This window comes from Patagioenas fasciata, chromosome 22, assembly GCF_037038585.1.
Source record: "Patagioenas fasciata isolate bPatFas1 chromosome 22, bPatFas1.hap1, whole genome shotgun sequence".
Lineage (NCBI taxonomy): Eukaryota > Metazoa > Chordata > Aves > Columbiformes > Columbidae > Patagioenas > Patagioenas fasciata.
In genome coordinates this window covers 3,355,049-3,420,780 of record NC_092541.1, presented here as the reverse complement: position 1 = coordinate 3,420,780, position 65,732 = coordinate 3,355,049, and the positions used below count along the sequence as shown (strand labels likewise).

Sequence of the window (65,732 nt, the reverse complement as noted above, 5' to 3'; positions counted from 1 at the left end):
CCAGCAGCATTATTGCACATCACGCTTGAAATGCAATCTGCCTCCATTGCCGGCAATTCAGGAAGCACCAGCAAGTGGCATTTGTCCCCACGGCCATGTCACCTCCCTCCGCAGGGTCCCCTTGCCTCTCACCAGCTCCACGCATTGCGCTGAATCCAAAACTTGGTGTTCCCACAGGGATGGAGATCAATGGCACTTGTTTATAACTGTAATTATCTCAGTGTGTTAATGAAGTTCTCTCCGCTGGGCTGAGAAGTCTTCGCTCTGGACTGATGCTGCAAAGAGCTGGCGAATACCAGGAGGTTTCCCTGTGCCCCAAAAAGGGGAGGAGATGTTCTTCCCAAGGCTAAAACCAGTTCTCCTCAAGTTATAAAACCCTGCAGGTTTCCCCACTTCTGCACGACACTCCGACGGCACAATTTACAAGGGAAGCAGTAAATGAAATAAGATGATCTGCAGAGTTTATTCGCTACTGCTTTTCCCATAAAACACAGCTTAAATTTCATTGCACCTGTGTTCTTGCTTAAATGAGGCCTCATCTTCAGCTCCGATCTGTCTAACAACGCTTTTTCCACTTATTTTTTTTACTACCTTAAACATTTCCATCACCTTCGCTTACGTGATGCCAGTAAAAGTGCTGGAGAAGCACCTTCTGGGGGAATTTTTCTCCACTGGAACAGGTTGATACGAATCAACCAGAAGCTGCAGGCACCCACCTGCATCCCCCCTCTGCTGGGGTCCCATCAGGGGAAGGTTTAATCAGAAACTCACTCAAAAACCACTCCAGGTTGATGGATGAGGTCTCAAAACACTTGAGCCACGGGTGGTCACAAGCAGGGCTGGGATGCGATAAGCAAAGGGTGGGTAGGAAACAGACCTCAAGCCACAACTCCAGCATTTTCTTGCTGAAAACATCCAATAAAATGGAGTTTTGCTCCCCACAGCCATGACCTGGTTCCCAGGTTGCAACATGCACTATGCAAATCCATTCCTGACCCACCAGACCCAAAAACCTTTTGCTTGGGCTCCTTCTCTTCACCTTTTCAGCCTCATGATTCGGGTGGGACCATCTTTCTCACACCACATCTCTGCTAATGATCTCACAGGTGTGCTGCTGTCTGCAGAGAGTCATTAGCAAACAGCCCTAATTACTGCACAGATGTCACCTGGCACCTGGGGCCAGCAAAATAAAAACAAAATCAGAATCCCAACAGCAGCTAAAGCCGATCCCAAAGGCACGAAAGCCTTCGTGAGCAGCAGGATTGTGTTTGCTCTCCAGAAATCAGGCCAGCAGCATGCAGCACCCTGGGGAAAACTGCTCTTTGCCAGGGAAGAGAGGAAAAAAGAATTGGGAAACAGGTCCCTGAGTGTTTGGAGGGTCAAGCCTGGGAACCCCGTCCTCTGCTTGCATGCAGGACAGAAGCAGCTGTTCCATCCCTGCTCCCATCACCAAATTCCCACTCCTGTTAGAAACCCCACCCTTTCCCCACATCATTGCCCCATGGGGACGCTGCTCCCTTCATTCAGGTCACCTCCATATCCCACCCAAGCAGTGACAGTCACCCACCTATCACCCTCTCCCTACATAATCATCCCCCCTTAACATCCCACTTTTTTCCAGTCCTTGCCTGCACCGTGCCTGAATTTATTACATTTTTCACCTCCTGCTTGCAAACTTCAGCCCAAACTTTAGGCTCGCCCAAGCAAAACCCCAAGGCAACAGTGCTATGCTTCTTGTTATTGTTATCTGTGGTGTGTGTTTGCTTTATAGCAACATAAATAAAGCCTCTTATCTCATTTGCAGCTACACTGGTACTCTGATGCAGAGCCAGCCCTGCCTGGAGCACGCACCCCCTGCCTCGGATTAATCCTCATCTGTTTATTGACAAATATACAGGTTTCCTTTGCTCTGTATCACCCTCCCATCTGTTGTTTGATGAGAACCTGTGTGTTAAGTGCTTAGAGCTCTGCACTTGCAGGTGCAAGCAGATGCACCTGCATGCAAACAAGAAGCAGCAGGACACTGCAAGCACACCCAGGTCCATGTCCTTCATGGCAGCACACAGAAATCCTCCTCCAGCCCTTGGAGAACTGCTTTGGGAGAGCATCATGACTGCCGTCCCCTACCCAGGTGGGGCAGCATGTCTGAGCTACGAATCAGCATTAAATATTTTGTGGAGCCTTGCTAAGGACTTGGAGTAACATCAAAGCCCTTTGGGAAATGCTTCCTTCTGAGAAAGCCCAGCAGCCTTCATAGAATGGTTTGGGTTGAAGGGACCTTAAAGCTCCCCAGTGCCCCCCCTGCCATGACAGGGACATCTTCACCAGCTCAGGTTGCTCAGAGCCCCGTCCAGCCTGGCCTGGGATGTCTCCAGGGATGCTTCATCCACCACCTCTCTGCCCAACCTGGGCCAGGCTCTCACCACCCTCAGGGACAACAATTCCTTCCTCATGGCCAGCCTGAATCTCCCTCCTTTAGTTTCAAACCATCACCCCTTGTCCTGTTGCAACAGGCCCTGCTCAAAATCTGTCCCCATCTTTCTTCTTGGTCCTTTTTAAGTCCAGAAAGGCTGCACTAAGGTCTCCCTGGAGCTTCTCTTCTCTTCTGAACCCCTCAACTCTCTCAGCCTGTCCTCCCAGCAGAGCTGTTCCAGCCTCGGGTCATTCCTGGGGCTCCTCTGGCCCCTCTCCAGCAGCTCCATGTGTGTCCTGTGCTGAGGACCCCGAGCTGGACCAGCACCGCAGGGGGGTCTCACCAGAGCGGGGCAGAGGGACAGGATCCCCCAAACCTGCTGCCCGCGGGGCTGGGGATGCAGCCCAGGGTGTGCTTTGCTTTCACAGGTTGAGCAAGAAGTGCAGAGATTGAAGCAACGCACACACAGAATCCCCAAACAGAACAGGGTTGTTTTAAACAACCTGCTCCTTTTTCTTTTTTCTCCTTTTCCAGGAAAGAAAAAAGCATCTGCTTCATTCAACGATCCTACAACACAGTGCGAGCGACATTTGCACCTCCACTGCTAATCCCACAACCAGGCTGTCAAAGCGCTTCAAGACCCAAAGATTCACCTCCAACACATGCTACAAAGCAAATTATTCCAGGAAATTCAGCTGCTCCCTATTCACTCCTCAGGGCATGCTCTGCTTGAGGCCCCTGCGTGTTTTCGGTGCAGAGGAATAGAAGAACAGAGCAGAGGGCAGTCCACATTCACGAGACACAGCTGAACCTTTGGAAATGTTTTACCTTACTTTCACCCATCAATTCAACTCTTAATAACAAGCTTCTCTTGCAAACAATCTTGCTTAACAGGGGTACAGAGCACTGGAGAACTTACTGAGAGCTGTAATGTTAAATGATGATGGGAGAACTGATGCAGCTGCAGATAAATCCTCCCCCCCCAAGTTTGGGGAAGGTTTTGCATGGTGGTGGGTGATGGATGAACCCCAGGGGCACAGGAACACGCAAGAATTGCTCTCCTCTTTACACTGCAAGTGCAAACACAATAGCTGCATCCAAACCTTCTGAGGAAAAAGATCTGGAAGAAGGATCTGGAGAAACAATGGAAGTATTTGCGGATGGTTCCCCAAGCTTTACTTGTGAGGAAGGAGAACAGGGCAAGGGAGAAACAGAAAGGGAGGTTGTAAAAGGTTTAAAAGACAGCCAGACCTGTGAATACAGATTTTACAAGACTCTCTATTAAAGACCAGAGTGTCTTGAGATGTAACAGTAAAAAAAAAAACAGTAAACCTTCAAGCAGTTTCTGGGGAAGATGATTATGGTGCCAGCAAAAGTAATGTGTGCATGCCAAGGGCTAAAAATCCCAGAATAAAAAGAATAAAGACTCGGCAAATGACTCGGGGGTAGTTTATGAGCTGAAAAGAAGCAAAATTTGGGTCTATCCATGCCTGAATGTGAACTCAGACACTTTTCAAGGCCTTTTGGGAAATGCTTCCTTTTGAGAAAGCCCAGCAGCCTTCATAGAATGGTTTGGGTTGAAGGGACCTTAAAGCTCCCCCAGTGCCCCCCCTGCCATGACAGGGACATCTTCACCAGCTCAGGGTGCTCAGAGCCCCGTCCAGCCTGGCCTGGGATGTCTCCAGGGATGGTTCAGCTGGAAAGAAGCAGAGTTTGGGTCTATCCGTGCCTGAATGTGAACTCAGACACTTTGTGCCCTGAAGAGGAAACCCAGGGCAGAGTGTGGCCATGCAGCCCAAAGGCAGGAGGAAAGTTCCACACAAACCCTTTGCTGCACTTGAACTCAGACCTCTTGCGGGACCTTTCATCAAACCAAGAAGTTTATTTTCTGCACAAAGTAATTAATTCCTTTCAGCCGGGGAAAAATAAACAAATGCATCCTCATTCGGATTCAACCAGAGATTTTTCCCAGATATTTTATTTAGAAAAGCAATTGTTCTCGCAGAACAATGTAATTGTTCATGGCTTCCAGCCTTGCCGAGCCGGCAATGGGGAATGGCAGAGCTGAAGGATCAAGGGAAGGGGGTGACAGAAATAAGTGTCACAGGACGGCAGCAGACATCATCAAGTCAGCAGGTGCCTGCTTTTCAGATGAATATTCAGAAGCTCTCGTTGTGAGGAAAAGCCAACAGTGCTTATACAAAGAGCAGGAGAGGTTTCTTTGAACAGGGTGGAAGAGCTGTATCAGTTACGGAATGGCTCTATGGGAGCTGCAGGGATTGTGTAATCAAAATACACCCTGACGGCTCAGACGTGGTCTGTCTGGTACCACCGAGCCTCAGGTAGAGACACAAACTGCCAGGGAGTGAGGAGAAGAATTGTGGAGAAGTGGTGTGAGGATGGGCATGGGTACCAAAGAGCGAGGGAAGTGGGAACATAAGGGTTTGTGGCCACACGGAGAAGTGATAAATCAGTTTTACCCACACACTTAAGACAGGTTTCCTCTTGGAGCCATCCAGCCTCGTCAAACACACAACCATGGCTGGATGGGATGTTGGGTCCCACCAGCCACCTTGGTGTGCTCAAGAAGCTGAAAGTCCCTCTGAATCCGCAGGAGAGAGATGGGCACCTTGCGAACAAGGGAATTAACCAGAATTTCACCTTTTCACATGCTATCAGCTCTCTTTAAAAGCCTTGGGACACAGACTTTTATAGCAAAGCCTGATGCATTTTCTGCTTCACTGTCAGCCCTGTGGGCAGGTGGGATGGGAGCTTCCTGAGGAGCTCACTGTTTGTATTTTCCTGTACTCCTTTCTTTCTATTAAAGTGCCAAATCGTTAGCGCCACGCTAATGAAACCCATTTGCTTTGTCTGAACTGTCCCCTAGTTGCTTGATAAATCACTCGATAGAGCAGTAAATGAAGCTGGCTGGTGATCAATTGATATCCAGCATCAATGCAGCGGGTCAGCGGCACTTCTCTTCCCTGGTTGCCAGTGGAGATGAACAGAGCTACTGCCACTTCTTGCTCCTAAAATCCCCAAAAAAGCAGGAACCAGAGGAGGCTGAGCATCCCCTCACGGGATGAGGGTCTGTGCTTGGTCTTAGGATGTGCAGGGGTATACAAGCTGTTTTCAGCCCAGGAGCATCCTTTGAGAGCAGACCCTCTGGTTGGCAACGTGCAGAGCAGGTCTGGAAGGGTTGAGATGGCTGTGGGGGGTCTGGGGATGCTTCGTGCCCAGCAGGATCCTTCCCATCCCATGGGGAGGAGGGTATAAAATCACAGAATCAGGTAATAGTTATCATCCTGGCGCTTGTTCCTGGGGAGCAGAGCCCGACCCTCCTGGCTCCAAGCTCCTTTCAGGCAGTTCAGAGATCAGAAGGTCTCCCCTCAGCTCCTGTTCTCCAGCTGAACCCCCCATGTCCTTCATCCACTTCTCATCAGATTTGTTCTCTATTCACTGCAAAGGGGAAGGTTTGAACCCCTGGAAAGCACAATCAATAAGGCTGTTGGGAAATCCAGAGCAATAACAAAGTCTCGGCTGTTATTGCTTGTGTTCCCTCTCCAAGAGCCACCTCCAGGGGCTGCTCTCCAGAAGAGACCCCCCTGGTTCATGAACAGGTTCGAGCCTGGATTGAACCTCAGCACAGAGAGGAGAGGAAAAGGAAGAGAAAATCAATCACAGACTCCCAATCAAGGCCCAGGGGAAGCTGTGAAAGGAAGGGGTGGTCCTGGAGATGTGCGGTTTGAGGACAAACCCTGCTCCTGTGGCAATGTGATGTGATGGCTTAATAAGAGTAGCTTTGCATCCCAGTAAATCCAAAGTTTAATTGCTTTCTGTTGAATTCCAAAAGAAATTATCACTTTTCTGTTATGACCTACCGAGCAGCCCTCCGTGCTAAAGGCCGGTTCATTTTTGTATTGTTTTCTTATCCCGGTGGGTATTGTCACAGCCTCATGTGAGGCACGAATTCCTCAGAAGAGCTGACTTGGATCACAGATTAGTTTCATTATTATGCATTTTATCAGATAGGGCTTATTGTGGATGGAAACTCAAACAGTCACCGGGGAGTTTTCATGCAATTAACTGGTTTTGCTGAGAAATTAATCAGTTTTGCTGTATAAATTGACTCCTGAGGTTAAACTTCTCCAGCTGGATCTATACAAATCTGGCAGTACTTATGAGAGCCCTTTGGAGGCCTTCAGGGGATTAGTAATTCATTTTCATTTTCACTTATATAGCACCTTTTGAGCCCAAACTGTCCCCAAACACTTTGCAAACTCCTTTCCTAAGTTGGTAGCCCAACGCGGGATGAGTCGGTGGCCCAATGCAAGATGAGTTGGTGGCCCAATGCAGCATGAGTTGGTGGCCCACTGCAGCATGAGTTGGTGGCCCACTGAGCTACTTGGAAGGCAACCCACATCTCCAATGGTTCCTCCAGCTTTCCTTCTCGCCACCGCTGTGGTTCTCTGTGTGGTTGGTGTTTCCTCTATGGGAATATCTGAGCTGCGATGTGTTGACTCCAGCTGTGGCCAGATGTGCTGCTCTGGTTGATGCTGCTTGAGATACAGCAGGTATGGTCCTCGCCTGCTCCCCGATCAAATGGTAGATCCAAAAGTTGTGAGATAACATGATAATATTCCCTTCTTCTATTCCTGGGGACAGAAATGTCCATCCCTGAAGGATGTGTGTGAAACCATAAGATGATAGAGCTATGATCCCATCCCCGTGGAGTTATGACTAACCCACAATGTCTTAGCATGCATCCAGCTGTCCAGCTATACGTCTCATTTTTTTGAACTAACTTCATCCAGATTTGCAGCAAAGCTGCAGTAATCATGATGAATATCGGGGAAACACAGTAAAGAAACACATCATAAATCAAGACAATTTAAAAAACATTAGCACTCAAAGCACATGTAACCCTGATTTTACACCACGCTACAAAATTTTTTTGCTGTTTGTTTGCATGCACCCTGAAGACAACAGCTCTGCATCAAATACATTAATTTTTGTTATAAAGCTCCAGGCAGTGAGTCAATTTTACCTGGGTTACAATCAGCTGTAAAATAGGAGCAATAGAGCAAAATCCAACTGCTGCACGGGCAGGTAGCACAGATCTACCCACCCCTGCGCCATCACATTGCAAAGCCCCTCACCATAAATGGTTTTCACCCCTCGAAGGTGCTCTATACCCATTTATTCTGCCATTTAGGTGCTTGAGGAGAGAAACTCCAGAGAGCTGCAGCAGGTCCTGGAGCTGCCAAGCGTTGCACCCATCGACGTAAAACTCAACCAAGCTGCAGTGGCTCTGCTGATTTAGGGTAAATTAGGGTGGCAGGTGATGGAGCTGCTGAGATGGCTCTGCCCCCTGCTCTGTGCACCCAGCCCTGCACCCACTGATACACTACATTTGGGTGCTTGTCACCCACCTGTGGGATGAAGGAGAAGCCACCAGCGCACGGGACAGCCCAGCTCTCCGAGGCATCTCAGCACCAGCACCAACAGGCAACCCCCAGCCCCTTCCATCAGCGCGGTCCTGCAATGTTCCCACTCTTGCCATGACAATCGTTGAGTCCCTGCCAGTTTACACGACATTTTCTAGCAATTTGCACTTGGCTGAGTTGAACGCTTTAGTAAGAACCAAGATATATGAATGTCTACTGCCTTTGCTTCATCCCCTAATTTAGCAGTTCTATCAAAAATGTAATTAAGTTTGTCTAGCATGATTTGTTCTTAATAAACCTGAGCTGCTCACGGTTCTGCTATCCTCTTGGTGTTTATAGCTATTAATATTTGCCCAGCAAATTTGCTGGGATTTGAAATGAGTTTCATATAAACTTGTATATATTATCTAATTAATAAACCACACTAATACACAAGTAGAAGCAAATGAGCAGTGCCCAGCGCTCAGACTTTGCTGGTTAATTAATTCTGCCACCACGCAGATGCTGTCAGGGCAGCTCCAGCGTGGTCCTCAAACCAAGAAGGGGTAAAAAGCCAGAGAACATTGAACTGCTTTTGTGCCTCAACCCAAAGCCCCCATGTCCCCTTGGTCTGTGGCAGCAGATGGTGCTTGGGGAAGAGGAGAAGAGGTTTATTTTCTGTCCCTTATCCCATACGGGGATGTGATCCCATACTCCTGGGTCTTCTCCTGCACCATCGCGTGCCCATAATATTTGGGTCCCTCCATCTGCTGCTGTGCAAAAAAGTCTCCTTGAGCGTCCTTGTAGCTGCAGCAACCAGCAGAAGGGCATCGGCTCCTTTAGAGATGTATTTCTGGAGAAATCAAACACGCTGATGGCTAAAAGGCTCTTGCCTAGATAAATTATTAGCTCAATAATACATTAAAATAAATGTCAGTCTTAGGTCACTGCATATTGTGAGGGGGGATGAAAAAAGCTTTTTGCCCTTGTCACCTCTGCATGACTCTTATCATCCTCTTTAAACACCTCCAGAGAAGAGTTTAAAAGAAAGGCAGGGATGGCTGAAAAATTGAAATCAAATGGCTTTTTTCTTTTCTTTAAAGTTGACATTTCAGCAGGACGAAAACACACATAGGAAATAAAGAAAAAATATCCAACAAGAAATTACAGGAGAAGGAAGAGGTCTTGGTTTCTTAGGAGTTCTCTGATTTTATTTTCCAGTTAAAAGTCCACGTTTTCTGCAGACAACCTCCAGGTCCAGCCTGGTGCTTGCCAGAGGCTTCAGACATGCCCAGCCTGGGCTGGGGATGCTTAGACCAAGCCTAGAGCCAAAGGGTGACTGTGGTGACAGCCGAGCAGGGACAGAGCCCAAGAGCTTCAAGGACAAGATCATAGAATTATTTTGGTTAGAAAAGATGTTTAAGATCATCAAGCCCAACCATTACCCCAACCCTGGCAGTAGCCGATGTCCCTAAGAATGTCATCTCCATGTTTCGTAAACCCCTGCAAGAGTAGGATTACTGCACTGTGAAATCAAGAGCATCCATCTCATGAGCTCCTCTGTGAACAGAGCAAAATGAGTAAATTTTGATGATCTGCCCAAAACCCGCACAGAGCCGGTCCAGAGTCCCTTCCCCGTCACCCGAGCGGGTGACAGCGGGCTCTGCTCCCTGCTCTCCTCCTGGCAGCTGCTTCGTGCCATTCCCCACTCTGATGCATTTAAAGGTGCATTTATAGCCGAAAGTAGATGTTTACAATTTATAATGGTGTTCCAATTACGGGCTGGGAAAGCGCCTGGAATTGAGCCTGTCTCTGTTATTTATGGGCAGTGTAAGCCTAACCCAATAGATACCTCTCGCGCAGAAAGCTGACATTTTTCACCGCAGCGCTGAAAGCAATACCTCATGCTAATAGAGTCTGTTATCAGAGGGAAATAGGCCTGCACAGCCGGCTCACCAGCTCCTGGGGAAAAGCATCTTAAAGCACAGGGATCCAGAGGTCTTGATCGAAACATGAAGATCTGCTTTAGGGATACACCCAAGAAAGCGAAAGATGGGACTGGGAAGAGGAAAGACCTTGAGGTGCTGGAGCAAGTTGAGAGAAGGGAACGGAGCTGGTGAGGGGCTGGAGCACAAGTGTGATGGGAGCGGCTGAGGGACCTGGGGGGTTCAGCTGGAGAACAGGAGCTGAGGGGAGACCTTCTGATCTCTGAACTGCCTGAAAGGAGCTTGGAGCCAAGGGGGTCGGGCTCTGCTCCCCAGGAACAAGCGCCAGGAGCAGAGGAAACGGCCTCAAGTTGCGCCAGGGGAGGTTGAGGTTGGATGTGGGGAACAATTTCTTCCCCAAAGGGCTGTGGGGCATTGGAACAGGCTGCCCAGGGCAGTGCTGGAGTCACCATCCCTGGAGGGCTGGACAGACGGACATGAGGTTCTCAGGGACATGGGGCAGTGCCAGGGGTGGGGGAAGGTTCAATCGGATGGTCTCGAGAGTCTCTTCCAACCAAAATAATTCTGTGATCCTATGAAATCCATGTTCCATGATTCTACGGTGATTCTATGTCCACCCCCCACCAGGTGCAGGGAGTGAGATGGAGGAGAATGGGGCAAGATCCCCATCCTTCACATGCTAACAGTATCCCTCCTCTTCCCTTGTGCCCCATGGGGCTCAGCTGGAAGTATCTGCATCTGGAGATTGTTTCACACCTCTGTGACATCCCAGTTTTATCCAGAGCTTGCTACCTCTTTCTCCAAGAGAACCTTGCCCTCATGCAGCAGGGACAAGGAATCATAAAATCACAGAACAGTTTGGGTGGGAAGGGACCTTCAAAGCTCATCTAGTCCAACCCCCTGCCATGAGCAGGGACATCTTCACCCAGATCAGCACAGTGAATAATATCTATATAAAATATGGTTTGGGCTCATTAAGGTCCACTAGGAGCTAAATTCTTGAATCAACTGTCTCCACTCCCCTCAAATATCTTCCCCTATTTTTCCCCAAGGGTTCACACTGGGCTGTGAGAAGAGCAGTGCTGGTGGGGCAGTCGTCTTCATCTCAATCTTGATGACCTTGATTTTGCATGACAAGCTGCATACTTAATTCATTAAAGAAAAAAACCCCTCCGTTCCTTCTAAAAGGCCATTATTTTAATTTTGACAGGTAATTACAAGAGAAGAAATTATAAATCTTCCTGAACACTGTTTGTCTTTAGCAGAGGCATTAATTATGGATGTTTTAAAGCTGAGGCTGGATGTAGCTGAAGACATGTTGGTGGATGAAGAAGTGCTTGAGACCACCTTGAGCATGACTTCTAGATGGGCAGCCCCATCACTGCATTTCTTCCCACACCGTAGGAAGGATCAAGCTCTTCTGAAGCTCTGTAGTGGAGGCGAGGGATTGAAACAGCTAAATAAAATTCACTGGAGAAATTCATAACGGCATGACACACTTGGCCTCTGGAACTCATTGCCATCATATATCATCTGGCAGCATTTCAACAGGGATCACCGTTTTATGCAGATGATAGGGAAATCCAGAGTTATATCAAAGAAAATAGAAGAGAATCAAAATATTCTGTGAATGGTAGAAATAAGAGAGCCTGATTTCTTAGGCATTAGTGTGCTCAGTCCCTTAAAGGTGCATCCCACAGTGATCTCAGCTCCTCCCCAAGTCCTTCAGAAGAAGAGGAGACCCATCACCTCGCTGGCTGGTGAACCAGCTCCTTCCGAACTCACCATCTCATGGCCAAGTGCTGCCCACCTTCCTCTTAATTAATTTGGGTCCCTCCTCCCTATTCAACCAACCATCTCCACAAAAGCTGCAGGATCTCCATCAGCCCTCAGAGACAAGACACTCTTGTCCTTGTGTCCCCATGTCCTAAGGGCTGTCAAGATGCTGGTGTGCCAGCAAAAATGGCACTTATTTAAGCTGCCGTGGCCAAGTTATTATTTGCTTATCACATCACCCACTGCTGCTCTGAAAGGTGACTCGTTTTGGTAGGTGAGAAACCCAAGTCATTAAAGAACCAGAGCCAGACAGAAAAGTCCTTTTGCTCAGACCCCACATGGCAATAGCGGCTTTGATGAGCCCAGGGGGGCGTTGCTTCTGGTGACGAGCTTCTGCTCACGTTAACATGCAGGTAATGGGTTAGTGGCAGGGTTGGGATAACTGTTGGACTCGATCTTCAGGGTCTTTTCCAACCAAAATGATTATATAATTCCATGACCCAAGCCCAGCGAGGAGATGCGGCAGGATGAGCAGCAGCTGGTGGGATGCTGGGGACAGCTGGGGACAACACCTCGGAGACAGGGTCCAGCCGAGCAGTTGCCAAGGAGATGATGCTCTCCCATCCCACTCTCCCTCCTGACCTTTCGGCTTTAAATGATTTCCTGCCTGGCTATAGGAATAAGCAGAGGCATTTAGTACATCTGTAAGTGTCATTAGCAGGGTAATTTGCACACACTGTAGTTGTAACTATCATTAAAAGGGCAATTTGCAAAGACCAGCAATAAGTCAATTAGAGTTGATGTGATATTAAAACCAGTGCCCGTCCTCAGAAGGGAGCTGACAGGCGGGTCAGACCCCTCGATGGTGGCTGCCTCCTGCTTTTCGAGATCTGCCTGTAAAGTCCAGATTAAATGGAAGGATTTTGGGGGTGTCCAGCTACCCAAGCTGGCAGCCACTCTGGTAGTTAGTCAGTGCTAGACTAAAGCATGTGATGGGCCCTGGGGATAGGGATAAAGAACCCAGCAGCATCCCGTTTACATCGATTTACTGAGCGGGACTTGGCTGGAGAGATCTGGTGGAACAGGTGTAGGCTGGAGCACAGGGCACGATGCCAGAGGACATCTACACCAGCATGTGCCCCAGCTACGCTGCAGGGGAGAGTTTACCTCATCCTGGAAAAAGCCAGATTTGAGAGAGGAGCCATCTTTTGCAGGTTGACAACACATTTGGGTGCAAAACCAGGACCTGGGTGGGGTCAGCTGGAGAACAGGAGCTGAGGGGAGACCTTCTGATCTCTGAACTGCCTGAAAGGAGCTTGGAGCCAGGGGGGGTCGGGCTCTGATCCCAAGGAACAAGCGCCAGGAGCAGAGGAAACGGCCTCAAGTTGCACCAGGGGAGGTTGAGGTTGGATGTGGGGAACAATTTCTTCCCAAAGGGCTGTGGGGCATTGGAACAGGCTGCCCAGGGCAGTGCTGGAGTCACCATCCCTGGAGGGCTGGACAGACGGACATGAGGTTCTCAGGACATGGGGCAGTGCCAGGGGTGGGGTGACAGTTGGACTCCATGATCTTGAGGGTCTTTTCCAACCAAAATGATCCTATGATTCTATGAAGTGTGGCATGATAACATGGTGCTCACATCCCCTTGAGACCCTTCCCTGAGCCATGATCTTGGCCCCTCTGCAAATCATGCAGCTGCCTTCATATCCCAGTGCCACAGAGGGTTTTTTGCCTGGTTACAAGCGCTGGAGTCCCATTTTTGCTGGAAAGCTGAGCTCCGCATCACCCCAGAGGTGAGGCTGCTACCCTCCAGCCTCCCCAGCCTCCCTGCCCCTCCATGTGCTCCACAGCAGTGCAGGTTTCCACGCTTTTCTTTCCACGCTCCCCTTGCCGAAGGGCAGAGGCAGCATAAAGACATCACAGGAGGCCCCAGAGGGCTGGGCTGGAGCCAGGCTCCCGCATTGAACACAAGCTCCATCAATGAATAACCGACAAGGTACGAGAGGCTCCACAGCCCAGCTGTCAGGCACACGCATCTCTCTTGCATTTGATTTTGCCCAGCGGAAAATCCAAAATTCACTGCAAAGCACCGTGAAGGTTTTACACACACCCAAGATGAGCCCATCCTGGGTACCTAAAGACGTCCCCCGGGGAGGTGTCCTGCCCTCGCAGATATCATAACGCCAACGGACGCACTGCCAAGGGAAGCATCCCTGGACGCTTGTACTAAGTCATAATCACACTGGAGCTGCTTTATTGTTCTTTGAACAGCCTCAGGCAGAGGCAAAGAATAAATCCAAATTATTAAACCCCTTAATCACTTCTTGTCACCAAGCACAGAGAGAAGCGATGAGGTTCTAAGCACCATCAGTGGTGGAAGCAAACAAGAAACCTTCTAGGGGGCTGAGCATGGGTGAAGATGAGCAACCAGCGATGGTCACCTCTGCCCTGGACATTTGTCCACTACGTGGGTGACCACCCCAAGCCTTTGAGGCTTTCAGGGGCTTTTTGGTCTCCACTTCACTTGAGTTGTTCACTCCACCACTGTTGTGGGGACAATAATCCTTCTCTCCTGCGCGGGGACGTTACAAGGATGAGTGCACTGAAGACGGTGACATGGTGAGATGTATCACTATGGTAACAGGAGAACCACATACCTGAGACAGACCTGGAGGAGAAGGCATCCATAAAAAGAGCAGAGAGGTGCAGAAGCACAGGAGACTTATTCTAACCCTTGCCAGCTGGCAGTGGGCACCGTGCCATCCCCCAGAGTGGTGAGTGAGGACACTCAAGAACAGATAAAGCAGATGAGATGGGAGAGGTGGGTCAGCTCTGCTGGGAGCCTCCTCCTTGCTCAGGATGGACAGACGGACACAAGACCACCTGTAGTACACTGGTGTGACTTTGCTGGGTGAGAAACCAGCAGGAAAGCCAACAGGTTGGCCAACGCTTAAGGGGATGATGTCCCCAAGCTCAGCTACTGTATGGCATATTAAACCAGCGTGGGTTTCATATCCAGGACAGGGAGGAAGGACAAGGCAATGGTGTGGTGAAGGAAGGATGGTTTGAAACTCACAGGTACCCTGGCTTGTCCCTGGCATGGGGACACCTTCAGACACATCCCACGGCTTCGAAGTCTCCTATTCCCCACCTTCCTCCTCATTCCCCCTGCCACAGATTCACGGGAACATCCAATGTTCATTCACCGAGACCAACCTCAGCACCACACGCTGCTTCACCTGCCCCAGTCGCCCATTGACTTCTGTGGGAATGAAGCATTTCTCAGACCACCCAGTCTCTGCTCATGGTTTGTCACCTGCTTGCTCGAAGCACGAGCCGCGTTTCTCACCCAATTCCCTCCCAGCCACCATTCCCCTCTTGTACCTTTATCCCACTGGATGTTTCGCTCCTCCAGAGATGCTCACGCTGCAATAAAGCCACCTTTCAGTCTTCTTTCTGAGGAGCTGAATAGCGCAAACTATTTTCCCCCTATCAAACACTTCTTCCTGTTCACCCAGCACTGAAAAAATCAGTGTAAAAGGACCAGTTCTGCACTCCCCCCCAAAGTGCAGTGCTCAATAAGTTGATTTTGTTCACCTCACCTGCACAAAAATTGCTCCCCCAGGTGTCTCAGGGCTTGCAAAAGAGACATTTTTCTCATTTAGTCATTGAAGGTTTTCAAATGCCTTAATTATATGCAATTCATAGCGGTTTGAAGAAGCCGAATGGCATCGGCAACTTCTGTAACAATCGACACAAAAGCATTTTCCAAGTGTCTCTTTTATGTGGTTTTGCCCATAATCGTGGCAGAGAGATAAAGTTCTGTAATTTATTTTTACTAATATAGTCAGGCACCAATTGATGTTTTTTATGAGGGTGAATATGTCTGTGGGATGTACTAATGTTTATAGGCTGGTAAATTTGATTTATATGGAATAGTTCAGCGTTGCTATTGGTAAAGGCCCAGCGTTTCTAGGAGATGTAATATGATTTGCATTGATGAGATTAATATCAATTAAGCACTCCCAGGTTTACAGAGCGCAGCCGGCTGGTGATTTCCACCTGCTCGAACCTGAGAAGGTGAACGGGTTGGGTTTTTTTGCAGGCAGAGAATGGGTGTTTGACCCCAACAAGCACAAACCTCAAAGGATTTGGTTGCTTTTGCTGGTCCAATCCCAGAAATAAGAGGTTTTCTCATGGATGAGGTGGTGCTGGCTCCACTCAGCTCTTTCTCCCATCATTTAAGGCAATTTAATTTGATGGGAAGGGCACAGCATGGACATGGACAGCGCGGTGTAGGGCAGGAGCATCCTCTGGAAGTGTCTGCTGGTCCCTATAGAATCAGAGGATAGTTTATGCTGAAGGGACATTCCCAGCTCCCCCAGTGCCACCCCTGCCATGAGCAGGGACATCTTCACCAGCTCAGGTTGCTCAGAGCCCCGTCCAGCCTGGCCTGGGATGTCTCCAGGGATGCTTCATCCACCACCTCTCTGGCCAACCTGGGCCAGGCTCTCACCACCCTCAGGGACAACAATTCCTTCCTCATGGCCAGCCTGAATCTCTCTCCTTTAGTTTAAAACCATCACCCCTTGTCCTGTTGCAACAGGCCCTGCTCAAAATCTGTCCCCATCTTCCTTTTAAGTCCACAAAGGCTGCACTAATGTCTCCCAGGAGCTTCTCTTCTCAGCTGAACAGCCCAACTCTCTCAGTCTGTCCCCCAGCAGAGCTGTTCCAGCCTCGGATCATTCCTGGGGCTCCTCTGGCCCCTCTCCAGCAGCTCCATGTCTGTCCGATGTGCGCAGCAGCCCTGCCAAGCCGGGAGAAGGTGCAGAAAGGAATTTATGGCTCCAGCAGCTCTGTCTGCGCTCAGAAACGAGTGTGGTGTCTCAGTGCCCTCTTGTGCTCAAGCACAGAGGGTTTATGGAGGGCCTGAGCTTGGAGAGATGCTGATGCGAAGGTATCCTCGGTGCTTTTTGGGAAGAGGGGAGTAGGTTTTCCACCGGGATCAACCCCCTTTAGCATCATCCTGACCTAATGCCTAAAACCCATGTAAGGCAAAAAATTAGGCTTAATGCTTTTCAATACTAAAAGCCTTAGATTGCGAGGGAGATTGCTCATAGACGGGAAAGCAGTTGGGACTTGGGGTGGTGGCACAGTGGGGCAGCCCACTGTTGCTGGAGAGGCACAGGAGGAGATGATGGGGCTGGAAATGATGCTGGGGATCCGGCTCGCCTGCCAGCGTGGGCGCAGCTTCCCGGAATGGGGTATCCGGGATTTTCGGTATTAACAGGCTGTCTTAAGCTGATTCTTTCACTGCTCCCTTCCCCCACGAAACATCTCAGCTCAGCTGGAAAACACAGGATTTGTCTCCGCTCTGTCCCGCGGTACCAAGTGCCACACGAGTCATCCGCCCTCCTACCCCAGCCTTTGCCACCAGACCCGTGGGGACGGAGGGGACCAAGAGGGGTTGTCCCCAGGGACAACCCACCCTGAGCCCATCGCGCAACCTTTTAGCGGTGGATGGAGTTTGACAGGCTCCAGAGTCAGCCTGGAAGCTTCCATCTGCCGAACAATGATGGTACGGTGAGGTGACAAACTCAGTCTTGTTACAGCCCAGAGATGGTTAAACAGGAACCGTCTTCCCAGTGTCGCTTTAACTCCTCCTGACAGGGAAACCTTCTCTGTGCAGGTAAATAATGTAAAACCTGAGTTCGCTGGCTGATAACTCAAAGCTTAATCGTGTGCCTTATGTGAGGTGTCAGGCAGAGCTGTGTCACGGGATGGATCCAAAACATAGAATCTTTTGGCTGGAAAAGACCCCGAAGATCAGAATCCAACCGTTCCCCACCCCTGGCACTGCCCCATGTCCTGAGAACCTCATGTCCGTCTGTCCAACCCTCCAGGGATGGTGACTCCAGCACTGCCCTGGGCAGCCTGTTCCAATGCCCCACAGCCCTTTGGGGAAGAAATTGTTCCCCACATCCAACCTCAACCTCCCCTGGCTCTGTGCCTCCCCTTGACATGGTCAAGGCTGCTCATCAGACACCCTTGGTCCCTTCTGCCTTCCTCTGCCACCCTAACTGTCCAGCTGGGAGATTTTTTCATTTCCCAGGAGTGTTACTGTGATAAGCTAAATATCTCCCTTCCATCCCCAAAGTACGAACTGGCCGCTGGCATGGATTTGCAATTTATATGTTAATTGTATCTGCCTCCAGGGACTGTGCTGACCTCCAGAAAGGAAGGTTTAATTGAAAAATATGCAAAGGATGCTCCTGACTTTTCATCCAGAGAGGAAGTTTCCCCTGGTCCATGCAGACAAGTGAGAACAAACAGCCTTTCCAGAGAGGCACCGAGCTTCACTTACACTGACGAACAAGTTCTTGCTAATTAGGCTTCAGCCTGTGCCACATAATAGGAGAAGAAGCAAGAGTAATCACGTTTGCTCTTAGTTGACAAAGGGAAGGTCTTTTAATCAGCATCCTCTGGGCTTTGACCCACATGCTAATGATCTGGCACCTGGCAGGATGCTGGAAAAGTTCAGAATTGTAAGAGGAACTCCAGCAAAGTAATTGATGGGGTCTCCACACCTCGGAAAATGACACAAGAGGAGATGTAAAAACAGCATCCGAGTAAGCAGAGATGGTCTTGTGCTCAGCATGGCTGGGGTCTCCTGACTTTCTGCAGGAAGGGAAAAAGGAAAGTAGGCTTTTTGTCAGATCCCTGCTGATCCCTGGAGATGGACTGAAACAGAGAGGTAGTGCTGAAGCAACCAAAGTTTTCAGACAACAAAACAACGGCAAATATGCACCCACTAGAGAGTGGAAGCCCCTGGGGAGATGTCCCTGCTCTGCCTGGCTCTGCGTTCCTGCTGGGAAACTGGTCCTGTGGTTTATTTGCCCCATGCAGAAAAACCTCCTGCCAGCAGCAGCCAGAGCAGGAGAGCTGGGATGGAGCATTTCCCACTGCAAAAGGGGTAGAGAAATTGAGGAGAAGGGAAAAGAAGCAACTTGCTGAAGGTCACTCAGCAAACCAGGGACGGGAGGAGAACCTGGTGTCCTGGCTGCTGGCCTGTGCTTGTCCCCAAGTCCTGGGGGTTTCCGTGCGCTCATGGTGAGATGACAGGAATGAAAACAGAGCTGGAAAAGCAATGAAGCCCTAATCCTCGCCTCCTTTCCCAGAAAGCCCATCACTTCTGCAAGGGCCCTGCGGCACCGCAGCAGGATGCCTTGTACCTACTGACTGCATTGCAGGCAAATTAAATTGCAGTTGTGCTGGCATTTCTTCATCTTAAAGCCTTTTGTTTATCTCCCTTCCTTCCAGAAGTTTATTTGGGTTTAGGAGCATCTTTTACATTTCAGTAAAACTAAAAAAGACATGAGGTTTCTCTGTTTTCCATTTATTTTGTACGAATTAGTAGGCAAAGCAGCTCTGCACCCTGGAGAATGGTTTTGCTATGGGGAAGGCAACTGGTGCCCAGCACATCCTGCTCTGAAAGCTGGGAATTCATCTCGGCGGTCGCACCGATGAACGGCAGAGCCACGTGTGTCCTTCATGGGAGCGAACACCCATTGTCCTGGAGCTGAGAAGTCAACAGGAATGAGACTGGGACAAAGGACTTTAGCCCTGCAAGAAGAAAAGGGCTGAAAGGAGCCTTTTCTGACCTGTTTATACGTAGGACAACTGTGCAGGGGAAGATATTCAGTGACAACCGTGATGCAAAGAGGCTTCGCCGTCACATTCGGATGGGTTTTGCCTGCGCCTGGTACCCAGGACACTCCTGTGAAGCCGCTGGAGGGAACAGCCATCATCACTTTTACTGCCCATCCTGGTGTCTTCACCAAACAGGGACTACACAGCACCCAGATTGCCCCGAAAATCCCAGAAACCTCCCCAAAACCACCGGCGGAGTTGCTGGGACGGCAGCCAGCAGCTAAATCCACAGCAAGGCTGCGATGCCAGCGCAGAGAGCGACCCGGCAGCTGAACAACTTGCGTGTCTTGTGCACGTGCGTGGCTTTGCACACATGCGTGCACGTGCACGTGCTGCTTGTGCAAATGGGGGAGACTTCGTGCCTGCAAATGCACACACCTCATGTGCACATGCACACGCACGTGCTTTCACACTCACATCTGTGCACACACACAAGGATGCCTGCACACCTACACACCTGCACGCACATCTGCCCACCCACACCTGCATGCACAAACATCTGCACACACAGCTGCACACCCACATGCATTCACACTCGTGTCGGTAAATGCAGACATCTCCACACGTCCGCACACACAAGTCCACCTGCACACCCGCACGCACATGCTTTCACAGTCGTGTCTGTCAACGCATGTGTCTGCACACACATAAGCAAACCTGCACCCCTCCATGTCAGTACATGCACACACCTGCACATGCACACACCTGCACACGCACACACCTGCACACGCTTACACCTCCACACACATCTGCAAACCCCCATGTCTGCACACTGATACGCATGCACACCCACGCACAAGTGCAATCAGACCTGCGTGCACATCTACCGATGTGCCTGCACGCACACACACACACTCACACCAGCATCCCCCCCTTGCGTGTCTGTGCACCCACACCCGTGTGCACGCACGCCCGCACCCTTCTGTCCGCGGTTTCTCACACTCACCTGCACACCCACATGCCAGCCCGCCCCTTGCACACACGCTTGCACACACATTTGCACACACGTTTGCACACACGTTTGCCCACCTGCACGGCCACGGGCGCGCACGCACACACACAAGCACGCACAGACGCGCACGGCCGTGGGGTGGGCGGGGCCATGCCTGGGGGCGAAGCCTTTTCCGCGGGAGGGGCGGAGTCACTGCGAGGGGGCGGGGTCACTACGGGGGGCGGAGCCTTTCCGTAGATAGGCGGAACCTTTTCACGGGAGGGGCGGGGTCACTGTGCGTGTGGGTGGAGTTGTGCGGGGGGCGGGGCCAGTGGGCGCCGCTCTCTGACTCCGTCTCCGGGCGCCGCCGCCGCCGCTTCCGAGTAAACAGCGCGGGCGGGGGCTTCCCGCCCCGCCATGGCCGGCCGAGGCGCCTTCCCGCTCAGCCCGCTGCCCCCCACCGCCGCCCCTCCGCCCCCGGGGCCCGGGCCCGCCATCATGCGGGGCCCCAGCCCGGCTCCCGCTGCCGCCACCGCCCCGGGATACCGCCCCATGGGCCCGGCCGCCGCGCAGTACCAGGTGAGGAGGCCTCGGGGTAGGGGGATGGGGAGGCGGTGTGATGGGAACAGGCTTAGCGGAGACGCTCCGGGTGTGGAGGGCGCCGGGCCGGCCGTTGGGGCCTTCGCAGGGCCCGCCTGCCCCGTTGCCCCTGCCTAAAATCCCCGGTAACGTTATTTTCTAGCCGCCTTTATCCAGGACACCTCCACTCGTCTCGTCTCCCTTTCCAGCCTCTTCACAACCTCCCCGCTAAAAGTTAAGGCGGCGGCACCGAACGCACCCCCCGGGCCGCACCGCCCGGGAGCAGCCGGTGCCCGGTCCCGGTGGCCGCTGAGACCCCCCCGGGGGCCCCGCACCCCGTTCCGGCTCCGCAGCCATTTCCCCTCGCACGGGGACGCCTCGAAACCCGTTTCCCTGCGGTTTCAGTGATGGTGACGGTTCAGAGAAGAAACGGGTGATATTTAAGTGGGTGAGGAAAGCGGGCACTGCTAAAACTGGGAGAAAGTCCTCAAAAAGCAGAAGAAACCGCTCATTCTCCAGCCTGAAAACTTCTTATAGGAAGTATATCCTGATGTACACGCACGTTTCCGCCTCCCGCTTGCACACGCAGCTTGTCGGTTCGCTCGTGCGCATGGGATGATTATGTTTTGTTATGAGGTTTGTGGGGTAAAGCACAATCTTCCAGGCTCGAAATGGAGGAGAGCCCGGTTGTGCAACAAACACGTCCTCACCCGCCGCCGATCGCCTGGTTTGCATGAACTAAAACTCGAGAAATAAATCGAGCCGGGGGAATTTCCAGCTCGTAAACTTTATTAATACAAGATGAGGAAACAACTTTCCCCCCCCTCCGCCTCCCCGTAGCTTTAAAAGCCGAGATGGCGCAGCGAGGCTGGTGCGAGCGTGGACCGTGGGTAACTCGACTCGGAGGCGTTTGGGGCTGAGCGGGCGCTCGATGGTTTTTCCCTGACCTTCTGTTGCGAATCCAACCGGGAAACTGTGGTTAAACAGCCTGACAGATGCTTGTTTTTTCCCCTCCTGTAATAGCACCGCGATGGTCGCAGGTGTTGGGAGCACAGGGCGATGGACACCGAGCGTGGTGTCTGGCGCCGATGAGCCGGTGCGGGAGGCGGTGAGGCCGGTTGAGCCCTGGGGCTGGCGGCGAGCTCCTCGTGTCTGGCCGGGAGCTGCATCTGGCGGGCAGATCGCACGCATGGGAAGGGAGAGCGGGTTCGGATCCAGAGGGGTCTGCCCTTTGTTTTGCAATTCCCCCAGCTGGGGAGAAGCAGCCCCTCCCCTGCTGTGGCCATCCCTGCCATACCCGGAGGACTTTTCTGCTTCGTTAGGGCCTGGCTTGATGAAGAACTTCATTATTTGGGCACTAGGAGACACAACAGGCCTCATCCACGCCGGCGAGCGCTTAAGGGCTCTTTAATCATGGGATTATTAACCATACGCTCGTCCTTTCGACATCCTTGCATGCCTGCTGGTTGTTTACTGGTGGCTCAAGCAGGGAATTCAAGAGGACGACTCCCCTGGGGTGTCCCTTTTGGGAGCTGGTGTTCCCGGAGCAGAAAGCAGAGGGTTTTTCCAGGAGGAGGATGATAACCGAGCTCCATCAGGCTCCTCGGTGCCGGGTCTGCCCGCAGACCCCCCCGTCCCACTCCCTGTGCCAAGGCCGAATCCCAGCCCCCAGCGTCCAGGTTGTGCCAGCCAGCGTAGATTTGGCAAAAAGGAGCGTTTCTTCTGTTTGTTCAGGTGCTTGTTTCAGGCTTAGGAGAGATTTTTCCCCAGTTATCGGGTCGACGCTGTGGCAGGGAGCGAGCTCAGCTCTGTGTAGCGAAGACAGGGCTTTGCAAAGCCGCACTCCAGCCTCGGCTTTGCCCTGTGCTCATGCTTCACTGGTGCACAGAGGTGGCAAAAAGTGGTTTGTTAGGTGACACATTTAGGGGTTTTTTTTGGCACTTTTTGGTAAGGAAGAGCCCAGTGTCGATGGGACAGGGAGGATTTTGCAGTCCAAGCAGCTCCTGGCCCTGACAGCAGCTGCAGGTCAGTGATCCCATCCCTGGGCAGTGTGAAGGAAAGCGGAGTCGTGCTTTGGGGAGAAACTCCAGGAAACTCAAGGTATCCGGGATGAGGAGCCGGAGAAGTGTGGGATGCTGGCATGGAGCCCGGTGGAAGGTGGAGTAGCCTGGACGTGTTGGAGAAGGTGTAGGGTGGCACGGGAGAGATCCACCCCATCTTCTTGTGAGCCCAGGAAAACTGTTCCTGCTCATGGAGTGATTCGGTTTGGCTTGAAGGGGCCTGGGGACAACAGCCAGGGCTGGAGCTGCACCAGAACCATGCACAGAAAAGCTGCGATGCTGCTTGGGCTGCGTGACCCCACCCTTCCCGAGGGAGATGGTTTCCAAGGCAGGTTTCATCACAGACTGAGCCTCGAGTTAGTTCAAGTCGTGATCCAAAGCAGATGGACGCTGTCCTGCCGGAGCAGGAAGGGGGAAGGCAAGAACAGAGACCACAGCACCCTTTCCTTCTCCTGGGGAAACGTGACAGTGAAGTTGTAGGTGGAAAACCTCTCCAGAGTTTGCTGTTGGATGCCCCTCGCTCCATCTTCCTCCACAGGACCTTCTCGGGAGCTCTCGGAGCCGTTCCCTGGGCAACAGTTCAGCACTGCAGCTGCACCCAAAGCGGGTTTTATACCAGGCACCCATCTCTGCGTTAGAGGCTGCCAGAGCTTCAAGCAGGAACCCAACACCTTTGTTCTTTGTTCCCGCTTGCAATAACACCCCCGTTGGGATTTGAATCCCCGTGACCTTTCCGTTCTCTGACCTGGAACATCTGCAGCTTCAGCTGTGGGGCCGCAGACGGGCAGGTTGGTCTGGACTCAAACGTCTCTGCTCCCAGCACATGTCCTACATCTGCTCAGTGTCTTTCCCTGTTGCTTTGCCCTTCTCCCTTTAATTTACTACTTCCTCGTCCACGGTTTTTAGCTGAGAAGCCATCTGACTCCTGGAGCTCCTCCTGTATCAGGTTTTCCAAGCGTGACGAGCTGTGTTGGGGCAGTTTGAGGGCTTGCTGGGAGCGAGGTGCTGCTCAGGAGCCTGCAGCGTCCAACAGCATCTCAGCAACAACGCCTCCCAGATGAAGATCTCTGCCAGCACCAATCCCAGCTCTTCTTGGCACCCTCCCAAGAGGGATTTGCTCACAGATAAGAACAAAGAGGGGGAAAAGCATCATTTTGGGGGGGTGACTCAGTTGGTCCCAATCCACGCAAAGCCCCGAGTTGAGCGGTGGCTTTAAGCCGAGCTCTCCTCAAGACCAGCCTGGCGTGGAGCTGAGATCCCATTTGAACAGGGTTTTTGCGTCCGTCCTAATGGGAAGCGGGGAGGAATTGCAGGAAGATCCGTTGCTGCCTGGCGTCTGTCCAGGGCTCTGCTCCCAAAGCCTGGGGCCAGGGTGCGTGTGGGCTCTCGCTCCCTGATTTAACGTGCACAGAGTTGGCTTGTGCCTTTCTAGATGGACCAAAACATCGGGAAGAGCCTTTTCTCCCTCGTTGGGGAGCTGCAGGAAAGGAGCTGTGGCCTTGGAAGGAGGATGAAGAGACTCTCAAGCTGTTTTCTGAAACGCTGCTTTGCTTCAGCCTCGCCTTCGTCTTGCAGATCCGTCCTGTGATTTATTGCTCCCCTTGTTTCTCCTCTCTGCTACCAGGCTCTGATTTCTGGCCTGTCCTTCCTCAAGAAGGGGCCTTGGGCAGGCGGGGAGGCTCCTGTCACGCCAACGAGCATCCATCGGGAAACCTTCCAGCCTCCCGTTGCATCCAACCAAAGCTGGATCCCAGCAGAGCTCCCCGAACGCCCGCGGCCCGTGCGCTGACCTGGGATGAACCGCTAAACCGCAGCCAGCCCCAGTTCGTTCCTTCGCCTTTGGCAGCGAACAGAAACAAGCTGTTTTTTGTCCCATTTCCAAACGGCCCCGCTCGCGCTCTGCGGGGAAAGGCTGGACGAGGTCCAGCTCGTTCCTCGGAGCTGAGCTGATGAGGTTTGCCCTTTGTCCGCCCCACGGCAGGGACGGGGGGGACAGGGCAGTACCCGGAGGGGATGGGGAAGGACAGAGGGACAAGGGGTGTCCAGCAGGAACGAGCCAAGGAAGCTCTCATTGCTTTGAGCTGGTCTAATAAAATTTCCTGTACTTAAGCCTTCTCGCATCCTGCTAATTTCCAGACCTTCCGAAGGGAGTTGGGGGCCGGTTTTACCACGCTGGGGCTGTAATGCAGCTTTGTGGCTTAGCCAAGGATTTAAGGCTGTGCTGGGTTTGTGAGTGGAGTCTGAGGAGCCTTTGGGCAGGAGGGGAGAGGACAGAGACCCCAATGGACAGGGGTGCAGAGACCCCCCCCGGACAGGGGTGCAGCCGCTGATTGAACACAATGCAGAGGCTGGCCCCGCTTTGCCCATAGGCTTCACCATTAGCAATTCGCGAATCTTGAGAATAAACTGAGAGGAAAAAATAAATCACGGAGACAATTCTGCCTTCTCTTTTTCGCTTGTCCAAGTGATCAGATGTGGCTCACTGCTGGGTTGGATCTTGCTCCCCCGGCAGCGTAATTGCGGCTGATGGTTCTCGGATGTTTGTAGAGGTGCTGTTGAAGTGTGACAGATCTGTTGGTCCTTGTGCTGAACCTCTCCCCGCCAACAGAATTGGCTCCTCTTCTTGCAACCGAGTGGTTTCTCACACTCTGAAGAGCAGATGGATGCACAGGAGAGCTTGCACAAGGTGCTGTTCCTTGTGTAGAGCACTCAAATTCTCTCAACCAACTTCAGCCAGCCTCCAGATTTGAGGGGTAGGTCAGAAATGTGACCTGTGGAGTGGCAGAGGGAGGTAAGAGAGCACTCACAGTGTCGTGATGGTGAGCGCTGCCTTGGCCATGTCACATTTTATTCCAGACAAGCTTCATATGTTGTCACATTGGGAGGCAGCCTGACCTCAGACCAGTTTCTTCATGGCACTGATCTTCTGCATGAGCTTGAGAAACACCCAGGATTAAGGGCGTCCTCAAAAGCTTCTGCCTTCTCCATGCTTGTGGTGGCTCTAGGGAGCTGCAGGTGATTGCACGCAGCCTTGGCGCTACACAGCTTTTTGGGGAGCTCCCAAATTTCCCATGGAAAGTTTCACAGCCTCTTCTCCCGGTTTATCTGTTCTCCAGAAGCCCCCGTGGCTGAGTCGGTACGGTTACGGGAGCGCTGTCCTCCCGTAGTATTTACCACCATCTGTGTTTATTACATTCTGCAAAGGGTGTGGATCTCGGTGCCGCTTCTCCTGGCCCTGCCACGGAGGATTTCGTGATAAACCCGCAGGAACTGTGTTCGTGCCTTGCGATTTTTGGCGGAAGAGGAGGCGCTGTGGCCGCGCTCAGCTCTTGGCGATGCCGCCGCGGTTCCCCATGGTCGCGAGGAGCTGCGCAAATGTGGCCGATGGAAAGGGGAGAAACTCTGGGGCTGTTTGGGGGAAGAAACGAGCTCCTTGCAGCCAGGGCAGGCTGGCGAGCCTGGGCTCGAGGTGCTGCTTCAAAAGCAGGCTGGGCAGAGGTGCAGACAGGGCTTTGGTTGTGTAACGGGCTCAACCCACGCTTGCCCTCCCTGTTTCTGAACTTCCACGTGCGGCACTAATCCCGAGACCTGCTGCTGCTCAGCTTCCCAGCCGCAATATGCGGCGGTTGATGTATTTTTGGGATCTCCTTGCAGAGACTCCTATGGCCTCAGGCTCCGGAGCATGAACAACTCACGCTCTTGTTTTCGCCTTTACCAGCTTTTTGGGGAGCAGGTGAGTGGGTTTTGGCTCCAGCACCATCAAACCAACGTCCCCTCTGCCCACGAAAGCTGCGGAGGATGGAGAGGCTGCCGGCGCTTGTCTTGTGCCCCCAGCCCTCCTGTGCCCGGGGTTCACGCTGAGTTTAATGCCTGTATGCACATAAGTTGATCAACTCACGTTGTTGCCTTGCTGGGCTCCTTTGGGATAACGAAGCAGCCTCGTTAGGTCTCCCCATGGCAGCGGGCGGTGGGAGGGGAGCGTGGGGGTGTCCTGGCATGTCGAGGAGCCTGCGGCAGGGCAGAAATGTTGCTCTGCTGGCTCGGTGGCTCTCCCAGCCTCCCGTCTTGGCAGCAGCGAGCTGCAGGATCAAAGGATCCAGGAGGCTGTTGGCTCGGACCGCGGTGGAGCAGGTCGGAGCACGTCGGGACGGCCGGGGTGCTGTGACCGCTTGTGGGGGTGCTGCGTGGGGTGTAGACCTGGTGGCACAAACCGCTCCACTCCAGGGGCTGCGGAGGGGCTGTGCGTGGTTCCTGTTGCGTTGTGTATCGTAAATGGCCTTTCTGGGTCCCTGGAGGGGGAAGAATGATGGCAGAGCTGGCAGCAGTGAGCTGTTTGAGCTGTTGCTTCCATCCCTTGCGACCGGGAGCTCCTTCCCACCTGGCGACTGGTGCTGTTAGGAGCTGAGATCGCCCTGCTCCCCTCCCGGGTGTTGCATCTGATAACACCGCTGCTTTCTGGAGAGGAACCCACGGCACAACCCGCAGCACAGCCCCTGATGTCCCTGGTGTGTTGGCTTTGCGGGCAATGGCTCCAGTGACATCCCAGGTCCCACATCTCCTGCGTGGTGGTGGCTCAGGGCCATCGACAACTTCTGCTGCCAGGCTGGGCTTACCCAGCGCTCAGTGGCTTCTGCTCATCCCCGTCTTGCTTCCCCACTGCTTTTAGTGCAGCCAGGAAGGCTGCAGCTGCTGTCCTCCTTTCTCTGTCCCTCACTGTCACCTCGGAGCAGGTTACAGCCTTGGGAATCTCTCCCAAAAAAGAAGCAAGAGAGCAGATGGTGTTGGCTGCTCCAAGCCTGTGTTTAACGCACGTTCTTCCTTTCTTCTCTTCCCCTCCAGCGCCCGGGGATGCCTCCCGGCAGCCGGATGCCCATGGCGGGGCTGCAGGTGGGACCTCCGGGAGCGCCCCCGTACGGAGCAGCGTCCCCGCTGAGGCCCGGCCTGCCGCAGTCCATGATGGATCCCTTCAGGAAGCGCCTGCTCACCCCCCAGGCCCAGCCGCCGCTGCCTGCCCAGAGGAGAGGGTAAGGGGCCAGCACCCTCCTGCTCCCCAGCACATCTCTGAGCTCCACAGCGGTAACCAAAAAGCCTCGCTGCACGTGTTTGTGCTCGCCAGAGGCTCCAGCACTGGCTGCTCAGAGTCTTTCCGCCTCCTCTGGACATGAGGAAGGAATTGTTGGCCCTGAGGGTGGTGAGAAGCTGGCCCAGGTTGGCCAGAGAGGTGGTGGATGAACCATCCCTGGAGACATCCCAGGCCAGGCTGGACGGGGCTGTGAGCAACCTGAGCTGGTGAAGATGTCCCTGCTCATGGCAGGGGTGGCACTGGGTGACATGTGCAGGTCCCTTCAACTCAAACCATTCTGTGATTCTCACAGGGCTCTGTGCTGGTTCCGGCAGCACAGACGTGGCTGGAAACGGGGGGACAGGGGTGACAGGTTGCAGAGATGCTCCCCAGAGCTGCGGCTCTCGGTAGGACTGTTGGGGCTGTTTTCACTGAGCTGCAGGGCTGTGCCAGCTGCTCCTCGCTTGTTTACAGCGCCGCTAATCCCTTTGCTCCCTTTCTGTTTTCCACGAGGGCTTCTTGATTGCTGGAGGCTGTTTCTCAGCGCAGGGTCCCTTGGTCCTAATGGATCCTCAGGTCACAGTCTGTGCAGCAGGACCGGCAGCCAACAGCTCGCCTGGCTCTGTTATCCCTATGCAGGGTGTCACAGCCTCCTTGCTCCACACCAAGGTGGGGATTAAGGACAGGGGGCAGCTCGCCACCAGGCAAGGACGTCAGCGGCCAGATAAGGCTGCGTGGGATGAGCCGAGCTCAGCTGGTCGAGCATCCCTGCTCCCGGCTGGCTGCAGGCATCAGGAACTGCCAGTCGCGAATGGCGTGGCCAAACCCCGCAGGGCGGGAAGGATTTAATGCAGCAAAAAGAGCTCCGAGAAGTGCTCTGCCCCCCTCTTTTCGCTTGGGCTGCCCTCCTGATGTGTCCTCCTGTGCCAGCGGCCACAGAGCAGCTAACGAACCTTGGCCACCGCAAACGCCCACGTTTGCTGCCCAGGAAAAGGGACCTGGACTCTGCCCCGTCTGTCGCTCACGTGTGCGGCAGAACAGGAGGACATTTCCCTGTGTACCCAGGCGTTGAGCGTGAGTTTAGTGGGGCAGTGGGGTGAGGGGTGAAAGGAGAGCCCAGGGCCCTGGAGAGAGAAAAAATGGCTCTGAGCAAGGCTGCAGCCATTCTGTGGCTCTAGAGACCACTCCGCTGCTTCTATCCATGATGATTTCAGCCCCACCGTGACAGTGTTGACTTGTTTTAAGCTGTTTTGAAGTGAGCCCCTGGCACTGGGCTTTGTTTGTAGCGCTGGGAGGATGTGACGGGCACTTGCAGAGAGGGAGGTCAGGACCGCGGCCCTGCCGGCAGGAACTCGCTGCAGCTTTGCCTTGTGCCACCTTCTCCTCGCTCCCGCCCTGCGGTACCTTCAGCAAGTGGCAGCAGTGAAGCAAACTGAACCAGGGACTGGATTTCCTTCCCTGGAGATATCAAATCACAGAATCATTTTGGTTGGAAAAGACCATCAAGATCGAGTTCAACCGTTCCCCAACCCCTGGCACTGCCCCATGTCCTGAGAACCTCATGTCCGTCTGTCCAGCCCTCCAGGGATGGTGACTCCAGCACTGCCCTGGGCAGCCTGTTCCAATGCCCCACAGCCCTTTGGGGGAGAAATTGTTCCCCACATCCAACCTCAACCTCCCCTGGCGCAACTTGAGGCCGTTTCCTCTTCTCCTGGCGCTTGTTCCTTGGGGAGACCAACACCAACACATGCTCTAGATGATCAAGACCTTCTCCCTTGGAGTCATCTTGGCTTTATAATCTCTGGCTCCTGTACTTTCCGGTTCTTCTTGCAAGTCCAAAGTCCCTGTCACCCCGAGCAGCCCCCAGACCTGTTCCCTGCAGCGGGAACCTCCTCACCTGGCTCACACTGAGCTGTCCCCAGTGGCACTGCCACCGTGACTGCTGTCCCCACAGCCTGGCCCCATTCCTGGCCTGGATGGGGACAAAAGAGCTACCACGCTGCTGGTGTATGAGCAGAGCTCAGCGTTGTCCTGAAACCTGCCCAAGCAGAGAAGGTGCAGCAGCTTCCCACCAGGCGGGTGACAAGGTGTCCTGCGAGAGCTTACAGTGCTGGTGCTTTGATTATTTTGTGCCTGTCTCTGTGCTTTCTGCAGGGTGAAAAGGAGGAAGATGGCTGACAAGGTCCTGCCGCAGAGGGTGAGCGCTGCTGTGGGTGTGCGGAAGCAGCAGAGATGCTGGGGCAATGTTGGTGCAGCCGGGGTGATGAGGATCTTGCTGAGCTGCATCCCACCTGCCAGCACTTCTGCTCCGTCACAAACAGACCTGGAGGATCTGTCCCCTCCTCTGGGGTGGCAGGAGAGGTTTGGGGTGCACACAAATTGGACAAGCGGGACTTGGGACAAGCAAGGAGCAGCCGTAGTGTGGGGTGGAGAACCCAGGAGGACCCCAAACCCCTCCTGGGGGTCCCTTTTGACAATCTATGACCTGCATGTGACACTGGGCACAGAGACAGGCTCCAAACAGAGCTCTGTGATGTGATGGGGTGTTCAACCTGGAGAAGAGAAGCTCCGGGGAGACCTTAGTGGGGCATTTCTGGACTTAAAAGGGGCCGAGAAGAAAGATGGGGCAGACTTTTGAGCAGGACCTGTTGTGATAGGACAAGGGGTGATGGTTTGAAACTAAAGGAGGGAGATTCAGGCCGGACATGAGGCAGGAATTGTTGCCCTGAGGGTGGTGAGAGCCTGGCCCAGGTTGGCCAGAGAGGTGGTGGATGAAGCATCCCTGGAGACATCCCAGGCCAGGCTGGACGGGGCTCTGAGCAACCTGAGCTGGTGAAGATGTCCCTGCTCATGGCAGGGGGGGCACTGGGGAAGCTGAGAACGTCCCCTCAACACAGACCATTCTGTGATTCTGTGCGAGCAGAGCCTTACAAGGCTGTGCTTCTCGTTTAAAATGAGAAATGGGTGCTGTTATGTGTCACTCAGTGACTCCTTGGCCTGTCAGCCCAGCACCAGTAGCATTGCTGGGGCTGGTGGTGGGGACACAGCCCCGTCCCAGCACACGAGGGACCGCTCTTTTCCATTTGCCAGATCCGGGAGCTGGTCCCAGAATCCCAGGCCTACATGGACCTCCTCGCCTTTGAGCGCAAGCTGGACCAAACCATCGCTCGGAAGAGGATGGAGATTCAGGAGGCCATAAAGAAACCACTGACGGTGCGTGGTGGCCCTGGCTAGCTGGGAGGGCTGGGGGGCTACGAGGTGGGTGCTGCTGTGGGTGCTGCCAGCCACCCTCTCACTCTGAGCATCCCCCTCTCTGTTTTCCTCCTCCGCAGCAAAAGCGGAAGCTCAGGATTTACATCTCCAACACTTTCACCCCGGCCAAAGAAGAAGGGGAGGGCGGTGAACGCGTGGCCTCCTGGGAGCTACGTGTGGAGGGCAAACTGCTGGAGGACGTGAGGCTGCGGGCAGGGACGGATGGGTTGTGGGGGACAAATGGGGGGCGCAGCCCCCTGGGTGCTGGAGGTGTGTGTGGGCTGGGGTCAGGCTGAGCCTCTCCCACTCTGTTTTGCAGCCCAGCAAGCAGAAGAGGAAATTCTCCTCCTTTTTCAAGAGCCTCGTCATCGAGCTGGACAAAGAGCTGTACGGGCCAGACAACCATCTGGTGGAGGTGAGACGGGAGCTCCCTGCGTTGGATCTGCACCCTGGGCAGGGTGGAAAGAGCCCTTATCCGCAGGTGATGGGAATCAGGCTGCCAGGGCTGTGATCTGAGAAACAGAATCGTTTTGGTTGGAAAAGCCCCTCAAGATCATCAGGTCCAACCATTCCCCCACCCCTGGCACTGCCCCATGTCCTGAGAACCTCATGTCCGTCTGTCCAACCCTCCAGGGATGGTGACTCCAGCACTGCCCTGGGCAGCCTGTTCCAATGCCCCACAGCCCTTTGGGGAAGAAGTTGTTCCCCACATCCAACCTCAACCTCCCCTGGTGCAACTTGAGGCCGTTTCCTCTGCTCCTGGCGCTTGTTCCTGGGGAGCAGAGCCCGACCCCCCTGGCTCCAAGCTCCTTTCAGGCAGTTCAGAGATCAGAAGGTCTCCCCTCAGCTCCTGTTCTCCAGCTGAACCCCCCAGGTCCCTCAGCCACTCCCATCACACTTGTGCTCCAGCCCCTCACCAGCTCCAGTCCCTTCTCTCAACTCACTCCAGCACCTCAAGGGCTTTTTTGGTGTGAGGGGCCCAAAGCTGACCCCAGGATTTGCGGTTTGACCTCCCCAGTGCCCAGAATGGGGGGATCCAGACTGTTGGCCCCTGTGCCGAGTCCCAGCAGCATCACTCCCTGCTCCTGGCTGCAGATTTCAAAGCCTGTCAGGGTGGCTTGTCAAGTCCTGGAGTTAACCAGTGTCCCTTGATCTCTCGTAGTGGCACCGGCTGCCCACAACCCAAGAGACCGACGGCTTCCAAGTGAAGCGTCCCGGCGACGTCAATGTGAAGTGCACGCTGCTGCTCATGCTGGATCACCAGGTGGGGACACCAGGGGTGCTGCTTGTGCCCCGTTGCCCTTTCTCCAGCACGGCTCATCCATGCAGGGGTGTCTGGTGGGGACAAACAGGCTTGGGCTGGGGCAGAGCCTTAAAATGAGGCGGCTGGGGGGCGGTGGGGAGGAGCACAGAGCTCCAGGCACGGACCTCACAGCCTATGGGGACACAAGCGCCGTGTGGAGCCAAATGCCAGACCCCCCCTCACTCTGCGTGTCCCCGCAGCCCCCCCAGTACAAACTGGACCCCCGCCTGGCTCGCCTGCTGGGGGTGCACACCCAGACCCGCGCCAGCATCATGCAGGCGCTCTGGCTCTACATCAAGCACAACAAGCTGCAGGACAGTCACGAGAAGGAGTACATCAACTGCAACCGCTACTTCCGCCAGGTCAGCGCTCACACCACACGCTTTTGGGAGGAGAGGACCCTCTATCCCCCACACAGTAAAGCCAGAAAAAACACTTTCTGGCTCAAAACACACTCCAATCTGAATTTATGGCCCTTCCCCAGGCTCTGGCTTGCACCCAGCAGCTTGCTGTGCACAAACCAGGGCTGGGTGACTCCCCCTCCTGCCTGGCCCTTTGGGTGGCCACAAGCATCTCACGTTCTGCTCTGCCCCCCCTCAGATCTTTAGCTGCGTCCGCATGCGCTTCTCCGAGATCCCCATGAAACTGGCGGGGCTGCTGCAGCACCCGGATCCCATCATCATCAACCACACCATCAGGTGGGGCTGGAGGGGGTGTGGGGGCGGCGTTCCAGGGGCTGGGGGCTCTGTGGGGTGCAGGGACACAGAGCGTCCCCCTGGTTGGGTGTGGGAAGGGGGGGCAGGGACTGCAGGGTCTCCATCCCAAAGCTGCAGCAAGGGCAAGGCGCTAAGTAGGGGAATCAGCAAATCGTGTTAGTTAGAAAAGACCCTCAAGATCATGGAGTTCAATTATCCTACCCCTGGCACTGCCCCATGTCCCTGAGAACCTCATGTCCGTCTGTCCAACCCTCCAGGGATGGTGACTCCAGCACTGCCCTGGGCAGCCTGTTCCAATGCCCCACAGCCCTTTGGGGAAGAAATTGTTCCCCACATCCAACCTCAACCTCCGCTGGTGCAAATCCCCCCCTAACTCCCTGTTTCCTCCCAGCGTGGACCCCAACGACCAGAAGAAGACGGCCTGCTACGACATCGACGTGGAGGTGGACGATCCCCTGAAAGCTCAGATGAGCAACTTCCTGGCTTCCACCACCAACCAGCAGGAGATCGCCTCCCTGGATGCCAAGGTGTGGGGACCTGCAGGGTGTAAGGGACATTTTAGGGTCCCACAGAGCTCGGGAGGGAACTTGATGTCCTCTTCTGGGTGGGGAGACACAACCACTTCTCACAGTCCTTGTCACCTCCCCAGATTCACGAGACCATCGAATCCATCAACCAGCTGAAGACGCAGCGCGATTTCATGCTGAGCTTCAGCAACAACCCGCAGGATTTCATCCAGGAATGGATCAAATCCCAGAGGAGGGACCTCAAGGTAAAACCCTGGGATGGAGCTGGGTGGGGGGGACACAAAGGAGTGCAGCCCTGGTCCTCACCCCGTGTCCCCAACACCCCAGATCATAACAGATGTGATCGGGAACCCCGAGGAGGAGCGACGAGCCGAGTTCTACCAGCAGCCCTGGGCGCAGGAGGCTGTGGGCAGACACATCTTTGCCAAGGTGGGCTCAGCGCTGTGCTTGGGGGGTGGGATAAAATATGGGGGGGGTCCCTGGGGCAACCCCTGACCCCCCCTCCCTCCTCTCATCCAGGTCCAGCAGCGTCGGCAGGAACTGGAACAAGTGCTGGGGATCCGCCTCACCTAAAGGGGCTTGGGGGGCTCCTCGCGCCGCGCCTGAGCCCGACGGTACTTGCGACTGGAATCAAACACAACAGCACTTGCACAAACCCCACGTGCCTGGGGGGGTTCGGGGCCACCCGCACCCCTGGGCTCCCCCCTTGCCGCAGGCAGAGTGCGGAGGGTCCCCTGCTTCCCTGCCTCCCAAAATCCCGCTGCTGCGTTAACATCTGTTGCTTTAGCATCGCGCCCTTCGCATCTCCCCCCCACCCCCGGCCAAAACCCCCGAGCGGGAGGTGCTGCCTGTCCCCCTCCCCAGCCCAGGGCCCTGCCCCGCTTTTCTTCAACCAAAGTTTTTCATCATTCCAAACACCAGCCCCGACCTCCCTGCACTGGTGCCCAACGTTTTGCACTATTTTTGTGACCAGGTTTTATAAAAAGAAAAAAAAAAAACAAGAAAAAAAATAAGCATTTTTGTACAGTGGGTTTGTATCTGATTAATATATGGAGTTCTGGATCTATGCAGTGGTTCGTGCCGTTCGCAGAGGGCTGCTCGGCCCTAACTCTCCTTTTTTAATATGTAACCAAGGTTTTTAGCATTAAGTTTTTGACAATCAGTTGATGACTCCACCCCCCGCTACTGCTTTTACTAATTAGTGACTCACGAGACACGAAGTCGGGGGGCGGAGGGGTTCAGCACACTGCCCCAGTCAGAACTGGAGATACTGGGGAGCGAGGGGACCCCAGTGCTGGGCTGAGGGGACGGGGCCACCACCCGCTGAAGTGCCTTAACCCCACAGGTCCCCCCACTCCGGGGGTGCAGGAGGGGAAGGGGGGGGGCGTTTACATATTCCCAGGGTGTCCGGCTCAGGTGCCTGCTCTGCCTCTTGTGTAACCATTTGGTTTTTTTGTCGATTTTGGATATTTTCTAATAAAACCAGTTAGCAGCAGCTCGGTGTGTGTGTGTTAGTCCCCCATTTCCCCCCTCATACCCCAAATCAGTGCACAGGTGTGACCAGAGCAGCACTTTATTCCAGACAACGCAGCCCCAGCTCCACCATTACTTCCACAGCTTCTTGATGGACATGTTCTTCTCGCTGTCCTTCTGCATCACCTGGGTGGGGAGGAGGAGACACTGGGTTCCCCACCTCCAACCACCCCCCACTTGGGTGCTAATCACCCCAAAACCACCCCGGTGACCAAGCATCACCCCCGCTCCACAGGGCAGGTGCTGCAGCCTGGCGCTCCTGCCAGATCAGTGTCCACCACCTCTTGTGTCACTCACAGCTTAAGAACTTGGGGACAACCCCTTCACGGTGGCATCTGTCCCCAGAGCCATGTCCCCACAGCTCCCAGGTCCCTGCAAATGTCACCCAGGACACTTTGTGCCCCTCCCCCGCTTTGCCTCCCAACAGCACTGACCTTGGCAACGGCCATTTCAAAGTCTTCCTGCGTGACGTGCACCCGCCTCTCCCGCAGCGCGTACATCCCGGCTTCTGTGCACACCCCCTGTGAGAGACAAGGATGTCACCCACTGCTCTGCGACCCCCCCAGTGTCACCACCGTGTCCCCAGCTCACCTTCACCTCCGCGCCCGACGCCCCCGGCATCAGCTCCGCAATCTTGCGCAGGTTGATGCCCCGAGTCAGGTTCATTTTCCGGGAGTGGATCTTGAGGATGTCCAGGCGGGCCTAGTGGAGAGCAGCAGCCAGGGGAGGGTTGGGGACACTGCGTTGTCCCCAGGGAGAGGGGCATGACCACAGGGGACCCCCCCACCTACCTCTTCATTGGGCGGGGGGAACTCAATCTTCCTGTCGATGCGGCCAGGGCGCAGCAGAGCTGAGTCCAGGATGTCAATTCGGTTCGTGGCCATGATCACCTACATGGGGACAACAACCAGTCACCACTCTGTGTCCCACTGCCGCCGTGGGGACAGCAGGATAGCCAGCAGCCTCCTACCTTGATGTTCTTGGTGGCCTCGAAGCCGTCGAGCTGGTTGAGGAGCTCCAGCATGGTGCGCTGCACCTCGCTGTCCCCCCCCGAGCCCCCTTCCAGGCGCGAGGAGCCGATGGAGTCGATCTCGTCCATGAAGATGATGGAGGGCGCGTGTTCTCGTGCCATCACAAACAGCTCCCGCACCATGCGGGCGCCTGTGGGGAGAGGGCAGAGTGGAGAGAGCTGAGCCCCGGCACCCTGCATCGCTCAGCACGGTTGCGGCGCTTCCATCCACCCCAGACACCAGCACCGCGAGAGTCCCTGCCAGAATCCGGCGCCGGACCCCAAGTCCCCCCACGCGCATTTACCTTCCCCGATGAACTTCTGCACCAGCTCGGAGCCTGAGACGCGGATGAAGGTGCAGTCGGTGTGATGGGCCACGGCCCTGGCCAGCAAGGTCTTGCCTGTGCCAGGGGGGCCATAGAGCAGCACCCCCTGAAACAGCAACGGGGAGACTTCAGCACCTAAATCCACACCCACATCCCGATGGGGGACATGGGGACACCCCCAGAGTGACACAGGCAGCATCATCAAATTGTTTTGGTTGGACTCTATGATCTTGAGGGGCTTTCCAACTGCTAACCCACCCCTGGCACTACCCCCTGTCCCTGAGAACCTCATGTCCGTCTGTCCAACCCTCCAGGGATGGTGACTCCAGCACTGCCTTGGGCAGCCTGTTCCAATGCCCCACAGCCCTTTGGGGAAGAAATTGTTCCCCACATCCAACCTCAACCTCCCCTGGCGCAACTTGAGGCCGTTTCTTCTCATCCTATCACTTGCCACCTGGGAGAAGAGCCCAACACCAACACATGCTCTAGAAGTCCAAGACCTTCTTCCCTGGAGTCATCTTGCCTTCCCCACAGAGTTTATAATCTCTTACTCATTTACTTTCCACACCCTCCAGGTATTTAAACCACCACAGCACCCCAAATACTGTCCCACACACCCCAACCCCCACTTGCCTTGGGTTGGGCAATCCCCAGCGCCTCGAACAGCTCCGGGTGTTTGACAGGCAGCTCGATCACTTCCTTGATCTCCTTGATCTGCTTGTCCAAGCCCCCGATCATCTCATAAGTGGAATCCGGAACCTTCTCCACCATCATCAGGGACACCAGAGGATCCACTTTGTTGGGCAGGATCTTGTGCAGCGTGTAGCTGTCGTTGCGCAGGGCCACACGGCAGTTCGGCGTTACCTATCACCAGAGCAGAGGGGAGCTCAGCATCCCCATGGCGGGGAGGGGACAAGAAGGGCCCAGCCGCGTCCCCAGGACACTCACATCATTAATGTCGATGTTCTTGTCCACATCCACCACGAACTTCCCCTCCGGGTGCACCTGGAAGGCAGCGGTTGTCACCGTTAGAGTTATTTCTCAGAGAATTCCCCCATCGCATTCCCAACATCCACACTGGCTGCTTGGAGCAGAAGGAAGGAGCCAAGAGCTTGGCCACCCACATCCCATGGTCCCTCCTGTCCCCAGGAAGCCCCAAGACAGGTGCCTCCCACATTTCTGGGAAAGGTTTGGGCCCAGAAAAGCCACTACAACATGTCCCTCCACAGAAAGAGCTCCCACGCAAGGTCTTTTGATCATTATATCTCCCCAGAGCTCATGCTCATGCTCATCCCCACCCGTGGGGTCACAGGGAGGGTCTGTCACCCCCGGGACAGCTCAGCCTCGTACCTTGACGAGCACTTTCTTCTTGTCCATGGCTCTCACCACCTCCCCGACATAGGAGCCCTGTTCCTGCAGCAGCTGCAGCTCCTCCCGCAGCAGACGCACTGCGGAGAGGGAGTCGTCAGCACCCGCCACAGCCACCCTGATCCCCTCCCAAGGTGCATTTGCCACAGTAGCCACGAGCCACCAGTCTTGTGGGTGGGACCAGTCACAGAACATTGGTGGCCTGTGACAGAACCCAAGGGAATGGCAGAAGATGTGCCAGGGTAGGGTCAGTTGGACATGAGGGAAAGGTTCTTCACCCAGAGGTGCTGGACACTGAACAGGCTCCCAGGGAGGTGTCACGGCCCCAACCTGACAGTGTTCAAGAAGAGACTGGACAACGTCCTCAGACATACAGTGTGACCTGTGGGGTGTCCTGGGCAGGGACAGGAGTTGGACTCCACGATCCATGTGGGTCTCTTCCAACTCAGGATATTCTCTGATTCTGTGAACCCCGGGCAAGGAAGACAAAAGATGAAGGAAGATGAGAGGAGCCCAGACGCACCTTTAGCGTTCAACTCATTTCTCTGCGCTTGCAGGCGTCGCAGGTTCTGGCTTTTCTCGTTCACGATGAGCTGTCGGGAGAAAAGCTTTGCTGAGGTCTCAGCATTCCGGGCAGCAATGGCACCACCAGCACAATGGGCTCTCTCTGGGGACAGGGACCCAGAGGGGGACAGTCCTTCCTAGCCAGTCAAACCCCCCTGCCAAGGGCCACCTCACACACATGCAGGAGCTCATAGGACTGAAATTCATCTCACACACATCTAAGTTTGGATTCTGCTTGTTGTGGGGCAGCAATTCCCCCAGAATGGGGCACTGTCAGCACAGCAGAGGCTGTGGTGGCTCCAAAGGTGAGTTCAGGGCCAGGCAGCCCCAGCGCGGGCAGGACGGGCTCACCTGCAGCTCCTCGATCTTGGACAGGTAGTACTGCCGCAGCCCCGTGCCGCCCTTCCCGTCATCCATCTCCATCTGTGACAGAGCAGAGCTCAGCAGCCAAGGCTCCGTGGTGTACCTCTGGTCCCCATCTCCCCCTCCAACCTCTCTGTGTCCCCACCTGCCCTCCAACCCACCTTCTGCCTCACCAGGTTGACAGCCAACTCCATAGAATCACAGAATCAGTTTGGTTGGAAAAGTCCCTCAAGATCATGGAGTTCAATTATTCCCCCACCCCTGGCACTGCCCCATGTCCTGAGAACCTCATGTCCGTCTGTCCAATTCTCCAGGGATGGTGACTCCAGCACTGCCCTGGGCAGCCTGTTCCAATGCCCCACAAGCCCTTTGGGGAAAAAACTGTTCCCCACATCCAACCTCAACCTCCCCTGGCGCAACTTGAGGCCGTTTCCTCTGCTCCTGGCGCTTGTTCCTGGGGAGCAGAGCCCGACGCCCCCTGGCTCCAAGCTCCTTTCAGGCAGTTCAGAGATCAGAAGGTCTCCCCTCAGCTCCTGTTCCCCAGCTGAACCCCCCAGGTCCCTCAGCCTCTGCCATCACACTTCTGCTCTACATTATTCTCTCTACAGCCCCAAATGCCTCATTATCCCCCGGGTCCCACCGTTCCCACCCTCACGCCTCTTCCTCCTTCACCCGGAGTCCCATCTCTCCCCCCTCAGGCCCGATCGCTCCCCGTCCCCTCGGGGAGGCTGAGGCGAGTCCCGCCGAGTCACCGTGTCCGCCGGGCCCCGACCAGCCCCGCCGCCAGCAGAGCCCCGCGGCACCACAGCGCGACCCGAGCCCCCCACAGCCCGCGGTCACCACCCGGTCCGGCCCGCCCTCACCTGCTCGGGCCCGTCCAGCGCCATCTTCTCCGCCGGCATCGGAACCCGCCGCCGCTGCCGCCGACACTAAAGATGGTCGCTTCCCTCCTTCCGCTCACCGCCCCCAGCGTGATGGCGTCACTTCCGCGCCGCAGACACCGAACACACCCCCTCCCGAGCAGCGGAGAGCGCATGAGTAATACAGAATGGCTCGGGTCCGATTCTTGACGCCATATTGGTACGGTCAAACCTGATTTTCCCGTATGGTGAACGACTAAGATGCAAGAACAAGCAACAGATGCGCCTCCCAGGGGACTTGTTACCGTTCCTCCTTCTCCTGCCTGCGGCAGCCCTGCCTGGCCGCGGCGGCCGGGACGCGCCACTCCCAAGATGGCGGCGAGGGAGAGCGGAAGTGGGGCGGCTCGCGCGGGGCACGCCGGGAAGGCGCCGTGAGCGCGTGGCGCCGGGATCGCGATCGCGATCGTAACCGTGAGGCCCTGGGGGGACGCGGGGCCGGGACGGGAACAGCGGGGGGGTCGGAGGGGGTCGCTGGGCTCTCCTGGGGAGGCGGCGGGGAACACCGGCCCGTCCCTCCCGACCGGCCCGTCCCTCCCGTCCGCCCCGCTCACCCCCGGTCTTTCCCGCAGGCCGGTGCCGGTGCCGCCAGCAGATCCCGGCCCCGCACGGGGGCCCAGCCGCCGCCACCATGGGCAAGAAAAGCAAATTGGGCAAGAGCCGGAGGGACAAGTTCTACCACCTGGCCAAGGAGACGGGTGAGGGGCTGCGGGACCGGGGGCTGCGGCCCCAGAACCCCGGTAACCCCGAGCCCCGGTGACCGGTACCCTGTGCTCTCTCCCCGCAGGATTCCGCTCCCGCTCCTCCTTCAAGCTCCTCCAGCTCAACCGCAAGTTCCAGTTCCTGCAGAAGGCCCGGGCGCTGCTGGACCTGTGTGCAGCCCCCGGCGGGTGGTGAGTGCTGGGGGGTCCCCGGGGCGCAGTCGGTGTCACCCGGTGTCACCAGCGGCACCGTTCAGGGCTGGGGGCTCTGCTGGAGCTCTGATTATCTCTGTGCTTCCCAGGCTGCAGGTGGCTTCTAAATTCATGCCGGTTTCCAGCTTGATCATTGGTAAGTGATGGGACGTGGTGGGGCAGCCTGAGGGGACAGGGACCTCCACGCAGTCCTTGGATGTGACTGGAGAAAGGAGATCTGGCTCCGGGCAGACCTTAGTGCAGCCTTTCTGTACTTCAAAGGAGCTGAGAAGAAAGATGGGGACAGACTTTTGAGCAGGGCCTCTTGTGTCAGGACAAGGGGTGATGGTTTGAAACTAAAGGAGGGAGATTCAGGCTGGACATGAGGAAGGAATTGTTGTCCCTGAGGGTGGTGAGAGCCTGGCCCAGGTTGGGCAGAGAGGTGGTGGATGAAGCATCCCTGGAGACATCCCAGGCCAGGCTGGACGGGGCTCTGAGCAACCTGAGCTGGTGAAGATGTCCCTGTCATGGCAGGGGTGGCACTGGGGGAGCTTTAAGGTCCCTTCAACCCAAACCATCCTGTGATCCTGAGCTGGGGATCCCCGTAGGAGCAGGGGGAGGTTGGAAGCCCCATGAGACAGGCTGGAACCCAGTTTTGGGTTGGGGTTAGTACTCACATCTCTTCCTCACACCAGGGGTGGACTTGGTCCCCATCAAGCCCATTCCCAACGTGGTGACACTGCAGGAGGACATCACCACTGAGAAATGCCGCCAGGTACGAACCCATGTCCTCTTTCCTGAGTGTCACACGCCCATCTGGATCTCAGCAGGTGTCTCTAGGAGGGGGGTGGGCATCACCCCATGTCCCCCCACCTGCCCAGCTGCAGTTCATGCGGGGGGGAACTGAACTGTTGGGAGTGCCTGGGGTGGGACCAACATCTCTCCCCATTCATTACTCAGGCCCTACGCAAGGAGCTGCAGACGTGGAAGGTGGACGTGGTGCTGAATGACGGAGCACCCAATGTGGGAGCCAGCTGGGTGCATGATGCCTATTCCCAAGGTGGGTCCCATCCAGGGCTTTCACAGTCTGGGGGGACACAGGGGGCAAATTGTGCGCTGTGTGACAGGGCGGTGGGGAGAGTGACAACCCCTGACTGCTCTTTTTCCTTCCCCCTCCAGCCAACCTGACTCTCATGGCCCTGAAACTGGCCTGCGAGTTCCTCTGCAAAGGCGGGTGGTTCATCACCAAGGTGTTTCGTTCCCGGGACTACCAGCCACTCCTCTGGATCTTCCAGCAGTTCTTCAGCAAGGTCCAGGCCACCAAACCCCAGGCGTCCCGCAATGAATCCGCCGAGATCTTCGTGGTGTGTCAGGGTGAGCAACCGGGAGAACCTGCAGCTGTGGGGATGGGGCTGGGAAAAACCTGGTCATGTCTCTGATTTCTCCATCACAGGTTATCAGGCTCCTGACAAAATCGACAGCAAGTTTTTTGACCCAAAATACGCCTTCAAGGAGGTGGAGGTTCAGACCAAATCTGTCAGTGAGCTGGTCAGCAAGAAGAAACCGAAGGTATGAGCTCATTTTGCTGGGCAGCGAGGCCAAGCACATGGTAGATGGGCTGGGATTCAGGCCAAAGAGATCGTAATAAATGAAGTTACTCAGAAAAATTAAAGGTTTGGACATGCAAAGTGCTGGAAGAGCCATTTTGGGAGGTTTACAGCTTTAAAGGGTGATGGGGAAGCAGCGACCGAGTTGCGAGGCTGTGGGTGGGTCAGTAAAGCCCTCCCTGGGGTCACTGGCAGCTGGGTTTGTGTCTCTGTGAGGTGTCTTTGGGACACAGGATGTGACAAATGGCCTCAGCTGGGCACAGAGCTTCACAAATGTGTCATTGTCACCTTTGGGTGTCTGAGGCGGGACTGGGTGACAACACGGAGCTGACAGGCTGGACCTGGTGACCTGCGCTCGTCCTTAAGTCCTGTGGGCGCCTTAAGGTGGACACCACAGCAAGACGTGGGTTCCATGACATCATTCATATTTTGGGGATAATTGAAGCTGGTTTTGTGCCCTGCAACAACTCAAACAGCCCCTTTCTCCCATAGGCAGAAGGTTACGCAGATGGTGACACCACCCTCTACCACCGCTTCACCCTGATGGACTTTCTCAAGGCTCCCAACCCCGTGGATTTCCTCTCCAAGGCCAACGAGGTGAGTGCGTGAGGTGAGGTGGATTTTGGTGGCCTCAGAGATGTCCCCAGGAGTGCAGAGAAATTAAAAAGAGGGAGCCAGGGGCCCCAGTGGTGGCTCTGCTTGTGTCCAGGAGCCTGCCTGCAGTTTAGCCAGTCATTCTGTACTTTATAAGTTGATTATTCTTACCAAAGAAAGGGACTTGCTGTAGATACTACAACCAGCAGGACCAGGGCAGTGACCGTCCCTGTGCTGGGCACTGGGGAGACCAAACCTCGAATCCTGGGCTTAGTTTTAGGCCCCTCACGCCAAAAAAGCCCTTGAGGTGCTGGAGCGAGTTGAGAGAAGGGAACGGAGCTGGTGAGGGGCTGGAGCACAAGTGTGATGGGAGCGGCTGAGGGACCTGGGGGGTTCAGCTGGAGAACAGGAGCTGAGGGGAGACCTTCTGATCTCTGAACTGCCTGAAAGGAGCTTGGAGCCAGGGGGGTTGGGCTCTGCTCCCCAGGAACAAACACCAGGAGCAGAGGAAACGGCCTCAAGTTGCGCCAGGGGAGGTTGAGGTTGGATGTGGGGAACAATTTCTTCCCCAAAGGGCTGTGGGGCATTGGAACAGGCTGCCCAGGGCAGTGCTGGAGTCACCATCCCTGGAGGGTTGGACAGACAGAGATGACATTCTCAGGGACATGGGGCAGTGCCAGGGTTGGGTTAATGGTGATGAACTTGAGGGTCTTTTCCCATCCCAAATGATGCTATGATTCTGTCCGTGCTTAATTAATGTCCCTCCTCTCTATCCAGATCACACTGGGGGATGGGGAGCTGGAGAATCACAGTTCCACCACGGAGGAGCTGCGGCAGTGCTGCAAGGACATCCGCGTGCTGGGCCGCAAAGAGCTCAGGTACTGGGTGGGACTGGGCCAGGATGTTACTGCCAGCCCTGGGGGGTGTCTCTGACAGTTCATCTCCCCACACAGAGCCTTGCTGAACTGGAGGACGAAGCTGCGGCGTTTCTTGGCCAAAAAGCTGAAGGAACAGGCGAAGGAACTGGATATCAAGTAGGAGTATGGGGGGTGGCCCTGGGGTGGTGGAATGGGTTGGCTGCCCGGAAGGAGAGTCTGAGCTCTTTCCCTTGGGCAGCCTGAGCTCCGGTGAGGAGGAGGAGGGCAAAGAGGAGGAGGAGAAGGAGAAAAAGTCATCACAAAGAGCCACAGCGGATGAGGAGGTGAAAGAGGAGGAGGAGGAAGAGGTAGAGCTGGCGTTGGCAGAGATGAAGGTCAAGGAGCTGGCGGAGTTAAAGAGGTAAAAAGAGCTCACATGAGCAGAACCAGGGGGGCTCCAGCCATGGGGACAGCAGCTGGTTGTGGGCTCTGTGGCTCTGGGGTCCTCAGGGTCGTTTTCTGGCAGGTGACATGGCTGCTCTACACTTGTATCTGTTCCCTTCACCCTGGTACTGGGGACCTGTCACAGGGGGGTGACAGTGATGCTGGGTCCCCAGTCTGGGGGGGAACTGGCACTCACGTGGCAGTGGCTGAGCCAGGGGGCAGGAGGTGTTGTCGTTCCTTTGCCTCCTTCTTAAAAGGGGCCAAGAAGAAAGATGGGGACAGACTTTTGAGCAGGGCCTGTTGCCATAGAACAAGGGGTGATGGTTTGAAACTAAAGGAGGGAGATTCAGGCTGGACATGAGGAAGGAATCGTTGTCCCTGAGGGTGGTGAGAGCCTGGCCCAGGTTGGGCAGAGAGGTGGTGGATGAACCATCCCTGGAGACATCCCAGGCCAGGCTGGACGGGGCTCTGAGCAACCTGAGCTGGTGAAGATGTCCCTGCTCATGGCAGGGGTGGCACTGGGGGAGCTTGGAAGATCCCTTCAACACAAACCATCCTGTGATTCTTCTCCAGAAAGAAGAAGAAGATCCTGAAGGAACAGCGGAAGCAGCGGGAGCGTGTGGAGCTGAAGATGGACCTCCCTGGGGTCTCCATCGCTGATGATGGTGACACCGGCATGTTCTCCCTCCGGACTATTGGCAGGACACCGGTGTGTGGGGCAGGAGGACACTGAGCCCTGGATCTGTCAGTGACAGCATCAGATGATCTGTAGTGTGTGACTCCAGTCTTGCTTTCATTGCAGCTGCTGAACGAGATGACCCGTGGGGACATGGCTTCGGCAGATGCTCTCCTAGAGATAGGACCTGGGGACGATGACATTTATGTCTCAGATAATGAGGAAGAGGATGATGTGTCCCTGGCCAGCGACCTCGACCCAGAGGAGCTGCTTGAGATAGAAGCTCGTCAGCGGCGGCTGGAGCGGGAGAAGCGAGAGCAGAGTGCGAAGAGGTGAGCGGCCTCCCTCGGAGCAGCTCCATGGGTACACGCACCCCATCCTGGCTGGGGGACACTAATCCTGCTGCTCTTTGTCACAGGGGGAAGTTTAAACAGAAAGAGGAAGAGGAAGAAAGAGAGGAAGAGGAAAATCCTCTGCTGGTGCCTCTGGAGGAGAAGTCGGTGCTGGAGGAACGACAAACCAACCTGTGGTTCGGGAAGGTGAGACCTGCTGATGCAAACAGAGCAGTGTCACCCCAGCATGTCCCCAGGGCTGCCCTGTGTCCCCTCACCAGCTGCTCCCTGTCCCTAGGACGCCTTTGCTGGCATTGAGGACGATGCGGATGAGGACCTGGAGCTGGGGCAGTCGCAGATGTTGGCTGAGAAACAGCGCGAGGCGCAGAGAGGTGAGCGGGGGGCACAGGGACAGCCCCACCACCCGTCTGGGGCACTGGGTCAATCCACAACGTGAATGCTGCTCTGAGCACAACCAGAGATCTCCAGGGGTTGCTTCCACTACCCAATTACTGAGCTGGCAATAATGCAGCGTTAATGAGCCAGGTCTCTAGAGGAATGACCTGCAGTGATCTCTGCCTCAACCCTTCCTCACCCAAGCGGTTCGTGTTCCCCAGACAAAGCAGTGAGAAAAGGGCAGAAGACGACGGTGGTTCCCCAGGAGGAGGCTCCAGCCGAACCCCCTCCTGCCACAGACACCAAATCCAATGCTGATGACGCACAGGACAATCAGAGCAGCGACGACGACACCAGCAGTGATGATGAGAGGTGAGGGGGTGTTGGGGATGTTCCCCCCCAGCTCCGCAGCCCTGCAGAGCTGAGCAGGGGGTGAGGACCCCAGCCCTGACCGCTTTTCTCTCTCCACAGCCCACCCACACCGGTGGAGAGGAAGCGGGGCCGTGTGGAGCCGTGTGGCTTCGAGGTGGTGCCCATCGAGAACCCGGGTGAGCGGAGGAGCTGTCTGCACCCATGGGAGTCCCTTTTTGGGGACAGGAGGCAGGGTCAGACAAGGCTTTTCTGGGTTCCAGGACTGCATGCTGCTCCCTGAGTCTCAAAGCTTTAATCTTTTCCAAACTCTACTGAACCTGCCACTGTTAGGAAATAATTCTTCCCCAAAGGGCTGTGGGGCATTGGAACAGGCGGCCCAGGGCAGTGCTGGAGTCACCATCCCTGGAGGGTTGGACAGACGGACATGAGGTTCTCAGGACATGGGGCAGTGCCAGGGGTGGGGGAATGGTTGGACTCCATGATCTTGAGAGTCTTTTCCAACCAAAATGACTCTATGATTCTATAACCAGTCTGGCTTGGTCACTCCAAAGGATTTTGAAGGCTTGCAGTCTTGTGTTTTGGTATTAATACATAAAATACTGCTGGCTCTGCTTTGATTTAAGTCCTAGCCGATTATTTAATAGACCTAGGCAGCTAAGTTTTGATTTCTCACTGTTTCATAGTGGTCTGGTCTCCTTGTTAGTTGTGGAAGTCTTGTTCCCACTGTAGTACACAGAGCTGCAGGACAGGGGAGCTGGTTTTTATTGCTTTATTTGTGAATTTTTTGGGGTAAAGGCGAAAGTAAGTGGCTGTATCTGAGTAGCTGGCAAAAGTTTTTCAAAAGGATCTCCTTGTAGATGTTATTTATTTTTCAGAATAGGCAAGATACCCTTTTTTGAAGCATTTTGCTTGGCTTTCACATTGCTTCCTTTGACACACGGTGTGCATTTTGGGGCTGTCCTATGCAGGGACAGGAGTTGGACTCGATCCTTGTGGGTCCCTTCCAACTCAGGCCAGTTGATGATTCTCTGATCTCTCCATCTGCTGCAGTGAAAAGAGCCCGTGTCCTGGACGCAGAGGGGCTGGCACTCGGCTCCGTCATCGCCACCTCCAAAAAAGCCCGGCGGGACCTGATCGACGACTCCTTCAACAGGTACGTGCGGTTGTGGTGACAGGAGGAGCAGCGTTCTGTCCCCGAACAGGAGCCAGGCCACGAGGTGGGGGCAGATATCACTGTGGGGACTTCATGTCCTGCTCACAACTCACCCAAGTCGTCCCCCCACCAGGTATTCCTTCAACGAGGAGGAGGGCGAGCTGCCGGAGTGGTTCACGGAGGAGGAGAAGCAGCACCGGCGCAAGCAGATCCCCGTGGACCGGCAGACGGTGGAGGCGTATCGGCAGCGCTGGCGCGAGATCAACGCCCGCCCCATCAAGAAAGTGGCGGAGGCCAAGGCGCGAAAGAAGCGGCGGGTGAGTGGGGCTGTGAACATGGACTCTTGCTCTCCAGGGTGCTCTGTCCCTCCTTGTCCCTCACCTTCGCTGTCCCCATAGATGCTGAAGAAGATGGAGCAGATGAAGAAGAAAGCGGAGGCTGTGGTGAACACAGTGGATATTTCAGAGAGGGAGAAGGTGGCACAGCTGCGGCGGTGAGTGGTGATGCTGGGAGCCAGATCCTTCGTGTTGTGCCGGGCTCAATCACGGGGACATTGTGAATATTTGAATCCTGGGTTCATCTTTGGGCTCATAATGACAAGAAAGGCCTTGAGGTGCTGGAGCGAGTTGAGAGAAGGGAACGGAGCTGGTGAGGGGCTGGAGCACAAGTGTGATGGGAGCGGCTGAGGGACCTGGGGGGTTCAGCTGGAGAACAGGAGCTGAGGGGAGACCTTCTGATCTCTGAACTGCCTGAAAGGAGCTTGGAGCCAGGGGGGGTCGGGCTCTGCTCCCCAGGAACAAGCGCCAGGAGCAGAGGAAACGGCCTCAAGTTGCACCAGGGGAGGTTGAGGTTGGATGTGGGAAACAATTTCTTCCCCAAAGGGCTGTGGGGCATTGGAACAGGCTGCCCAGGGCAGTGCTGGAGTCACCATCCCTGGAGGGTTGGACAGACGGACATGAGGTTCTCAGGACATGGGGCAGTGCCAGGGGTGGGGGAACGGTTGGACTCTATGACCTTGAGGGTCTTTTCCAACCAAAATGATTCCATGACATCTGCAGGTGACCCAGCAGGGTTGGGCTGGATCAGGTGCAGCTATGGGGTGGGAGAGCAGGAGCAGTGTCCTGGGGCACAAAGTCCTGGAGGAGCAGTGGGACCCAATATTGGTCTTTGGGTACAAAGCTGGAGCTGTGTGGGATGCTGGGCTGTCGGTCTCACCTTTTGCCGATCTCCCGCAGCATCTACAAGAAGGCTGGGCTGGCCAAGGAGAAGCGGCAGGTCACCTACTTGGTGGCTAAGAAAGGCGTGGGACGCCGGGTGCGCCGTCCTCCCGGCGTCAAGGGCCAGTTCAAGGTCGTCGACAGCCGCCTGAAGAAGGATGTGAGAGCTCAGAAGCGCAAAGAACAGAAGAAAAAACGCCACAAGTGATGTGGGACCGGCCAGGGACTCTGCTTCATGTGGCAGGGCTGCCCTTGGGACACCCAGCTTCCCCTGCTGCTGTCCCCTATTGTGGGGACAGGGACTTGACCACACGTCCTGACAGTCTGTGCCTTGATGTGACGTTGCCTCCTGTCCTCTGTTGGGACAGGGAGGTTTTATTTGGCCTCAGCGCTGTAGCATCGACCCCCCTTCCATCTCTGGATCTCTCACCATTGCCGGCTGCTGGGAGACTCTGGCCCTGCAGAGGTGGCAGAAGCATCCACGCCAGCCCTTGCTGTCCCCAAGGAGGTTGTGACTCGGGGACACCTCCCTGGGCCACATTTGTCACCGCAGCTGCAGGAGGGTGGGTGACAGTTCCCCAGTTATGGCAAAATTAAACTCCAGTCTGAGGATGGCCCAGGACTTGTCCTGATGAGGCGAGGGACCTGTGTGTGACCGTCCCCACCGTGCTGTCCCCACCCTCCTCCATCCCTACCCCTTCTGGGTGTGGGACCCTGCAACTTTAAGAGAAGAGCAAGAGAAAACACACACTTAAGAAAATTCATTTATTTAAACCCAGGGCAGGGGCTGTGGCTTCTCTGTCAACACCTGAATCTGTTTGTTTTGCAGAGGTGTCCCCAGGTCCCTCTTGGTGACAGTGGCACCATGTTAGTGTCTGGAAGAGGGGACTGGTTAAGTGACAGAGGGGACCTGCTGGGGAGGTGACCGATTGCTGTGGCAGGAGGAAGATTTCAGTCCCGTGATGAGGGGAGAGACCAGACCTGGTGCCCCAGAGCTCCCTGGGGTGGTGGGAGGGGGACATGGGTCAGTGCCAGGGGTGGTGGAACGGTTGGACTCGATGATCTTGAGGGTCTTTTCCAACCAAAATGATTCAGTGCTGCGGCTTCACAAAGCAGCTGCTTCAGGTGGTGCTAGAAGTTCTGCCCATCATCCTCTTCAAAACCAAACAGAGGTGCTGTGAGCAGAGTCCCCTCAGCGCCCCGTCCCCCTGGCTGAGCTCCATCCCCCGTGTCACCCCAAACCCCTGGCTGGGAGTGCCATAGGGTGCACAGGAGGGTGGGCAAGGCTGAGCCCCCCAAAAGAGGCACAACTCCTGGACACCTGGATCCTCCCCGGTCTCCAGCCCCCAATAACTGGCCAGCAAGTCCTTGTTGATCAATCTGGGGTTCCTCCATCCCATCCCATCCCATCCCATCCCATCCCATCCCATCCCATCCCATCCCATCCCATCCCTGCCCCCCATCCCCTGTCTCCAGGGGCTTGGCACAGCCCAGCTTGGCCCTTTGGGGTCCCCACCAGAGTCCCAATGTGGGGGTGACCCCTCTGTCCCTACCTGAGCTGCAAGGTGCGTTGTAGGCAACGTCCACGCGGTCACCTGCGACGGGAAGGGCGGTGACCAATGGACTCAAGCCAAGACACTCCCATTAACGAGCCAAAGCTCGTCAATGTGAAACCAAGTGTCCAGCCAGCCCTGCCTCTGGGGCACAGGGGTGCAAGGGGGGGCTCACCAGTCTCATAGTAGTCATACAGTGTCACGGTCGCTGGCTGGAGGTTCCTCACCGGGAAGTCCTGCCTGGCTGTGAAGGTGAAGGTCTCGTCCTCCTTCGTCAGCTACAGAGACAGCCCAAGGGTGAGGTGCCACCGTCCATGATGGGGAAGTATCCCCATGTCCTGACACATGGGGTCTGGGTCCTGTCCCCATGCCACACTCACCTTGTCCAGGTAAATTGTCACCTGGTCGGGCTCCACCTCCACCTTCTTCACCAGCTTCTGCCTCTTCAGCTGGAGGGACATGGCTCAGGATGGGTAGTGGGTTCCCCAGATGGGACCAGCATCCCAAATGGGGGTCCCTCTGTGTCCCACTGCCCCCGAGGGACAGACCCAATGCAGGGGAGTGTGTCCCAGGGGCTTCTCACCTGCACCACGGAGCTCTTGTCTGGGATGTAGCCAGATGGCAGCTTGGCCTCGATGACAACCATGTTAGTGGCTGGACGCTCCCCGGTGTACCTGACAGGGCAGAGCCCCAGGGAGGGTTGGGGTTGGGATCTGCCCTCCGTACTTGGCCGCTCCTGGCCCCCCCAAACCCGGGGGGCAGCCCCAGTCCCTACCGTGCCCGGAGGATGAGGTGGAAGCGGGTGCTGGCATCCCCCCGGCACTCTCTGGGCTCCGTCTCCACGCGGAGGTCGAACGTCCCCGTGCTCGGAGGAGGTGGCACGTTATAGCGCAGGGTCAGCTGGGGTGACACAGGGGGGTCAGAGCCACCAAGCGGATCTCACACAGGGACAGGGACCCCCGGCCATACCCACCTGCACCAGGGCACAGCCCTGCCCGCGGGCTCGCACCCCGTACAGCCCCGGCAGCTCCGGCAGCGCCGCCTGCTGCACCACCAGCCGGTTGCTGTTGTTCAGCACGAAGTCCTGCACAGTGCCCGTCGGGGACGTCACTGTCACCCCCAAGTCCCCGTTGCTGCCGTATGTCAGGGCGGCATATTTGGCCAGAGCTTGCAGGGCCACCACAGTGTCCTGGGCACGGAGAGAGTTGGTGGAGGGAAGGGAGGAGAAGCCGTATGAGGAGCGGCTGAAGTCATAGAATCATAGAACCATTTTGGTTGGAAAAGGGTTGTCCTGTGCAGGGACACAAGTTGGACTTGATCGTCCTTTTGAGTCCCTTCCAACCGAGGACATTCAATGACTATGAAAGCAGCAAGTCGGGGTCACCCCTAGTGGCAGCCACAGGGTGGGGGGACACCTGGAGCCACCCCGCAGACCCTGGTACCTGCGTAGAGGCGAAGCCCCCATAGGGGTTCTGCTGCTTGCTGAGCCAGCGGACAATCTGGGATGCAGTCCCCATGTCGGCAGAGGACACCTGGGGCTGGGACAGGTAGGCCAGGAGGACGTAGGCTGTCATCTCCACCTCTGCGGGTGCAGCGGCCGCCCAGGAGGGCTGCGATGGGGGCAGAGCCTTCCCCTTCCTCTGCCAGTGGAGCTGCCCCTCTGGGAGAGATGGGAGATGAGCTCAGCCCCCCACTCCAGGGGTGCTGGTGTGGGATGGGGTGACTCAGGCGGGTGGTGGCATCACCCAGAGATTGTGCCTTTGTTAGGGGGTACCTGTGCTGACGCTGTGCTGGGCCAGGCTCTGCAACCGCGTTCGCTGCTGCTCCCCCCGTCCCGCCAGCCCCAAGACGTAGGCGAGCAGCGCCTGTGTGTAGAGGTCGTCTGTGGCCGCAGCCTCCAGGCAATGCAGGGCTGAGCTCACCGTCGGGTCCTGGCATGGGATCGGGGTCAGGAACCAGCCCACGGGCATGGGCATCGCTCAGAGACCCCACTTCTGCCCAGTGGGACCAGCGGCACCCAGGTGTGGCAAGGAGGTGGGTTGACACAGCCAGACCCCCTGGCCCAGCACCCGTCCCCACTGCAGCAACCCCGCCAGGGAAGATGTGGTCATCCTCACCGTTGGGGACAGTCCCAGCTCCAGCATTGCAGCCGTGACATAGGCTGACAGCGAGAGCTCGTCTGAGACACCACCCTGCAAAGGAGACAGTGCAGATGGGTCCAGCCATGCTGTACCGCTGGTACAGGGACTGCCCCACTGCCGAGACCAGGGACATGCTGGGGACTACTCAGCCCCCATATCATAGAATCATCGAGACATTTTGGTTGGAAGACTCCAGCCATTAACCCACCCCTGGCACTGCCCCATGTCCCTGAGAACCTCATGCCCGTCTGTCCAACCCTCCAGGGATGGTGACTCCAGCACTGCCCTGGGCAGCCTGTTCCAATGCCCCACAGCCCTTTGGGGAAGAAATTGTTCCCCACATCCAACCTCAACCTCCCCTGGGCAACTTGAGGCCGTTTCCTCTGCTCCTGGCGCTTGTTCCCGGGGAGCAGAGCCCGACCCCCCTGGCTCCAAGCTCCTTTCAGGCAGTTCAGAGATCAGAAGGTCTCCCCTCAGCTCCTGTTCTCCAGCTGAGCCCCCCAGGTCCCTCAGCCGCTCCCATCACACTTGTGCTCCAGCCCCTCACCAGCTCCGTTCCCTTCTCTCAACTTGCTCCAGCACCTCAAGGCCTTTCTTGTTGTGAAGGGCCATACACTGACCCCAGGATTCAAAGTTTGGCCTCTCCAGTGCCCAGGACAGGGGGACAATCACTGAATTCCCATACCCACCCACCTGCAGGGCGTTGTTGAAGAGCGTCCCCACGCTGAGGAAACAGCCCGTTCCCAGCTGCTTCTTCTGCAGCCAGCGCAGCGCGTCCGTGATGTGCCGCTCTTCGATGGCCACGTAGGCTCTGGCTTGCCCAAAGGACTTGAGGACAAATGCTGTCAGCCTGCAAGCCAGAGAAACGTTGGAGGGACAGGAGGCTGGGACTTGGGTACGCTTAGCAGCAGGAGGAGCCCTGGGACCCAGGCAGGTGCCCCTGCCCAGCCTGTGCAAGCCCCATGTTGTCCTCACCAGGTGTTACCGCTGGGATCGCTTTTCCCAAAGGCGCTGTAAGAGCCATCATCGTGTTTGTAGAGCAGCTCTCGCTGGTACCCTGTGGGGAGGAGATGAGGACGAGTGTTTACACTGTGATCTTTATATGCCAGAGGCAGCCTGGAGCCCAGATGCACCCCAGGGCAGGTAGGAAATGGGAAGGGGAGATATAGGGTGGTGGTTGTCCCTTGGCAGAAAGGCAAGGGGTGATCATAGAATTGCAAAACAGTTTGTGCTGAAGGGACCTTCCCAGTTCTCCCAGTGCCACCCCTGCCATGAGCAGGGACATCTTCACCAGCTCAGGTTGCTCAGAGCCCCGTCCAGCCTGGCCTGGGATGTCTCCAGGGATGGTTCAGCCACCACCTCTCTGGCCAACCCGGGCCGGGCTCTCACCACCCTCAGGGCCACAATTCCTTCCTCATGGCCAGCCTGAATCTCCCTCCTTTAGTTTAAAACCATCACCCCTTGTCCTATGGCAACAGGTCCTGCTCACAAGTCTGTCCCCATCTTTCTTCTTGGCCCCTTTTAAGTCCGGAAAGGCCGCACTAAGGTCTCTCTGGAGCTTCTCTTCTCTTCTGAACACCCCAACTCTCTCAGCCTGTCCTGCCAGCAGAGCTGTTCCAGCCTCGGGTCATTCCTGGGGCTCCTCTGGCCCCTCTCCAGCAGCTCCATGTCTTTGGGAACAGGAGGGACCTGGGACACTCACCACTCTGCAGGAATCCCTGTGCCCTGGCACGGATGTCGGGGTGCAGCTGCCCGCTCTTCTCCAGGTACTGCTGGATGTAGATGTTGGGGGCGAAGCGGACCATGTTCTGCTCCCCACAGCCATAGGGCATGGCCAGGAGGCGATCCAGGTTCTGAAGAGCGTTGCCCATGATGTCACCTGCCCCAGGGGGACACGAGCAATATCGTCATCAGCTACGCCCACCATATCCCCTCCTGTCTCGTCTGCGGGTGGAGCTCTGCAGCCTCCCTGCTGCAGTCGGTCCCCTTTCCCCTGCATGCCCCTTACCCAGCACAGTGATGTGGGCTCGCTGGGAGCCCTCCAAGATGTTTTCAGGAACCTCCAGGGAGATTTCTTCAGTGACTGTGGAGAACAATGACAGTGGGGACACCCAGCTTCTCCTGGCCTGGCCCCATGGCCCCCTCACCCACCCCCTTCCCGCTCTGACTCCCCTGTGGCCTCAAGATTGACTTGGAGCATCTCAGCCAAGAGTGTGTATGGACCCCGGTCCTTGGCTCCTTGGCCTGGTGGCCCTTCCCACCAGTGTCCCCACAGCGCTGCTGGACTCCCCTGGCTGGTCCTACCTTCCTGGCAGAGCAGGGAGTTGTGCGCCTTCTCCACCAGGATCCCCCCGGGCTGTTGAGAAACAGCAACAGGTTCAGTCAGAAGGAGGGACCAGCCATGTCCTCACGTCCCCCAGGGTCACCCCTGCACCCCAGGCTTGGGGCTGGATGCTGTCCCACTCCCGGTCCTCCCTCTACAGCCCAAGGGCTTCTCAGACCTCGTCCCAAACCCATCCCACTCATCCATAACATCCAACCTGCACCAGCAAAGGCTTTATCACGGTGTCCATGTGCCCCTGGGCTGGCACCACGGGCATCTCATTGCCGCAGAGCTCCTCAGAGCTGAGGGCCTCGGTGCTGACGGTGATGTTCACCTCTCCTGCAGATGTAAGGGGGGCACTCAGTCCCCACAGAGCCCCCACTGTGGTCCCACGGGCCTCCATCAACCCTGGGGCTTTGTGCGGGCCTGACTGATTTGGGATGGGGGTCACCAGGTTGCAGAGAAGCACTGGGGGCAATGGGGAGGGTGGGAGTGGAGTGGAGAGCTTGCTAGGTGGCCTTGCATTTGCTCCCACCCTCCCTGCCCACCCCATCCTCCAAGGGGGTTCCCAAGCAGCATGGCAGGGGTCCCCGCATGCCCCTGGTGCTCAGTACCCAGGCTGGTGGCTCGCACGCCCCATCGGAAGGTCCTCGCTTCATCCGCGCAGATGCAACCACCGTACACCTCGTCCGGGCTCACTGACACCTCAAGCTCCATCGACTCCGCCAGTGTCACCTGAACCTGCCAAACCATGGCCACAGGTCCATTAGCCCCCACCAGACCCCTGCCCCAGGGCCCATTCCCCAGCCCCACCCACCCGCAGGCACTGCCGCAGGTAGTTGAAGACGGTGGCCACGAGGGTGAAGGCTTCATGGCGGACCACGGCGTAGGGCAGGGCCAGCTCCACGAAGAAGGGCTTGAAGGCGGTGAGGGTGGTGGCCGGGGCCAGCCCCAAGCCCTGCGGGGACATGCAGAACATCCTGGCTTCCCACTTGGTGATGGCATCGGGTACTGTCACTGTCACCTCTGCAGAGCCGCCCTCTCTGTGGGATGGAGAACATCATGAGGCCATCCCACCACATTCACCCACAGCTGGTGTCATCTCCAGCTGGGCTGGCTCTTTCCTCATAGGAGAAGGAACTGTTCTGAGGTGCTCAGCCTCCCTCCTGGCAGGAAGGGAGGTGGGGAGAGGACCATCCCCATTAGGACCTTCCTCACTCACCCCACAGGGACCAGATCCCACAGCCATGTCTCTGGGAAATACGTCCGGGGTGCCGGTGGCTCTTCCTGGACAGCAATGTTTGGCACACTAAAGTGCATTACTCTTGGCACATCATCAGTTTCTTTCCACAAATAGACATCATCAGAGGTAAAAAAGGCACCTGGAAAAGGCAGAGCAGAAATTAGCATCCGCAGGTCTCTGCATCTTAGCTGGACCTCACCTACAGCCAGCCCAATGGTGGCTGAAATCCTTTTCAATCCTCCTCAATCTCTTTGATGCTGAGCAGGTTTTCAGGATGGCTCCAAGTCCCCTTGAGGATACAGGAGCCATCACTGGGCACCGGCTCTGCTCTTTTCTCACAAGTGCCATGCTGACCTCTGGGACCTTGGGGAACGTGCGTCTCAATGACGCCGAACCTCCTCTTGCAAACATCATTGGTCTTGGCATTGGTGAAAAGTTTCAATGCTGCATTCTGTGAAAAAGAGAAGAGATGGTCCATCTCTGAAACCCAGCAGGGGGAATATCCTCATCCCTGCAGGAAAGAGTCACAGGGCTGCAGAAGAAGATAAGTGGGGAAAGACCAGAGCCTAGGGTCCGTGGTAGAGACATTCGCTGTGAGTGTGGCTTTCACAGGACGTTGCTGTGGTTTCTTGGCTCCTGGATGAAGATGAACCAGCAGATACAGTTGGGCAGGACCTTTACCTGAAATAACTTGTAGGTGTCCATCTGGGAAGTCCTCCCAAAATGTAAAGGGAAGGGATATCTCCTTCGAATATAAAAGAGTTCTCGCTCTCCCGGTACAGGTGGGATGATGGGAATGTCAGCGTCCTCGAAATCATCCCAAAAAGATTTTGGACAGAGTGGTGGGTCTTGAATGCTTCCAGGGTAGTCAAATTCAGGGAGTACTTTGTAGACCTTGGAAGAAACGTGTGTGTTAGGTACGAAACCATCCAGGCACCTCCCCCTGCTCAGGAGCAGGACTGTCCAGGAGGCACCACAGCGATGAGTCCTTATGTGGGAGGTCCCAGCCAATGTCATCTCTTCATCTCTTCCCCCCCAGCATCCCTGGCTGGTCCCTGGGGCTGGAGAAGGGGCCCTGGGCGTTGCCACCACTCACCGCCTCCGCATTGAGCTCAGCTTCAGGCTTCAAGAGAAGCACACTGCGGTCCACGGCACGAATGGCACACAGGGACCCCGGGGCAGCATCCAGCTCCAGCTGCAGCACCGAGCCAGGCAGAGCCCTGTCCTCCGAAAAAGCCATCTTCACCTGGAGAGGGACAGGGGCATCAGGGAGCAAGGGCAGGAGGGGAAGCCACCTCCTGTGGAGGAGCAGGACAAAGCCACAGACATGGAGGTCTCTTCTTCCCAGAAATGGTTGTTAGGCATTGGAACAGGCTTCCCAGGGAAGTGGTGGAGTCACTATCCCTGGAGGGGTTGAACAGATGAAGATGAGGTTCGCAGGGACATGGGGTAATGGCAGGGGTGGGGTAACAGTTGGACTCGATGATCTTGACGGTCCTTTTCAACCAAAATAATTGTAGACAAGGATAAAATCAAACTCGAGGGTTTGGGTATCAGAACATGGGTTGAAGAGACCTTGATGCTGTGATACATCTGGAATAGGATGAACCTCAGGGCGTGTAGCTACGGACAAGCCAAGGAGCGATTCCCTCGACTCCAGCAGCCTCTGCTCACCTTGCTGGGGAAGCACTTGTCCACATTGAGCTCGGTGCTGTCGGCCACCATCTCGCCGTTGGCCAGCAGTACGTAGCCCAGCACCTTGGCTGCAGGCGCCAGATTGAGACCAATGGGCAGCTCCAGGGAGAAGGAACCTCTCAACCCTGGGCCATGGGACAGGAGGGGACGTGAGGACCAGGCATGGAGACCAGAGCCTTGCACAGCCCATGTACACCTGAGGACCTACCAGCCTCTGCAGGCAGCTCTTTCCTGAGGACGGTGACGATGGTTCCCTTGGCCAGGACCTGCAGAGGAGGGGATGGGAACAACAAAACTGATGCTTCATGTGGAAATAAATGCCCTGATGGAGGATGGACCCAAGGGTGAGAGTGTCAGGATGCTTTTTGACCTTGCCCAGTCTCCAGCCTGCCCAACACCTCCCATTGGCATGCAGGTCCAACAGTGCCAGCAGACACCTCTACTAACAAGTGTAGATCTCTCAGTCTAGCTCACTGTCTTGGCCTCAGGTACACAACCACAAATGTGTGTGCAGATGTGGTCCTAGGCACACAAACACCCTAACACCTGCTGTCCTCCCTCCCCAGGCCAGGACTCACCAGGAAAACCACATCCAGGTTCTCCAGCTGGGTCCCCAATGCCTCCTTGCTGAAGATGAAGTCCACCCAGAGCTGCTGGGGTTGGCCACAGGGCAGCTTGCCCTTCAGGGGGTGGATCCGCAGGAAGCTCCTGCTCGCTGAGAAGAAAGGGCGGACAGACGTGTAGGCTTTTCGGTAGATGGGCGTCGAGCCACCATTCTGGGTGTCAGCTGTCTCATTGACTTGACCCTGAGTGATGGAAACTCAAGGTGGTGAAGCCATCCAGAATCCACAAGGTGCTGGTCCCAACACTGGGCACCACCGATGCAGGTTCTTGGAGAGGTGCCCAGCCCTGTATTGCTGCAGAAAGCAGCACAGGGACCCCCAAGGGGTAAGAGATGAGTCCCTTACGTGCAGGGTGACCGTGCCACTCCAACCAGAGGTTTCCAGCTCAAAGGAGGCTCTCCCTGATCTGTCTGTCAGGAGGGTCCGTCTTGTATCTTGTCCCATCTGGCTAACGATCAGCAAGAGCTGCTTCTCCGGCAGCACGGAGCCATCAGCTCCCTTCAGCAGCATCTGCACTGGGGAAAGGGGAGATGCTCCGGTTTGGAGAACAGGGCTGGGGGTTCAGCAGGAGCAGGACTGAGTGCAGTGGAGCCCCAGGGCTGTGGGGGACCCCCCCCCACCCCACCCCGCCATTACCATCCCAGTGTAGGGGATGCCGGGCTTGTAGAAATCATCAGTGTTTTCAAAGGTGACGGTGAAGATTTCGGGTAAAATCTTGCAGCTCTTGGTGTTTTTCAGCTCCAGCCCTGTGGAAAGGGAGCGGGGAGCTGAGAGTGTCGGGGAGACACAGTTCAGCTGCTGCCGGCTCCTTCTTCACGGTGCAGAAATGGACATTTTAGGCTTTCCCTCTGCAGCCGGCAGCTTTGAGCACCGTTTGCACCTCCTACAAGAGGAGTAAAACCTCTACGGTGTGTCTTAAACCCAAAACCAAGATGCAGCTGGTTGCAGAGACTTCAGAAAAGGCACTCGACCAAAGAACCATGATCCAAGGCCACCTTGGTGCTGGTGGGCCCGGGGACAACCCTGGGGAGGGAGGGAGTAAGGGAGGAAGAAAAAGAAAGAGATGGAGAAAGAGAGGGAGGAAGAAAAACAGGGGGAAAGAGATCGATGGAGAAAGAGATGGAGAGGAAAGGCAAGGCAAGGCAAGGCAAAGGAAAAATAAGATAAAATGAAAAATAAGATGAAAGGAAAAGAGAGAAAGGGAAAGAGAGAAAGATAAGAAAGAAAGAAAGAGGTGTTTCTCTGGTCAGAATTAAAAGTACTGACCTGGCTCATATCCCCACCTGGACCTGGTCCCTGCACAGGTGCACCCCTAAATCACAGCTTTGCTTTTGGGCTTCCCCAGAGAAGATCAACACCCCCATGCCTCCTGCGCTCAGGCGCACACAGGGATGAACCAAAACGCTGCACGAGCGGCAATACCCGTGCCCAAGCAGGAGAAGACCCCTGTCCCTACCCGTCCCATCCTCCACCAGCGACGCCTGGACCTGGAATTGCTTCTGATGCGTGGATCTGGTCAGGTTGAAGGCAGCCAACAAAACTTCTGTTGAAAAGCAGCCGTTCTTCTCGGTCTGGAGGGACAGAGTCAGCCGCGTTAGCAGCAGTCCCAGGGAGCGGCTGTCCCGGTGGTACCCACACCCCCAGCAGTGCTCACCTGCCCCCCAATCTGGATGCAGTTCTCCTCTATCCGGGGGCCAAAGGGAAATCTGTGGGGCTGGCACAGGCTGGCCTGGACCTTCCCCTGGACGGGTTTCCCATAGGTGTACCTGTTGGGTGGAGGGTGGTGAGGGTGTTCTTGATAGACCACATCACAGAATCATAGAATCATTTTGGTTGGAAAATTCCCTCAAGTTCATCAGGTCCAACCATTACCCCACCCCTGGCACTGCCCCATGTCCTGAGAACCTCATGTCCGTCTGTCCAACCCTCCAGGGATGGTGACTCCAGCACTGCCCTGGGCAGCCTGTTCCAATGCCCCACAGCCCTTTGGGGAAGACATTGTTCCCCAGGTCCAACCTCAACCTCCCCTGGTGCAACTTGAGGCCGTTTTCTCTGCTCCGGGCGCTTGTTCCTGGGGAGCAGAGCCCGACCCCCCTGGCTCCAAGCTCCTTTCAGGCAGTTCAGAGATCAGAAGGTCTCCCCTCAGCTGCTGTTCTCCAGCTGAACCCCCCAGGTCTCTCAGTCGCTCCCACCACACTTGTGCTCCAGCCCCTTTCCCAGCTCCATTCCCTTCTCTGAACTTGCTCCAGTGATCATGTCGGATCCCCCATCCCCTTCCCTGGCACAGCCTGTTTTGACCTCACCGTCCACAAATCTCCATCTGGAACTTCTTGTCCTTCTCCAGCACCACGGCGGGGAGATCGATGGTCATCTCAAACTTGGGCAGCACTGATGGAGAAGCAAAAAGAGAGAGGGTTGTGACTCTCAAGACAAGTACAACAGTGCCTGGGTGGCCAGGGGGGACCAAGACATGCTGCCCACAGGGACATGCCATGGTGGGTTCCTCCATACCATATTCCTCCACGCTGAAGGAATGCCTCTTCCCCTCCACCTCGATGGTGTATGTGCCCAGCGCCGGCTCCGCCGCCAGTGGGAGGGACAGGTCCACGATGCCCTGCCGTGGGGTCACCTCCCGCCACTGCGCGATGCGGTTCCCGCTGGGATCCTGCACACAGGGACATGTGGCTTCAGCACCCCGGGGACCCCAGCACCCCGCGATGAAACAGCCCATGGCTGTGTTGTGTTTCTCCTTTCCCAGCCACACTGCTCTCCCAAGCACACACTGCCCAGGAGCCTCCCTCCATCTCCCAGACTGACCTTCAGGAACACAAGGGGCAGCTGCAAGGCAAAGAGAAGATGGTTAGGGGAGACATTCCAAGCCTTCCTTGGGGTTTCACATGAATACTGGACACAGTATTTTTGACTTGGGTTCTGTCTCTTCACCCAATTAACAAACAAGCCTGCTGAAGTGTGCGTGAATGCAGCCACTGGGCAGAGCTGCCTGAGACAGGATCCTGAGGGGAAAGGTGCTGGGCGACTCCCACAGCTCTCTCACAGCTTCGCAAGACTGTGCAGAGGAGCCCTGTCACCTCCCCACTTCTCCAGCCCTGCTCTCATCCCTGGAGACATCCCAGGCCAGGCTGGACAGGGCTCTGAGCAACCTGAGCTGGTGAACATGTCCCTGCTCATGGCAGGGGTGGCACTGGGGGAGCTTTGAAGATCACTTCAACCCCTAATATTCTGTGGTTCTATAATTCTTACCTTCTTATTGCTGGGAGCGAAGTCTTTATCCAAAGAGACAATGCGAAACTTCACTGGAAAAAGCAAATGGGGATGCAGAAGTGAGTGGTGTCTTCATCCACAGGGACAGGGGTTCCCATGGGGAAGGTGGATGGAGGCTGTGCTGCCCCCCAAGCAGCACAGCCTCCAGGGTGTCCTGGCATTGTCCTGGGCCAGTGCTGGGGGGTCCCAGTGCATCCCAGCATAAGCCCTCCTATTCCCCTGCAGAGCAGGAGCAAGGCTGAGCCTCCTGCAATCCTCTCCCACCAGGTCCTTCAGCCCGAGTGGGATACCCCATCCTGCCTCCCTCACCTTGCTGCCCAGGCTTGTAGACAGCCTTGTCTGTCTGTATGAAGATCCCAGGCTTCAGGGCTCTCAGCATCACCTTCTTCTTCTTGGAGACATCCAGAGAATCTCCCTGGATGGAAACGTGCAGGTCCACAATTTCCTCATTGTCTGTGGTGGGGGCTGGAGCCTGCCAGGGGAAACACCAGGTAGGGGGTGAGGACAAGGGACACAGCATGACCAGGATGCCCTTGGAGATCCACAGCACTCCCCACCCACAGGGACACCTTCTCCAAACCAGGGGTGGGGAATAAATATCTCCCCGCAACACCCTACCCTCTTTTGCAGGTCTGCTAGAGGAGGATTATCTTTAGGCTGAGCCTAAAGTTGTTTTGCCTGCATTGGGGATGAGACCCTACCAAAAGATAGGGAAGCCATGCTTGCTTCCAGCCCCATTGGGACCACAGCCCCGTGCTCAGGGAAGCTGGTGGAAACTGTTCTGCCTGGAGACACCGGGGTGTCCAGGGTATTCCCCTCCACACTTATGGCTGTGTGTGGGGTAACACTCACGGGGAAGTCGATGTCCAGGTACAGATGAGGCTCCTGGACCTTTCTCTCCAGCAGGGTGATGTTCTGGGTCTTGTCAGCTCTCTGCAGCTGTACAGTCACCTGGACAGGCTCACGGAGACCACTGAGATGGACCCACAGCACCGCTGTGTGGGGGTGGTAGATCACAGCTGGCGACGTGACCACGTAACTCCTGGCAAGGAGAAGTGCTGACCTGAGAAGCCTGCAGGTGAGGCACATCCCAGGACAGACCCCCATGGAGGTCTTGAAAACTCTTGGGTGCACAGAAACGTGTGCTGGGGCACAGGGCCACCTCCCCCAGCCTCGCTGCTCTGTTTCTGGGCTCCGCTTGACCTCTTGTCTCAGCAAAGCTAAGGTTCTGCTCACACATGGGCTGCAAGTGAAACAGCAACTCCAATAGTCCATCCCAGAGCCACCAGTGCCAGTAGCCCTGGGCTGCCAAGTCCAGAGAATGATAGAATAGTTTGGGTGGGAAGGGACCTTCCCAGCTCCCCCAGTGCCCCCCCTGCCATGAGCAGGGACATCTTCACCAGCTCAGGTTGCTCAGAGCCCCGTCCAGCCTGGCCTGGGATGTCTCCAGGGATGGTTCATCCACCACCTCTCTGCCCAACCTGGGTCAGTATTTTTCCACCCTCATTGTAAAAAGTGCCTTCCTCATGTCCTCATGCCTATGATGCTCATGGGCAGGGACAACCCACCACCCTGAGCATTTCCACTCTGGCCAACAATCACATGCATGGGAAGGATTATTTCCCATTATATCCTGCCAAGGAGCCAAGACTAAACACCCTCCCACCGAACACGGACAGATAAACAGACACAGAAAGGGCTTACGGCGCTGCAGATGCCCCAGCTGTGAGGTGCAGGATGAGGAGCAGCAGGATGGGCAGGGCAGATGGGGATCTCATATCGCCAGCTGCACGTGGACGTTGGGGACAGCCACAGCCTCCTTCTCCAAATGCTGGATTGCTGAAGACCCTTGTCCGCTCTGCCGCAGGCTCTGCAATGAGATCTTTGCTTTCCGTCCGCTGAGCAAACAGGAGGTTGGCAGAGGGATCCAGCATGGACCTGCAGATATAGCCAAGACAATGTTTACCGTCTGCACATGGTTTCCTGGGTTCAAGGATCTGATGGATTTTTTTGCAATTTGAGGAAGGGTTCCAATTGGCTATCAAGGTGCTAAACCAGGGACAGGAGCCACCTACGCACTCGTTTGCTGAGAAATGATGACAGGAGTGGGAATGATTTCCCCAAATGAAAGTAGACAGCACATCATGAGAACAGCCTGTGAGTTGGCAAATTCTCAAAAAGGCTTGTTTCCACGTATTGCAAATTTAGCCAAACAGTAGTTGTTTGGGCTGATCACAGGTCCCATGCTGTATTTTTGCCCAATTTCCTCCAATTTCATCAAATCAGTTACGGGCACGGGAGTAGGATGGTGTTAGGCTGTTGTGCCAGCTCCACTCTGTCTCATTGCCCGGAAGCTGGACACCAGCTGGGACATGGGCTGAGCTGCCACTTTCCATCCTAGTGGGAGTTTGGGAAAGTTGAGGCACCTCCACAACAGCTCCACAGTATCCCCAGTGCATCCCCTGCTCCAGGGTTCTGTAGTCCCCTTCCCTTTGGGGACATGGGGACAGGCAGAGGCAGCGCTGCGGGAAGCCACAGATGGGCTGACCCCTTTCCCATGGGCTCTCAAGTGACCACAGCTGCTGTCCCCACACCTGCCCTGCTTGGGTGTTGCTGGATTTTGCTCACCCCCCTGCTCCTGCTCCATGGGGTGCTGGTGTCTGGAAGAGGATGGTCCCCACCACCCCCATGGGGACAGGAGGGAGGAGCATGGCCCCAAGCCCATCCTGCCAGCCCAGGAGGGGACATGGGTCAGCGTCCCCTTGGGCATGCCAGGAACAGTTCAACCTGATGGGGAGCTCAAGGCCGTGAGCACATGGAGCCCTTGGCAGGATGCAGTGGGGACCATGAGCATGTGGCCAAGGGGACATCGATGCTTCCGCTGTCCGTGCAATGAATGCTCTCTCTGGTTTGGTCTCAGCTTTTTATTCAGCAAAGCAAGGTGAAAGTACAACCCCTCTGATGCATCATCAAGGTGGACAGAAACAATGAGCCCCTAACATGAAGTCTATTTTGGGACAAAGGGCTGGCCTTGGTCAAGGATGGTGGGAAAGAGCCTGAAAAAAGGAAGCAAGAACACTTTTTTGTTTCCACTTCCCTTATTCCACTTGCATTTTTCTTTCTTTTTCAGCCTGGCAGAGCCAGGGTCAGCCTGGCTGTGCTTGGGTCAGCTCTGAGCATCGTCTCCATCCCCGGCCATCAGGCTTACATTGATCTCCAGAGGCTTTTTGTCAGCCGGGGGTCAGCTCATCTGCCCTGGTCCCCTCTCTGAGGGGTCACACTGGCATTGGTTCGAGGGAAATCATGACCGCTTGGGCAGAAAAGTGGCTTCTCCCAGGCAGCCCTTGATCCTCATGGGCTGGCAGGGCTGCTGGAGAGCAGGATGGGGTTTGGAGTCCTCGTCTCAGCTGTGTTGCTGCAGGTTCCTCCAGGTCAGGTGAAGGGAATGAAGTGATAGGAACAGGGAGAGGTGCCAGTTCTCTAGACCATGGCTGTCTGGTGGGGTCAGGAGCAGAGGGACAGCCAGGCAGCTGCAATTTTCCTTCACATCACTTTTGGAGCCTTTAAAACCAGGAATACAGCGTGTATGAGGCCATGTCCAGAATCAGCCTGCCTCTCCCCGTCCCAGAAATGTCCCCCCTGCCAACACACACCCCACCTGGACCCTGTTCCCACCAGCAGCTCTGATGGCCCAGGAGAAGCCAGGGCTGTCCTTGGAGCATCCCTGTGCACGCTGCGATGAGGGCAGCAAACTGAACATTGCACAGCCAGCGGCCTCAAATCTACCAATCTCACCCCAAAAGGGAAGGGAAGACACTGTCCCACCAGTGGTACCCAAGCAAGAACACAGTCTCTCCCCTTGCTCTGGGTGCTGATGCTCTCCTGCACCTTGCAGCACCCACTGGCACCATCCAGCCTGGCTGAGGGACAGGGAGATGCTCTGCTCTAGGGACAACTCCTTTGGGTGCTTGTCCAGAACCTTGCTCTGCTCACCTGCACCATCAGGAGTTTTGTCTCAATGTCCACATGCTCCTGGGCTGACACCATGGGCACCTGGGTGCTGCAGAGCTCGTCAGAGCTCAGGGCCTCGGCGGTGACGATGACGTTCATCTTCCCTATGGATTCAGATGGGGGACATCACGGTGACATTGCTCCAGGGGCTGGCTCCAACTCAGAACCATCCCAGGGAGCTGGGAAAGGAGGAGGAGGAGGGTGCAATGGGTGCGACAGGACTGGGAAATTGAGTGAAGAGGCTGGAGAGTGGAGAAGGCAAAGAGGTGTGGGTGTCAAGAGGATGGACCAGATTCTGTTCAGTAGTGCCCAATGCCAGGGTGAGGGGCAACAGGTAGAGACACAGGAGGCTCCACCTGAACATGAGGAGAAACTTCTTTCCTTTGCGGTGCCAGAGCCTGGCCCAGGCTGCCCAGAGCGGGTGTGGAGTCTCCTTCTCTGAGACATTCAAACCTACCTGGACTGATGCTGTGTGATCTGCTCTGGGACCCTGCGTGAGCAGGTGGGGCTGGGGATCTACAGAGGTCCCTCCAACCCCA

General features: G+C 55.8%; 4 protein-coding genes across 4 annotated transcripts; 2 read left to right on the top strand and 2 right to left on the bottom strand.

Moving 5' to 3' along the window:
• The first annotated feature begins 20,527 nt into the window (after window positions 1–20,527).
• Window positions 20,528–35,196, top strand: SMARCD2 (SWI/SNF related BAF chromatin remodeling complex subunit D2). The gene is made up of 13 exons (XM_065856173.2): window positions 20,528–20,781; window positions 27,681–27,865; window positions 30,058–30,100; window positions 30,994–31,116; window positions 31,236–31,355; window positions 31,475–31,570; window positions 32,318–32,419; window positions 32,659–32,820; window positions 33,059–33,156; window positions 33,566–33,701; window positions 33,824–33,946; window positions 34,029–34,130; window positions 34,221–35,196. The coding sequence occupies exons 1-13, from the start codon at window positions 20,620–20,622 to the stop codon at window positions 34,272–34,274; spliced, it is 1,506 nt and encodes a 501-aa protein (XP_065712245.1). The 5' UTR covers window positions 20,528–20,619; the 3' UTR covers window positions 34,275–35,196.
• A 62-nt stretch (window positions 35,197–35,258) lies between these two features.
• On the bottom strand, window positions 35,259–39,877 carry PSMC5 (proteasome 26S subunit, ATPase 5). Its single transcript, XM_065856174.2, has 12 exons — window positions 39,728–39,877; window positions 38,853–38,924; window positions 38,461–38,530; window positions 37,920–38,017; window positions 37,518–37,574; window positions 37,203–37,433; window positions 36,549–36,675; window positions 36,205–36,395; window positions 36,026–36,124; window positions 35,826–35,936; window positions 35,669–35,755; window positions 35,259–35,360 (listed from the first exon to the last, which is right to left on the bottom strand). The coding sequence occupies exons 1-12, from the start codon at window positions 39,764–39,766 to the stop codon at window positions 35,307–35,309; spliced, it is 1,236 nt and encodes a 411-aa protein (XP_065712246.1). The 5' UTR covers window positions 39,767–39,877; the 3' UTR covers window positions 35,259–35,306.
• Window positions 39,878–40,091: 214 nt separating this feature from the next.
• On the top strand, window positions 40,092–48,937 carry FTSJ3 (FtsJ RNA 2'-O-methyltransferase 3). Its single transcript, XM_065856406.2, has 22 exons — window positions 40,092–40,195; window positions 40,354–40,479; window positions 40,569–40,674; window positions 40,785–40,831; window positions 41,370–41,449; window positions 41,635–41,734; window positions 41,854–42,048; window positions 42,128–42,243; window positions 42,774–42,878; window positions 43,653–43,753; window positions 43,829–43,909; window positions 43,992–44,153; window positions 44,750–44,885; window positions 44,979–45,184; window positions 45,271–45,391; window positions 45,483–45,576; window positions 45,802–45,952; window positions 46,052–46,128; window positions 47,003–47,105; window positions 47,239–47,422; window positions 47,504–47,598; window positions 48,341–48,937. Exons 2-22 carry the CDS (start codon window positions 40,413–40,415, stop codon window positions 48,528–48,530), a joined length of 2,517 nt encoding a protein of 838 aa, XP_065712478.1. The 5' UTR covers window positions 40,092–40,195; window positions 40,354–40,412; the 3' UTR covers window positions 48,531–48,937.
• Window positions 48,938–49,453: 516 nt separating this feature from the next.
• Window positions 49,454–63,116, bottom strand: LOC136111713 (alpha-2-macroglobulin-like protein 1). The gene is made up of 36 exons (XM_065856062.2): window positions 62,887–63,116; window positions 62,035–62,224; window positions 61,492–61,654; window positions 61,162–61,214; window positions 60,718–60,738; window positions 60,412–60,565; window positions 60,204–60,288; window positions 59,555–59,666; window positions 59,357–59,471; window positions 58,537–58,646; window positions 58,246–58,410; window positions 57,856–58,083; window positions 57,486–57,543; window positions 57,257–57,402; window positions 56,679–56,828; window positions 56,264–56,476; window positions 55,937–56,033; window positions 55,562–55,721; window positions 55,157–55,382; window positions 54,954–55,080; window positions 54,557–54,678; window positions 54,321–54,372; window positions 54,025–54,099; window positions 53,719–53,895; window positions 52,992–53,073; window positions 52,710–52,866; window positions 51,993–52,067; window positions 51,650–51,806; window positions 51,318–51,535; window positions 50,849–51,064; window positions 50,651–50,775; window positions 50,459–50,549; window positions 50,256–50,324; window positions 50,051–50,153; window positions 49,876–49,917; window positions 49,454–49,476 (listed from the first exon to the last, which is right to left on the bottom strand). Exons 1-36 carry the CDS (start codon window positions 63,114–63,116, stop codon window positions 49,454–49,456), a joined length of 4,587 nt encoding a protein of 1,528 aa, XP_065712134.2.
• Between the last annotated feature and the right edge of the window lie 2,616 nt (window positions 63,117–65,732).

Coding starts and splice junctions, on each gene's coding strand:
- SMARCD2 (XM_065856173.2), top strand. CDS start 20,620: ATGGCCGGCCGAGGCGCCTTCCCGCTCAGCCCGCTGCCCCCCACCGCC. Junction 31,117..31,235: donor CCATAAAGAAACCACTGACG/GTGCGTGGTGGC, acceptor CCTCCTCCGCAG/CAAAAGCGGAAGCTCAGGAT. Junction 32,420..32,658: donor TGCTCATGCTGGATCACCAG/GTGGGGACACCA, acceptor GTGTCCCCGCAG/CCCCCCCAGTACAAACTGGA.
- PSMC5 (XM_065856174.2), bottom strand. CDS start 39,766: ATGCCGGCGGAGAAGATGGCGCTGGACGGGCCCGAGCAG. Junction 36,676..37,202: donor TGGGGATTGCCCAACCCAAG/GCAAGTGGGGGT, acceptor TTGCTGTTTCAG/GGGGTGCTGCTCTATGGCCC. Junction 36,396..36,548: donor GCAGAAGTTCATCGGGGAAG/GTAAATGCGCGT, acceptor CTCTCCCCACAG/GCGCCCGCATGGTGCGGGAG.
- FTSJ3 (XM_065856406.2), top strand. CDS start 40,413: ATGGGCAAGAAAAGCAAATTGGGCAAGAGCCGGAGGGACAAGTTCTAC. Junction 44,886..44,978: donor GGACTATTGGCAGGACACCG/GTGTGTGGGGCA, acceptor CTTTCATTGCAG/CTGCTGAACGAGATGACCCG. Junction 47,106..47,238: donor ATCGACGACTCCTTCAACAG/GTACGTGCGGTT, acceptor TCCCCCCACCAG/GTATTCCTTCAACGAGGAGG.
- LOC136111713 (XM_065856062.2), bottom strand. CDS start 63,116: ATGCTGGATCCCTCTGCCAACCTCCTGTTTGCTCAGCGGACGGAAAGC. Junction 60,739..61,161: donor TCGCTCCCAGCAATAAGAAG/GTAAGAATTATA, acceptor TTTGCCTTGCAG/CTGCCCCTTGTGTTCCTGAA. Junction 59,472..59,554: donor GCATCCAGATTGGGGGGCAG/GTGAGCACTGCT, acceptor CTGTCCCTCCAG/ACCGAGAAGAACGGCTGCTT.